General features: G+C 45.3%; 3 protein-coding genes across 10 annotated transcripts; all 3 read right to left on the bottom strand.

The window, feature by feature from the left end:
* Window positions 1–3,578: 3,578 nt before the first annotated feature.
* LOC111847496 (uncharacterized) lies at window positions 3,579–17,652 on the bottom strand. 3 transcript variants are annotated; one of them, XM_072697564.1, is made up of 6 exons: window positions 17,396–17,652; window positions 14,892–16,154; window positions 8,603–8,923; window positions 7,744–8,016; window positions 4,348–4,459; window positions 3,579–4,241 (listed from the first exon to the last, which is right to left on the bottom strand). In XM_072697564.1, exons 3-6 carry the CDS (start codon window positions 8,865–8,867, stop codon window positions 4,178–4,180), a joined length of 714 nt encoding a protein of 237 aa, XP_072553665.1. In that variant the 5' UTR covers window positions 8,868–8,923; window positions 14,892–16,154; window positions 17,396–17,652; the 3' UTR covers window positions 3,579–4,177. The 3 variants fall into 3 exon arrangements, with proteins under 3 accessions (XP_072553665.1, XP_072553663.1, XP_072553664.1); XM_072697562.1 differs by lacking the exon at window positions 14,892–16,154; XM_072697563.1 differs by lacking the exons at window positions 14,892–16,154; window positions 17,396–17,652 and adding an exon at window positions 9,334–9,663.
* A 207-nt stretch (window positions 17,653–17,859) lies between these two features.
* On the bottom strand, window positions 17,860–25,802 carry LOC111859290 (SLAM family member 5-like). Of its 4 annotated transcripts, none has more exons than XM_072697556.1 (5): window positions 25,696–25,802; window positions 22,904–23,224; window positions 22,047–22,319; window positions 18,602–18,728; window positions 17,860–18,495 (listed from the first exon to the last, which is right to left on the bottom strand). In XM_072697556.1, exons 1-5 carry the CDS (start codon window positions 25,727–25,729, stop codon window positions 18,432–18,434), a joined length of 819 nt encoding a protein of 272 aa, XP_072553657.1. In that variant the 5' UTR covers window positions 25,730–25,802; the 3' UTR covers window positions 17,860–18,431. The 4 variants fall into 4 exon arrangements, with proteins under 4 accessions (XP_072553657.1, XP_072553658.1, XP_072553659.1 ...); XM_072697557.1 differs by having other exon boundaries at window positions 18,602–18,713; XM_072697558.1 differs by having other exon boundaries at window positions 22,062–22,319.
* A 6,602-nt stretch (window positions 25,803–32,404) lies between these two features.
* LOC111838551 (SLAM family member 6-like) lies at window positions 32,405–41,171 on the bottom strand. 3 transcript variants are annotated; one of them, XM_072697560.1, is made up of 5 exons: window positions 41,086–41,171; window positions 35,596–35,916; window positions 34,758–35,015; window positions 33,774–33,900; window positions 32,405–33,667 (listed from the first exon to the last, which is right to left on the bottom strand). In XM_072697560.1, the coding sequence occupies exons 1-5, from the start codon at window positions 41,117–41,119 to the stop codon at window positions 33,604–33,606; spliced, it is 804 nt and encodes a 267-aa protein (XP_072553661.1). In that variant the 5' UTR covers window positions 41,120–41,171; the 3' UTR covers window positions 32,405–33,603. The 3 variants fall into 3 exon arrangements, with proteins under 3 accessions (XP_072553661.1, XP_023657406.2, XP_072553662.1); XM_023801638.2 differs by having other exon boundaries at window positions 33,774–33,885; XM_072697561.1 differs by lacking the exons at window positions 32,405–33,667; window positions 33,774–33,900 and adding an exon at window positions 34,201–34,516.
* Between the last annotated feature and the right edge of the window lie 19,245 nt (window positions 41,172–60,416).

The raw sequence follows: 60,416 nt of genomic DNA, 5'->3' as shown, positions 1-60,416 counted from the left end.
TGGATACAGTTAGCAAACAAACCAGTAGGGGGAGCTGTTTCTAAGTTTATAGGCAGAGAATATATAAGATAAGCAGAATGCAGAAAAGTCCTTAAGCACTAGCAGTAATATTAAAATATTAGAATAATAATAGAAAACAAAATACAATATATAGAATGCGATCAAAAACTGTACAATTGTCACGTCCCTGTGTAGCGTCAGGGCAAATGACAAAAGGGTCCTGCTACACTAATAAACAGCAGCAACAAAAACGCTCAATCACCCAGGTCTGTTTTAACTTCCAGTTATTTATTCACCCGAAGAATACGTTTACAAAGTGAAAGTAACCCAGACACCAAGCTAGCGATACAGGTCATAACAATGACCGGACGACCGCGGGCAGTATCATACAGGGAAAAATGCTGCTGTGCTCCAGAAGATTGCTTTAAAAACGCCGCGCCGGCTAGACGGCCAACCGGGACAACAGGCAGAGTCATCGATCCTCCAATCCGGTCCCGACGCGTCTGCCTGTTAGAAGAGAAAAAATAGAACACACAGGAAGAGAGCCCACAGCGTCCCCAATATCGTCCCAAAGCATGCGGGGCATAACAACAATATGCCGTAAAATAAAGTATAAATGTAATGTAGACTATATTGATTGATAAATAAATAAATATGTATATGTAATGTATATATACATTTTAATAGCAGCAAGAAAAGGAGTATTGTAACGTAAAAACTGTCTCGATATATGTGTGGGAGTATATGAGCATGGGATTCGGTATGTGCTTATTGTTTGTTGTAAAGTCTGATGGCAGATGGAAGAAAAGACCTGCAGTATCTTTCTGTCACACACCTTGGGTGCAGCAGTCTGTCACTGACAGAGCTGCTCAGTACTGACAGTGGTCCTGTAGTGGGTGGGAGATGTCCTCCAACAGGGAATGTAGCTTAGCCGACGTTCTCCTGTCGATTTGGACAATAATTAATTTTTTAATGTAATGTTGTCGGGGGTGGTGAGGCCTTGTCCTCCCCGCCCCAGGTTGGGGGTTGGGTGGTTGGGGTCCTCTGGTGTTCCTTTTGGCTGAGGTCACGTGGTCAGTGTCTCTTGGTGGCCGCTGGCCCGGCCTGTTGGGGGCGGTGTGGGGGATGGGGGGTTCTAACCCCCCCCGGGGTGGGTGGTGCGGTCGGGGGGTGGGACCTCTGGATTCTGCCTGTGCTGATGTACTGGGGTGGGTGGGTTTGGGGGCGTGGGCTCTGTCGGCTGGGGCCGCTGCTCCGGCTCCCGGGCGGGTGGTCGCCCGCATGCGGGGGGGGGGCCTGGTCTGCCCGGGCCCGTTGTCTGGTGGGGGCGGGTCGGTGTCTGCCGTTGCCGATTCCGGCGCGGGGCCCTCGGGGGCTGTGGGGTGGTTGGGGGGGGGGGGGGCGGTAGGGGGAGCCTCTGCCTCGCCTGGGGGGGGCCTGGGGTGGCCGGTGTCACCCCGCCTGGCCGGACTGGCTCCCCGTTTGCTGGGGGGCCTGGGGTTGTCCTGTCCTTGGCTGCTAGCGGGGGTCTCATCCGGTGTGGTGGGGCGGGACTCTCCCGGTCTGCGCCTGGGGGGGTTCCCTGCTGCCAGGCTGCCTTTGTCGCCCCTGAACACCCCGGACGTTGGTCGGGGATGGGGACTAATCGGGGCCAGTAGGGGATCTGGCCTCGGTGCGGGGGGGGGGGGGGGGGGCACTCCTGGGACGCCCTTATTGCTCCCCTGGGCCAGACACCACATATCACACAACACTAGGGCCTTGAGGGGCGTGGGGGAGGTGTGCTGAGACACTTTAGTCATATACACAGTCCATATTACATTAGGGCCTTGGGGTTGCGGGGAGGGGGATGGGGGACTCTGCCATCTGCCAGTGGTGGGGCCCTCATACCCGAACTGCACCCACTAATTTTAATGCATTATAGACATAAACACACAACTCTCTAACACATATACATGCACACTTCACACCAACATGGGACGGGGAGGCGATGGGGGCTGAGGGCCCCCCCCCCAACTCTCTGTCTCTGGCCCTGTGCGGGTGGGGTGGCCCACCGGGTGGAAGATCCATCATGGGGGGATGCAGGCGGCCATGGCCGGTGTGGGCGGCCTCCTCTCGTGGGCCGCGGGCCGGGCTGAGGGGTCTGGGGCCCCTCCAGTGTGTGGGGGGCCGTCCGCTCCGGGGGGGGTGGTGGTCCTGGTCAATGGGGCCCTTCGACCCTGGGCCCGCTTTCCTGCTGGCCTCCCTGTACAGGGGTTGGGCACCCCCTTAGTCCCTTGCGGGCTCCCTCTCGGGTTGGGCGGGTGGTTGTCTTGGGGACGCGTGGCCGTGGGCCCTTGTGCCGTGGGCGTGGCGGGGTGGCCTCGGTTGCCTGGTTTCCCCCGCCTTCGCCTTGGGCCCGGGGGACAGAATCCGACACAGAACAGGAAACGAGGACAGACAGACCAGGAAGGGAGACACAGGGGGAACACCGACAGGCGGAACAAAAGGGCCAGGAGTGAACGGAGGAACCAGAGGGGGACGAGGAGCAAAGACAGGAGGGACAAAGGCAAAGGGAGGAGGGACCAGGGGAGCCTAAGGGATCCACAGCGGGCAAAAGGCGGCAGCCAGAGGAGTCGTAGGCGACCGAGCGGCCGAAGCCCGGGGGCCCCCGGCGACCGTGAGGCAGGAGCCGGAGGGGACAATGACGGGGCAGAGGAGGAAGCTGAAGGGATCACCGGAGGGGCAGAGGAGGAAGCAAGAGGGGGCACCAGCGAAGGCGAGGAGGGAGCAGAAGGGGACCCCAGGGAAGGCAAGGAGGGAGGGGAAGCCGCAGCAGGTGACGGCGAAGCCGGAGAAGGCGGAAGCGCCGTCCACTGCCGAGCCGGAACGGGGCGACCCGCAAGCGAGCGACGAGTCGCAGTGGGGGAATGCGTAGGTGGCCGCCGAGGCGTCGGAGGCGGGGCTGCAGGTAGCTGACGAGGCGACAACGAGGAACGCGCAGGCGACAGCCGAGCAGGAGCCCGGGGAACACAGGCGAGCCGGGGGGCAGGGCGGGCAGGACCCAATCCCTGCGCCTATGTCAGAAAGCTGCCATTGTCCTGATGCTCTCCAGCCCCTCTATCGACATGCTAAAGCTGCCTCCATTTGTCACATATTGAGAATCCTGTCAATAAGTGGTGATTTCCCTATGATACAGCCTTTACTCCCCTCATCAGATTACTCACTATCTCTGACTGTCCGTTATTGATTTAAAAGTATGTAAATATAACCAGGAAAATGACTCTGGGAATGACACCCAGCACTCAGGTGAATTAAGGGCTGATATAGATGGAGGGAAACTGGAGGCCTTCTCTCCTGCCAGGGTGATCTGACAAGTGGGTCAAACCCTCAGCAGGACTGGTGTTTGTGGCTGTGATCAGAAGGTTGCCAGTTCAGATCCTTTGGTCAGGAGAACAGTCACATCAGCCTTGGGCCCTTGACACTGAGAAATGCTCCATGGGATAAATAGCTTACTTTGTACTCTGATCCCATTCGCCACTCTCACCTGTATGTGTGTGTGGGTCTTTAAAGAAGAGCAAGATGGAACAGAAGAAAATCCATTGTAGTTGTACAAATAAAGCTTTATTTCATAAAAGCCAGCAGTTCCAACTTAAAGCAGCCCTCACAGCCTCCTGCTGTACATTGCTGTAGACACCAAAGCACTGATCTCTGCATGCAGGATCGTTTTCTTGAATGTGGTCAGAGAGGGTCAGGGTAAGCAGAGTGACAAAATGTGGTGACACTTACATACATACACCTCAAATTCAGCTACTGTTCTAGTCAGATAAGTAAGAGTCCTCATTACAAACACGATCAAACAGAAAATATTATAAAACACTGTTGAATATAAATGTGGAGAAGCTGTGCCGATTTTAGCCATAAAGAGTTTGCAGGCTGGTAAAAATATATTATTTGAAGATATGTGTCTCATAACTTTCATGCTGATATTTAGTTTGTATCAGACCCTCCTCATACAAGTAGGTTAAGGAGAATCCAAAGGAAACTTATGTTTAGGATTCATTAACCCAACTAGTAAATGATACTGAGATGTGATATGAAGTAATATTTTCCATTTGCAGTCACCTTCCAATAGAAATATTGTTACCATGTTATGTAAACTGGGAATAAACAGACTGCTGTGTACAGGGATACAGGATGCCTATAGTCTGCCACCTAGTGGTGCAGTTCCCTCTGTCTCTGCCCCTTGGACATGCTCTCTTTGCCTGTAATGAAAGAGCCATGGACATTCAGGTGATGATGTAAATGGATGATAAATATTATGACTAATAAATGCTGCGATGAGGTGAATTGATTGGCTGCTTTACTTACCTGTAGAATCTCTCCCTGAGGTGGACAGTGATGACAGCGGACACCATGATGATCAGACCCACAGAGAACACCACCATCTTCAGCAGACACGGCGAGAAGCCAACAGGGGGCGCTAGAGGGGTCAGAACTATATAGTGAGGGAGATGGGAAGAAAACCTCTCTGGGTGTTTCATACATCCTCTGCATTCACAGCTTGCACATGCATGTATGAGACATAGACCTCTTATTTTTATGGTTCATCATCTTAGGTGTGTGTCGACTATTATTATTATTAAGGGTCCAAAGCACAAAGTGCATTGGACCATTTTTGTATTTCTTTGGATTATTATTATTTTCCTGCCCAAAAACTGAATGTGCAGCCTAATCCGTAAGACCAAGGCCAACCGTTTTTGGTAGGATGATGTCAATTCCTACCCACTACTCAGACCCTCCGACCCAAGCCAGTCAGTCAGACATACACTTTTCTGCCAATATCTCCTGTCATGTTAGTCCTACAATCGAAATTCTTTTTTTTTCTACAGATGCAGGCAGATGTTCCCTACAACTTTTAGAGTGAAGCTATTAGGCTCCGCCTACTTAGATTTTTTTGCTAATTTGCATAATTCACAAAACTGACTTCTGCCTTCAAGTCCTACACTATCTGACCAAATCAGACAAATTAGGTGTCAAACTGACCAGTCCTCTGACCTGATCAATAGATATTCAAGAAAGTCTGACATTTGTCAATTGTACGGCCACCAGCCACGCCCAAATCACACCTAAATTTGGCCAGTTTCAGTCTGACTGCTATAACTTCTCCCTGCCTTATCCTACCTTAACCAAACTTACAATCCTACCTCCCTGCTCCATTCTCTGGACACCATACAAAGCAGCCCGCATTTAGTCAATAGGGGGCGCTACAAATACCTACTTCCAATATCTCCTGAACTGCTTGGCCTATCCAAGTGAAATTTAGTACATGTGTACTATGGCCAAGCCTGAGGTCAGACCCATAGTATGGCCGTCATAAGTCATACAATGGTGGCCATAATTAGCCAATGAAAATCAAGCATGCATTTCACAGGACTAACAATCACAAATCTCAAATAAATCTAGATGATCTATGTATCTACAGACCCTGACCTCACCCTGGTAAGGGTACCCCAGTCTGCCAGATGTGGCACTAGAGTGACAACTTTTGCGTTTCTGCCTATTTCTCCAGAACTGTCAAGTCTACAGTTGACATTTATTACCAGGCCAATTCAGTATGACATGCCAAATCAAACAACATATAGAACTTGGTTATCCATCTTTGCGTTTTTGCATAATTTATATAGGTCTGAAAACAGGACTTTTTGTTAACCTCTTAGGATTTTCTCCCAACCTACATAAGTCTGGTATCATTTAAATCAGGAGACAGTCCTTATAAATAATTATTCAAAAAATCCTAAACTTTCCATGAGGTACGGCCACCAGCCATACCCAGACCATACAGGTGCCACACCCATTTCAACCAGTCAGCTGTATCTCAGGCCTGCCTCAGCCAATCATCACCAAACTTGAATATATTTTATAGAACAGTACTGGGGAAGGGCCCTCCAAATTTTATGCTGATTGGTCAAACGGGGCCACTACAGAAATATAACATGTCTGTATAAACCTGGACAATCAGTTCAACTTACATTTTTCTCATTTCTGTTCCAGTGACATATTACTGGTTAAAATCTTTTGTACTGCAAGTTCTGTGAGTCATGCCAAATCAAGATATATACAAGGCCAATGATAGTCATTTGCATTCTCTTGTTATGTTTAAAAACTTAATAAATAACATATTGCTATAACTCCTACAATGTCCAGCCAAAGTAGGTCATTCTGGTAGTAGATCAATCAGGACACGGCCCTTATGGATAATTCATAAAAATAACTTGACCCACCTGTATGCTATGGCCACCAGCTACACCTAACCTGCACCATTTCCATGCTCATTTCAATAAACCACCTTAATCTCAGCCATGCTTCAGCCAATCCTCACCAAATATGACCCACTAATGTAGCACTGGACCCCAGACAGACCCTTCAAATTTGGTGCGAATCGGTCAAATGGGGGCGCTACAGCCACTGTCCATATACGTCTAAGACCCACCTTAGCAAATTCAGCTGAAATGTCCTTCTTTCTCATAAAACCTTCAAGGAATTGTTACCTTTCCCTTCAGCTGACTCCATATTTTTAATTTCCTTTCATTTTTCATTAACATTCAGTAACAACATTATCAAACTTCATTTACAAATGAGAAGGTCTGAAAGTATTGAATAGTATTTATCAAATGGAGCGCTGACTCCACCTGCTGACCAAACCATTTCCATGCCCATTTCAATCAAACAGCTAAATCTCAGGTAAGCTTCATCCAATGACCCACTAATTTATCACTGGCCCACAGACAGACCCTGCACCTTTCGTGCTGATCGGTCAAACGGGGACGCTACGCCCATTGTCTAAATATGTCTAAGACCCACGTTGGCTAATGCAGCTGAAATAATCTTATTTCTCATCAAACATTCAAAGATAGATCACCTTTCCCTTCATCTGAGTCCATATTTTTAAATCGCTTTCATTTTCCTGCCATTTGACTTTTAGAAATGCATCAAACTTCAGTGATACTTCAGGCTGTGTACACTGCAGCAATTGCAATATTTTCCAACAGCTAGTCACCATATTTCCCCTCTGTTTCTCATCTTTCCCCTTTATCCTACCTTGATGAACATTTATACTGTAATGTCCAAATGTTAGGTCTCATCCTATCATACTGTAGTAGTATTTCCTATTTTCTGACTATTTAAATGCATTGACCATCAGTTACAGTCTGTACTTCATTTCCCATAATTATAGTGAACTTCTAATTTTATGCCATTCACTCCATTCCTCTCCATTGCTTCTGTCCATTAGCTTGTCACTGCTTGCAGTTACCTTTATTATTATTATTATTGATCTATGTGTCCATAAAACATTATTAAAGAGGTCCCCCCATGTCCAATTTATTTTTTATTATAAATCAATGACTACTCGAGTATTTGAAAATCTTGACTCATCCCTAATGCATAGAATATCTCATTTTAGTTTTAAACAAAAAAACAAACAAAAAAACCTTGCATAGGCATTAATACCACTGCATCACTGCACCACCCCCTGATGAGGTGAGTGTCTGTGTTAATTGTGAGTTTTATCAGCGTGGATGGATGGATGTGAAACACAGAAGTGTAGGACACATTTCCTGACCTTGTGTGGAAGCCATTGTCATTTAATACCAGCAGGTACCCTGCAGACAGTCATGGTCACTGACCTGCTCCATCCTCTATCTAATCCTTATCTTTTTATCATGCTCACTGACAATTGTTAACTTATGTGTGCGCTTGTGTTACCTGTGGTTTGATCACCAGTGGGGATGCACCTCACTGTATGATTGCGGGACATCTGACTGGCAGCATTAGCAGCAGTGCAGGTGATGGTGACATTGCCCTCTGTTGGTGAAAGAGAGAAGTGCAGCCTGGAGCTGCTCCCAGTCTGATCCCTCATCCTCCAGGTGTAAGAGGGTCTTAGGCCTCCTGATGAGTTGCACACCAAATGCACTGCGCAGATGTGGTTCTCTGGATCCCATGTGTATTCTGGCTGTATCCACACTGATGTTATGGGCTCTAATGAATAAGTACAGAAAAATGATGCTGTCAATATTTATACAGGTAATAACTTGATTGCAGGTCAGTGCAGTGGCTCAGTGGGCAGCACAGTGACCTCGGGCCTCCAGGATTGTAGGATGTTACATGTGATTCTACCAGACACTCTGCCTTCCTTCCTCAGTATAAACTGGCATCACTAAGCTACCCTCAGTATTTTACTGTAGGTGTGTCCTGTGTGATGGACTCGCCTCCCAACCAGTGTGTCCCTTCACTTAGGCTGCTCTGTGTCTCCTCACTGCATATGAGCAGTTATGGAAAATGGAAGGATGGATAAGATGGTGTTTCTCCTAAACTTCACATCATCCATCCTAACTGCTTATCCTGGTCAGGGTCACAGGGAGCTTGAGCCTATCTATGCAGCACTGGGTACAAGGCGAGGGGTACATGAGCTTTACAACAATACAGATATAATTACAAACACAACACTGAGCACCTCTCTAAGATGGGCAAATATATAATTGTTTGAATAGTCATATAATAATGTTTAGTATACCTAAATACATAGATTCATTCACTTATAGTACATGCATGTGAAATATCTTACCATTAACCTGCAGCTGGATTTTATATGAGGGAATCTGTGAACCATCTTCCTTCATTCCTACACGCTGATACTCCCCACTGTCCTCCAGACTCAGCTCCCTCACAGTTAGATTGAAGTCAGGGCTCAGCTGCAGTCGTCCTTTGAACTGAGCATGAAGATTTACTTTTGCTTGCCCACTGGACATTTCAGCTATGAACCTTCCATTAAACCTCCATTTCAGAACATCGAAGTCTTTTACTTTCAGACTCCCCAGGGCTGAAGGCATCTCCACTGTTCCTCCCACGCCGCCATTTACTGTCAGATCAACAGCAACACAAACACCTGCAATAAGAAGCAAAGCACTGAATTCTGATTCTGACACTGACCAGAAGCATCAGCAAACCTTGTACTTTAACTACTTGGGTTTATAAAAGTTGCTGTTCGTCTGATATCACTCTAGAGGTGCTTGTACCGCACTGGCCATGCAGCACATGAAGCTGACAGAAACTTACATTCCTCCAGCATTCTGCTGTTTGTTTATACATATGCAGAGTTAGTAGAGAAACATGCCACTAGTGGTTAATCATGCTATTAGTTAATGTATAAAATTCACATAAGAAGCATATAGATAGCGCCTTTCACAACAAGGTTGTCTAAAAATGCTTTACAGTGTTGTGTGTGTTATCCTATCAACAACTGGCAGTTGCCAATGGTTCCACAAGAATCACATTTAAAAGCAGTTTAAATCTTACCAGAAATGAGTAGGAGACTTGTTAAGATGAGCATTACTGCATGTCACTACACTGAACTATTTCCTGCACTTTTCTGCAAGTTGTGGTATCTGGTGATCAACATAAAAAAGCTACTTCCTTGTCTGACAGCCATGGCTTAAAAATTGACCTATAAATACCAGCAGGAAAGTATTTGTATTTCTCCATTGTTGTCTTTGGATTCTATATGTGCATTTCTTAATGGAAATGTTCACTTCAATAAACGATCATTTAGTAATATGTCCTATAAATGCCCAGTCTATAAGAATCTATAAACACGTCAGTAATGGTCACGTTGGAAAGCAGGAACAAAGTGACGATCCACACAAGGGCTTGTGATTTAAACAAACAAACTCGAACACAAACCAAAGGACCACGAGGGACCAAACAAAAGGGGGAATGAGGAACAACTAATGGGGATCAGGACAAACTGCAAACATTGGCAAGAACTCAGGCAGGGAATGACACACACAACATCAACGATCAGACTGGGGAGCACAGGACAAGCAGGCACTGATATACACAAAAATATCAATAAATGCCAGCTGAAAAGTGTGTGTATTTCTTCATTATTGTTTTTGAATTCTGTGTGTTTCATAATGGAAATGTTCTGTTCAATATGAGGGTCGAGCGAGAGGCAGGTGTGAGTAATAGAGAGAAGCGGGAGGAACCTGAATGGCCAGTAGCGACCACTGCTGGCCATATGGGAACATGACAGACAGATCCTGACAGTACCACCCCCCTGGTCATGTGCACACCAGGGACTGACAGGACACTGAACAGGACAAGGGATGCGGAACAGACACCAAACAGGGCTGAGAATATGGGAAAAAACACCAGTCATCAACGGGACCGAGGGAACAGGAAAGACGAGGACAGGGGCAGTGGCCAAGGGGGGAGGACAGACAGGATCAAAACACCAGAGCAGAGCAGAGCAGACAGAAAGAGGAACACTGAGAACAGGAATGAAAGAACAGGACTTGGTGGCACAGACAGGGAGACAAGGCAGAAAGGAGAAAGGAACAGTATTCGAGGACCAGAAAGATGATATGGTGATTGGATAGAAAGGGCACAGACTGGGGTAAAACAGAGGCAAAAAAGGACGTCAGAACAGGAAGTGAGGAGTAAATGGCGGGAGCGGAAATCTCCTGGATTGCCCCTGAAGCCTTGGGGAGCCAACCAATGGTTGCTACTAGTTCATCCCACTGATGTGGTCCAAAGGATCCTGGGCCCAGTGTGTAGGTAAGGTCGTGGAAGGGCCAGAGGAGGAAAGCCATGAGGATGCTGGCCCTGCTGTGTTCAGACGAGCTGGAAGATGGTGATTATCCCAGGGATCTCCCATATTGTCCCCGAGGTTGCAGATTCCCTGGAACTGGAAAACATGGGATTCCTGCCGGACCTCATTACCAGGCAAATGGGGGCACATGCCAAGATGGATGGATGGATTGATGGTTCTGGACCCAGAACAATGTCACAGGGTCCCACTCTAGATCCTCCAGTAGGGTATCCTCTAGATTCTCCCATGTTGAGTTGGTCGATGAGGGAGCTACTGGAGCTGGAACTGGACCTCAGTAGGCTCCACTGGGGTGCCTGGGATCACCAAGCAAATTGCAGGGGGAGACAGAAAGGAGCCTCAGTTGGCCTCTGGTCCTCATAGAGGAGCACACAGGGCGAGACCATGCAAGTCAGGGGACCACAGGGAATGCGGGTCTTGGATGGGGAACCGGAACACCAGGGCCAGGACTGATGATGAACCAGGGAGTGTGTTGGGAGTCAGCTGTCTATGATGCAGCGGACAAGACTTCAGAGCCCAGTGGAGTGGACAGGACTTCCACCTACGGAGAGCCGGCGGGCTGAGCTGACACTTCTCGCTGTGGGAAAGCAGTGGGGGGAGCAGTGGGCTCTAGCAGTGGGAAAGCAGCCTGGCGTGGTGTGGGAGAAGGCAGCACAGGAGCTCAGCTATAAGGCATTATAGATACCTTCATAATGCATTACAAAGCATAGACAATTCATTATAACTTGATGAAAGATTTAAGGATGCTGTGTAATGCATTATGAAGGTATCTGTAATATATTATAAATGAAAGCTTAGACCAGATATTATGAAGTATTATAATCAATATTATAATGCCTTATGACTGTTAATAGAGAGATGATGTACTTTATTAATTATTATACTGACCCTTATAATAGATGCTTTATAATGCATTACTAAGGTATCTATAATGTATTATAGATTACAGCTTCAAGTAAAGTGTTAACAACCATTTCCAATATGTGGCCATTTTCAATAGCATGAGGCATTAGGTTCATGATTTCCATTGTTATAGGACAACTAGAAGTATTACATTGTAATGCAAAAAATATTTTGCTTTGAAAAACAAATTAGGTGATTAATGTTAAAGAAAAGTAGAATACAAAGGTGACCCATCAAAGTAAGCTTAAGGCTGAAGGAAACTGCACAACATGACCAGCTGACAATTATTAATAGGACAGTAACAGGAAACATGGCCAAGCTCATAGCAGTGACTGACTTGAAAGTTTTATACAGGAAGTTACTGTGTTAGCATCAGTGTTCCTAGGTGAGCTTGTGGTTTCCCTGTAAGTGTTAGCAGAGCCACGTCTCAGCTTCATGCTTCAGCTCAGCCCCCCCTTACAAAAACTATATAATCACTAAGATCTAGCAACAGGAATGACATGTTTAAAGTGGATCCCTAAACAGTGTCTGACCCACACAACTGGCATCACTTCCTGAGACTTGCTGATGGGAACTGTCGAAAGATGCACTTTTTGCAACATACAATGTACATGTTCCAGTGTAATAGCATGCAGCACAAAATGACAGAATATAGTGGTAGCATAAAAAGGGCAAAACATTCAGACTATATGACAGTTCTAATGACATATAGCGCATCATAACTAAGTATTCACTATCTGTAATAGTGAGTTTGTAAGTCATTTTCCTGCAGGTTAGTAGGTCATTTTACAGTCATATTAAAGGGGAAGTTACGATTTTTAATCTCAGCCCACCAGTGTTAAACTAGCAGTGACATGGACAAAGAAGCTAACAATTTACACAACACTCATACTACTGTATGCTAACGGGATTCTAACTAAAACACATGCAGTCCACGGTAAAACATCGCATTGTTATAACCAGGACTCTCAAGTCTCACACATTGGCCATGAGACACACATTTCAACCAGTTCCCACACTGACACGCCACACCTTGTCTTTCTTAACGCCCTTCAAGATGTCTCACTATATAGAATTAATGGACGATGCGCAGGCACATGGAGTAGAGCTTTCTGTGGAGTTTATAACTGTCCGGAGTTATACAGAGTTAATAGCTACCTACCAGCCGATCAGAAAATAGCATTTGCTGTTTCCGGGTAAATTCCAAAATAAATAACACGTGATCCTACTGCAAGCATGTTATTGCATGGATGCGCGCACAGATGGACTGCAGAAATGATGGAAGTTAGCAAGATCTGATGAATGCAGTAGGCATGGATCTCAAGTCTCACGCATTAACTATGAAACATACTTTTTGCCCAAAGTGAATCTCACTCCAAACATTTGATGAACCTTGAGAGCCTCGATTATAACACTTACTATTTACAATGTAAATACACAGGTACACATATTAAACTACAGATTACACATACAATTAGCGTGGTGCAATATGCCATTAATCCTCACCAACTGGCCCAGCGGCATCACATTTTGTGATGAGGGGTCAGCAGTCCCTGTCACCCCCAAGTCAAAAAGTCCCTTAACAGCCACAGAGACTGGTGGTGTGATAGCTGCCCATGTGCCACAGTCCCCAGAGTCGCCTGTGTACCTTCCTTTCCTAGTGCATCCTCATCCATATCTGCTGTAGGGAGGTGAGATGGGCCCAGGGTGCGGTTTGGTGCCAGTCAGTCTGCATGTAGGACCGCAGCCTTCCATCGCTTGGGCAGCTGCAGGCAATGAACAGCATTGGAGAGCTGCTTGAGGAGCTCATCTGGTCCTGTATAAGCTGTCCAGCTTGGGTGGCCACTCCTTCATGTGGATGGGGCAGTACAGCCAACCTGAGTCCCCGACGCCAATATCCTGCCCCTGGTTACGCACATTGTAGGTGGGCTTCTGTAAAACTTTTAAGCTTCAGCCGATGCTATTCCAGTTTGTAGATGTTGTTGGATTTTAATGACATAAAGATGTACATGTAATATGTGAAATCTGTCATAATGATTTTGATGCCATTGTAAAAAGAATCAGCATAATTTCATTCATTCATGTTCCCCCATCCCCCCTATTGACATGCTAAAGCAGTGGTTCTCAACCTTTTTTTGCAGTGGGCCGCACTATGTCCAAGTTCAAGTCTCACAGGCCGCATATTATTTACATATGACGTCATCAACGCTCAATAACCAGATATTATGCATCTAAAATTATTACAATTAGATGTATTATTATCATTAGAGAGTATAATTCTACTTACCATTAATGGGACACCTGATGTTGTCAGGAGCCGACCAATGTGGTGAAATTCGGCTCAAAAGGAGTAACAGCACAATGAAGTTGTGACTGTAAGTTGTAGTCTGTAAGACGCGCACGGAAACGTGACTTGATGCGCGTCATTGCAGAAAATGTGCGTTCGCAAATGTATGTGGATCCAAATATGGAAAGCACTTTTGAACTTAATAATCTGAGGTTTTGTCCAGAGATGTTTTGCCACATTTCTGCAACTGAGGATGACTGCTGCTGTATGGTAAAAGCTACCTCCATTTACCATACATTCAGAATCACATCAGTCAGTTTTCCTGTGATACAGCCTGTATTGCCCCATCAGATCACTTCTCTTTGCTCTCTCTGACCAGGGGCGGATTAACGCACAGGCTAGATATGGCTTAAGCCTAGGGGCCCCACGTGTGCCAGCCTGTAAGGGGGCCCCCATTGGCGCGGAGGGGGGCGGGGTTGGGGGGCCCACAGACTACTGTAGCCTAGGGGCCTCTGTACACCTTAATCCGCCCCTGTCTCTGACTGACCATTATTGATCTATATGTATGTACTGTAAATATAAACTACAAAAGAACAGAATGAACAAATGGCACCCAGCAAATATAATGAAGAGCTGATACAGATGGAGAGAAGAACTGTAGGCCGGTCACATCAGAGAGCAAGGAAAGGAGCACAGAAACCATAGGCAGCTTTGTAGATTGAACCCCCGTATGGGGGCTTTATTAAGGGAGTCAAAACAGACACATGAAGGTCCTCGAACAGACCATAAGGGAGTACCAACCATGACAGGTGTTAATGACAGAACTGCAAAGCATACAAAGGAGAGGCACCTATATACACGGAACACTAATGACAGACTACAGGCAGGTGTACAAGATTAACACGCTAGGGCTGGAAACAATTAGGGAAACATCAGTCAGGTGACACAGGTGAGTGGAACGGAGAGAAAGCGAGGGGAGAACAGGACAAGCAGCAGCAACATCTGCTGGTCAAACCAAGCAGGCAGAACACATTGTGACAAAATCCTCTCACTTGCCTGGATGATGTGTGAGGGAATAGGGGTGGAGTGTGGCTCTGCCGGTTAGGCCTCTGTGCTTGTGACTGAAACGGTGTTGGTTTGAATCCCGTGGCAGGGATGAATAGTCACATCACCCTTGGGAACTTGAGCAAGGCCCCTGAAAAATGCTCTAGGGAATAAATGTCTGACCCTGTGCTCTGAGCCCAAACTTCACCCTCACCTGTATAAATGAGTATTGCCCTATGCAGGTGGGCTTAGTTTTACCTGGGGACGTTACTTAAATGAAGCAATTACTGATGATTTTTTTAATGCAGTCCAAACCTGCCACGTCTGTAATTGTTACGAGCCTGCACCATAACAATTCAGCAACAATTCTGTACTTCAGCGATAGCAGACCTTTCACTAATACTACTCCAGTCCCAACTGTCATCTCAGTAATAAGGTCACATCTATAAAGGCACACCTCATTTTTATAATTTGGAAAAAATATTAATATTTGGATATTATTGAATAAATACTGAGTTTTCCACATAAATGTCGGACAACCTACACTTACAACTTCTGTGACAAGGTTTTCAGTTGGTACAGAGCAGTACAACCAGGGTGAGAAATACGGGGGGGTCCGACACCCCCGATTAACCCATGAGACCCCCTGAAAGCCTCAAAAGCAAAATTTTAAGGAGGCCTCAAGATCGGTATTGCACTGCAATAACTTTCATGCTAATATTTGCTTTGTATCAGACCTTCCTCATACACATTATCTTTAGGATCCACTGACCCAACTAGTAAATGACACTGAGATGTGATATGAATTAATATTTTCAATTTACAGTGACCTTCCAATAGAAGTATTGTTACCATGCTGTGTAAGCTGAGGGTAAACAGGTTGCTGTGTACAGGGATACAGGGATACAGGATGCCTATAGTCTGCCACCTAGTGGTGCAGTTGGTCCGACACCCCCGATTAACCCATGAGACCCCCTGAAAGCCTCAAAAGCAAAATTTGAAGGAGGTCTCAAGATCGGTATTGCACTGCAATAGGGAGATGGGGACCCCCCCAAATATTGACGGGTATTTCGCACACTGAGTACAACATTACTGAGAACACCAATTTATAACCTCACAGTTATACAATACATAAATACAGTTATGGTTGGGAGGAAAAAAAGCCAGTTATGTTTTTGTGTTTGATGTATGTTAGACATGGGAACTGTAGGCCTTCTCTCTTGCCAGGGTGATCTGATAAGTTGGTGACTTCCTCAGCAGGTCTGGTCTTTGTGCCTGTGATCAGAAGGTCATCGGTTCAAATCCTTTGGCCAGGAGAATAGCCACATTGCCCTTGGACCTTTGTGCAAGACCAGTGGCGGTTCTAGGATTTTTCTGTAACAGGGGCCATTAAGGGGCCACATGTTACATTCAGGGGCCAAGTACAGGGTACATTCAAGCACACAAAATAATTTATTCAGTACGGTGCAAATACATTTCGGCAGTCATTCCTTTTTCAAACGCTCTAATAAAAAATTGAGCCAGTAAAGTTCTTAATGATTTTTTTCATTTATTTATACTGTGTCATTTAGGACACAATGCATAAATCACACACACACACACACACACACTAAAGTACATCACAGCGATTAATTAATCAAATACAATACAATTTACAGTGTGGATATATTTATACCTCCCAGCTTAAACATCTCATACAGTACACTCTAATAAGGTAAAGTGCAGCAGAGCACAGCAAATTCAGAACAAACAAAAGAGGTATTTTAACATGTACGTTTGTTACCATAATGTTTCCAAATACAATACAATTTACAGTGTGGATATATTTACCTAAACATTTGTTTCTTATTTCTCATCTTTTTCACATATTGTCAGAAAAACAGATTGCAATTTAAGCCCTTTTTTGATGAGATAAACAATGCTAGCATTAGCCTACCACTGGTAGCCTGCCAACATTAGCCTGTCTGGGTTAGCCTGCCAGCATTCTACAGTATAAATCACTACACCTGCTGTTAATATTTACATAGGTCAAGTAGAAAAATTGTCCATATGTTGTTTTAAAAGTTAATTTGATGAAAATTTGATTAGACCAAAATAAAAAAGCTTTATGCATTTTGTTTATGATTTGTGTCGTACGACTATTGTGCATCTGACATAATACTATTATGGTAAATGTGATGTCCTAATTATAGTAATTATAAAATATAAAAATCGCAAATTTTCCCACAAATTTCTGGAAATTACCATCACAAAATCAGTCATTTTGATTGCAAAAATCACACAAAAAAAAAAATCGTGAAATCCTGGAGGGACTGGTTTGATAAAGTTAACTACAGAATCTTTGGTAGCGCTATCTTAGCAAAAACATGTTAACATTGCTTACAAGTTTATTGGTTTACTTCGACAGTGCTTCCAGTGCTCCTTCCACAATTTAGTTAACAAACCTAAAATAAGTGAGAGCAGCAGCTAAATATCCTTTCATATTTTGACAAACAACACGAGGATTTGTGACTCACCAAGAATTGTCTTCAAGTTGTAAGTAATGTTAGATGGATTCTTTCTCCCGCCTACTGTCATAACGTCAGAGAATGTTCTGGTATCGCTCAAGCCAAAGCCGCAAAGATAATATAAAGCCAAGACCTCTGCTTCTTCTCCCAAGTTGCATCGACACATTACTGCCGCCAATTGTTTGGGGGTGGAATTGCATCTGTAATCGTTGTGAAGAATTCTCCGGTTGCTCTTCTCGTCGACGATTGATGGAAGGGGGGCCAATCAGGGGCCAATCAGATTTCAGAAGAGGCCAGGGCCCCTATGGCCCCGCCTCTAGAACCGCCCCTGTGCAAGGCCCATGTCCCTGAGAAATGCTCCATGGGATAAATAGCTTACTTTGCACTCTGACCCCATTTGTCACTTTCACCTGTATATGTGTGTAAGTCTTTAAAGAAGAGAAAGATGGGACAGGAAAAAAAATCCATTGTAGTTGTGGAAATAAAGCTCTATTCCTTAAAAACCTGCAGTTTAATCTTTAAACAGCCCTCTCAGCCTCCTGCTGCACATTGCTATAGACACCAAAGCGGTGACCTTGTTTTCTTGATCATCAGTGAATGTGGTCAGTGAGGGTCAGGGTAAGCAGAGTGAGAAAATGTGGCGACACTGACATACATACACCTCTAATTCAGCTACTGTTATAATCACTAAAGTAAGAGTCCTCATTACAAACATGATCAAACAGAAAATATTATAAAACACTGTTGAATATAAATGTGGAGAAACTGTGCCCATTTTAGCCATAAAGAGTTTGCAGGCTGGTAAAAATATATTATTTGAAGATATGTATCTCATAACTTTCATGCTAATATTTGCTTTGTATCAGACCCTCCTCATACATGTTATCTTTAGGATCCACTGACCCAACTAGTAAATGACACTGAGATGTGATATGAATTAATATTTTCAATTTACAGTGACCTTCCAATAGAAGTATTGTTACCATGGTGTGTAAACTGGGGGTAAACAGGCTGCTGTGTACAGGGATACAGGGATACAGGATGCCTATAGTCTGCCACCTAGTGGTGCAGTTCCCTCTGTCTCTGCCCCTTGGACATGCTCTCTTTGCCTGTAATGAAAGAGCCATGGACATTCAGGTGATGATGTAAATGGATGATAAATATTATGACTAATAAATGCTGCGATGAGGTGAATTGATTGGCTGCTTTACTTACCTGTAGAATCTCTCCCTGAGGTGGACAGTGATGACAGCGGACACCATGATGATCAGACCCACAGAGAACACCACCATCTTCAGCAGACACGGCGAGAAGCCAACAGGGGGCGCTAGAGGGGTCAGAACTACAGTATATAGTGAGGGAGATGGGAAGAAAACCTCTCTGAGTATTTCCTACATCCTCTGCATTCACAGCTTGCACATGCATGTATGAGACATAGACCTCTTATTTTTATGGTTCATCATCTTAGGTGTGTGTAGACTATTATTATTATTAAGGGTCCAAAGCACAAAGTGCATTGGACCATTTTTGTATTTCTTAGGATTATTATTATTTTCCTGCCCAAAAACTGAATGTGCAGCCTAATCCGTAAGACCAAGGCCAACCGTTTTTGGTAGGATGATGTCAATTCCTACCCACTACTCAGACCCTCTGACCCAAGCCAGTCAGTCAGTCATACACTTTTCTGCCAATATCTCCTGTCATGTTAGTCCTACAATCGAAATTCTTTTTTTTTCTACAGATGCAGGCAGATGTTCCCTACAACTTTTAGAGTGAAACTATTAGGCTCCGCCTACTTAGATTTTTTTGCTAATTTGCATAATTCACAAAACTGACTTCTGCCTTAAAGTCCTACACTATCTGACCAAATCAGACAAATTAGGTGTCAAACTGACCAGTCCTCTGACCTGATCAATAGATATTCAAGAAAGTCTGACATTTGTCAATTGTACGGCCACCAGCCACGCCCAAATCACACCTAAATTTGGCCAGTTTCAGTCTGACTGCTATAACGTCTCCCTGCCTTATCCTACCTTAACCAAACTTACAATCCTACCTCCCTGCTCCATTCTCTGGACACCATACAAAGCAGCCCGCATTTAGTCAATAGGGGGCGCTACAAATACCTACTTCCAATATCTCCTGAACTGCTTGGCCTATCCAAGTGAAATTTAGTACATGTGTACTATGGCCAAGCCTGAGGTCAGACCCATAGTATGGCCATCATAAGTCATACAATGGTGGCCATAATTAGCCAATGAAAATCAAGCATGCATTTCACAGGACTAACAATCACAAATCTCAACTAAATCTAGATGATCTATGTATCTAGAGACCCTGACCTCACCCTGGTAAGGGTACCCCAGTCTGCCAGATGGGGGCACTAGAGTGACAACTTTTGCGTTTCTGCCTATTTCTCCAGAACTGTCAAGCCTACAGTTGACATTTATTACCAGGCCAATTCAGTATGACATGCCAAATCAAACAACATATAGAACTTGGTTATCCATCTTTGCGTTTTTGCATAATTTATATAGGTCTGAAAACAGGACTTTTTGTTAACCTCTTAGGATTTTCTCCCAACCTACTGTACATAAGTCTGGTATCATTTAAATCAGGAGACAGTCCTTATAAATAATTATTAAAAAAATCCTAAACTTTCCATGAGGTACGGCTACCAGCCATACCCAGACCATACAGGTGCCACACCCATTTCAACCAGTCAGCTGTATCTCAGGCCTGCCTCAGCCAATCATCACCAAACTTGAATATATTTTATAGAACAGTACTGGGGAAGGGCCCTCCAAATGTCAGTCTATGCTGATTGGTCAAACGGGGCCACTACAGAAATATAACATGTCTGTATAAACCTGGAAAATCAGTTCAACTTACATTTTTCTCATTTCTGTTCCAGTGACATATTACTGGTTAAAATCTTTTGTACTGCACGTTCTGTGAGTCATGCCAAATCAAGATATATACAAGGCCAATGATAGTCATTTGCATTCTCTTGTTATGTTTAAGAACTTAATAAATAACATATTGCTATAACTCCTACAATGTCCAGCCCAAGTAGGTCATTCTGGTAGTAGATCAATCAGGACACTGCCCTTATGGATGATTCATAAAAATAACTTGACCCACCTGTATGCTATGGCCACCAGCTATACCTAACCTGCACCATTTCCATGCTCATTTCAATAAACCACCTTAATCTCAGCCATGCTTCAGCCAATCCTCACCAAATATGACCCACTAATGTAGCACTGGACCCCAGACAGACCCTTCAAATTTGGTGCGAATCGGTCAAATGGGGGCGCTACAGCTACTGCCCATATACGTCTAAGACCCACCTTAGCAAATTAAGCTGAAATGTCCTTCTTTCTCATAAAACCTTCAAGGAATTGTTACCTTTCCCTTCAGCTGACTCCATATTTTTAATTTCCTTTCATTTTTCACCCATTTGCCTCATACAACATTATCAAACTTCATTTACAAATGAGAAGGCCTGAAAGTATTGAATAGTATTTATCAAATGGAGCGCTGACTCCACCTGCTGACCAAACCATTTCCATGCCCATTTCAATCAAACAGCTAAATCTCAGGTAAGCTTCATCCAATGACCCACTGATTTATCACTGGCCCACAGACAGACCCTCCACCTTTCGTGCTGATCGGTCAAACGGGGATGCTACGGCCAATGCCCAAATATGTCTAAGACCCACGTTGGCTAATGCAGCTGAAATAATCTTATTTCTCATCAAACATTCAAAGATAGATCACCTTTCCCTTCATCTGAGTCCATATTTTTAAATCGCTTTCATTTTCCTGCCATTTGACTTTTAGAAATGCATCAAATTCAGTGATACTTCAGGCTGTGTACACTGCAGCAATTGCAATATTTTCCAACAGCTAGTCACCATATTTCCCCTCTGTTTCTCATCTACCCTTTTCCCTTTATCTTACCTTGATGAACATTTATACTGTAATGTCCTAATGTCAGGTCTCATCCTATCATAGTCCTATTTCCTATTTTCTGACTATTTAAATGCATTGGCCATCAGTTACAGTCTGTACTTCATTTCCCATAATTATAGTGAACTTCTAATTTTATGCCATTCACTCCATTCCTCCCCATTGCTTCTGTCCATTAGCTTTGGACCCGCTTGTCACTGCTTGCAGTTACCTTTATTATTATTATTATTATTGATCTATGTGTCCATAAAACATTATTAAAGAGGTCCCCCCATGTCCAATTTATTTTTTATTATAAATCAATGACTATTCGAGTATTTGAAAATCTTGACTCATCCCTAATGCATAGAATATCTCATTTTAGTTTTAAACAAAAAAACTAACAAAAAAACCTTGCATAGGCATTAATACCACTGCATCACTGTGCCACCCCCTGATGAGGTGAGTGTCTGTGTTAATTGTGAGTTTTATCAGCGTGGATGGATGGATGTGAAACACAGAAGTGTAGGACACATCTGACCTTGTGTGGAAGCCATTGTCATTTAATACCAGCAGGTATCCTGCTGACAGTCATGGTCACTGACCTGCTCCATCTTCTATCTAATCCTTATCTTTTTATCATGCTCACTGACAATTGCTTACACATAACTTAACTTAACTTAACTTATGTGTGCCCTTGTGTTACCTGTGGTTTGATCACCTGTGGGGATGCACCTCACTGTATGATTGCGGGACATCTGACTGGCAGCATTAGCAGCAGTGCAGGTGATGGTGACATTGCCCTCTGTTGGTGAAAGAAAGAAATGCAGCCTGGAGCTGCTCTCTGTCTGATCCCTCATCCTCCAGGTGTAAGAGGGTCTTAGGCCTCCTGATGAGTTGCACACCAAACGCACTGCGCAGGTGTGGTTCTCTGGATCCCAGGTGTATTCTGGCTGTATCCACACTGATGTTATGGGCTCTAATGAATAAGTACAGAAAAATGATGCTGTCAATATTTATACAGGTAATAACTTGATTGCAGGTCAGTGCAGGGGCTCAGTGGGCAGCACAGTGACCTCGGGCCTCCAGGATTGTAGGATGTTACATGTGATTCTACCAGACACTCCAACTTCATTCCTCAGTATAACCTGGCATCACTAAGCTACCCTCAGTATTTTACTGTAGGTGTGTCCTGTGTGATGGACTCGCCTCCCAACCAGTGTGTCCCTTCACTTAGGCTGCCCTGTGTCTCCTCACTGCAGATGAGCAGTTATGGAAAATGGAAGGATGGATAAGATGGTGTTTCTCCTAAACTTCACATCATCCATCCTACTTTCTTATCCTGGTTAGTGTCACAGGGAGCTTGAGCCTATCTATGCAACACAGGGTACAAGGCTGGGTATATGAGCTTTACAACAATACAGATAAAATTACAAACACAACACTGAGCACCTCTCTAAGATGGGCAAATATATAATTGTTTGAATAGTCATGTAATAATGTTTAGTATACCTAAATACACAGATTCATTCACTTATAGTACATGCATGTGAAATATCTTACCATTAACCTGCAGCTGGATTTTATATGCGGGAATCTGTGAACCATCTTCCTTCATTCCTACACGCTGATACTCCCCACTGTCCTCCAGTCTCAGCTCCCTCACAGTTAGATAGAAGTCAGGGCTCAGCTGCAGTCGTCCTTTGAACTGAGCATGAAGATTTACTTTTGCTTGCCCACTGGACATTTCAGCTATGAACCTTCCATTAAACCTCCATTTCAGAAAGTCGAAGTCTTTTACTTTCAGACTCCCCAGGACTGAAGGCAGCTCCACTGTCCCTCCCACGCTGCCATTTACTGTCAGATCAACAGCAACACAAACACCTGCAATAAGAAGCAAAGCACTGAATTCTGATTCTGACACTGACCAGAAGCATAAGCAAACCTTGTACTTTAACTATTTCGGTTTATAAAAGTTGCTGTTCATCTGATATCACTCTAGAGGTGCTTGTACCACACTGACCATGCAGCACATGAAGCTGACAGAAACTTACATTCCTCCAGCATTCTGCTGTTTGTTTATACATATGCAGAGTTAGTAGAGAAACGTACCACTAGTGGTTAATCACACTATTATTTAATGTATAAAATTCACATAAGAAGCAGAATGAATTTTATATAACTGCTTATTGTCATGCCCACACCACGAGCCAGCTAACAGCTAACAGCTAAGGGGCCGCACCTGTGCCCGACCCGCTAATAGAGGGCTCTCTCCCTCTGCACAGCGCGAGCCAGCTAACAGCTAACAGCTAAGGGGCCGCACCTGTGTCCGACCCGCTAATAGAGGGCTCTCTCCCTCTGCACAGCGCGAGCCAGCTAACAGCTAACAGCTAAGGGGCCGCACCTGTGTCCGACCCGCTAATAGAGGGCTCTCTCCCTCTGCACAGCGCGAGCCAGCTAACAGCTAACAGCTAAGGGGCCGCACCTGTGTCCGCCCCGCTAATAGAGGGCTCTCTCCCTCTGCACAGCGCGAGCCAGCTAACAGCTAAGGGGCCGCACCTGTGTCCGCCCCGCTAATAGAGGGCTCTCTCCCTCTGCACAGCGCGAGCCAGCTAACAGCTAACAGCTAAGGGGCCGCACCTGTGTCCGCCCCGCTAATAGAGGGCTCTCTCCCTCTGCACAGCGCGAGCCAGCTAACAGCTAACAGCTAAGGGGCCGCACCTGTGTCCGACCCGCTAATAGAGGGCTCTCTCCCTCTGCACAGCGCGAGCCAGCTAACAGCTAACAGCTAAGGGGCCGCACCTGTGTCCGCCCCGCTAATAGAGGGCTCTCTCCCTCTGCACAGGGAGTCGTAGCCCCTCAGCTGTTGTCTGGCTCGTGATGTGGGTGTGACACTTATTCTACAGCAGGCCTCTCTTCCTTCTTTTTTTTCATTGCGCCCCAATCATGAAACAAACTGGTGTAAGAAAGTTGATAAGATGATAAAAAGCAACATATACTGTATATCTGTTCTTAAAAGCACAATTGCATTTAGATACAGCAATATTTAGCTGTACCTAAATGCCATTGTGCTTCAGGATGTTACACTTCTCTAGGCTGACCCAACAGACCCTATAAAGTCCAAAAACAGGCATATAGGTGAATCGGTCTCTCTAAATTACCCTTAGTGTTTGAGTGTGAGGACCTGACATCCTGTCCCTGTGATCACAGGGATCAGCACCAGGGTCAACATGATAAGTGGTGCAGCACTGGAAGAATGTCAGTATGCCATCAGTTTAACCAGCATGCAAAGTACTATATACATATCCTTAGTTTAAACATGTAAGATCTAGTTATTTTATTGAATACTGTTCTGTAATTTTTCAACAAATAGCTACAGAAACAGGCTGTAACCGCTTGTCATCCTGTTAACAAGCAACTGTATTCATACTGGCTGTAGCTCTGATGATCAGCTTTCAGTTACGTTACCATAGTAACCCCCACTAAAGAAATTCCCAAATAAACTCAGCAGTATGGTGTTACATGGTTTGGGTTATGGAGATAATTAATTAGCTTGGTTGTTTGCTGACTGTTTTTTTATATATTACGTATAGGTAATCATTTTATGCTAAGCTAAAGTCTGGACATGCAGTTTCTCCCATTCTCTGACTCGTTAAGGAGTTCTTTTTTCTTTTATTTTGAGAACATTATAATGGTCAATGGGGGACACATTCATTATTTCCCAGTCCTCTGCAGAGAATTATGTGACATTTGTGGATTTACCAGTATGTTACTCTTTGTCACAGTCCTATCATATCATGTGTTATTTGATATGTGTCTTCATGGCCAGACATAATGTGGCTTTAAAACCACCCAATCAGTTTTACTTTTGACCTTGATGTAGACTGAGTATTTGCTTTTGATATGCTATTTTAAGTCTTTTACCAAATAATGTTCAAAAACATAAACATTTTACTACTGCAAGTTCATAACATCACCTGCTACCACTTCAGTCACTCTGTTATACATGTAGATATTATACATATCAGTATATAAATAACAAACAGAAGACATATGAAATTCTTTGTGAAATTGCTCAATTTGCAAACAAACTCAAAATACAACCAAGAAACTGAATTCTATCAAAAAAAGCCATAACATTCCAACTTCTTTCCGGAACATAACAGGCATCACAAGATAAGAAATCAGCAAACAATGAAATTTTTCTCTTATCAATTCAATTTATTTTTATATAGCGCCTTTCACAACAAGGTTGTCCCAAAGTGCTTTACAGGGTTGTGTGTGTTATCCCATCAACAAGTGGCAGTTGCCAATGATTCCACAATAATCACAATTAAAAGCAGTTTAAATCTTACCAGAAATGAGTAGGAGACGTGTTAAGATGAGCATTACTGCATGTCACTACACTGAACCGTTTCCTGCACTTTTCTGCAAGTTGTGGTATCTAGTGATCAGCACAAAAAAGCTACTTCCTTGTCTGACAGCCATGGCTTAAAAAATTGACCTATAAATACCAGCAGGAAAGTATTTGTATTTCTCCATCGCTGTCTTTGGATTCTATATGTGCATTTCTTAATGGAAATGTTCACTTCAATAAACGATCATTTAGTAATATGTCCTATAAATGCCCAGTCTATAAGAATCTATAAACACATCAGTAATGGTCACGTTGGGAAGCAGGAACAAAGTGACGATCCACACAAGGGCTTGTGATTTAAATGAGGAGGCACTGATATACACAAAAATATCAATAAATGCCAGCTGAAAAGTGTGTGTATTTCTTCATTATTGTTTTTGAATTCTGTGTGTTTCTTAATGGAAATGTTCTGTTCAATATGAGGGTCGAATGAGAGGCAGGTGTGAGTAATAGAGAGAAGCGGGAGGAACCTGAATGGCCAGTAGCGACCACTGCTGGCCATATGGGAACATGACAGACAGATCCTGACAGTACCACCCCCCTGGTCATGTGCACACCAGGAACAGACAGGACACTGAACAGGACAGACATCAAACAGGGCTGAGAATATGGGAAAAAACACCAGTCATCAACGGGACCGAGGGAACAGGAAAGACGAGGACAGGGGCAGTGGCCAAGGGGGGAGGACAGACAGAATCAAAACACCAGAGCAGAGCAGACAGAAAGAGGAACACTAAGAGCAGGAATGGAAGAACAGGACTTGGTGGCACAGACAGGGAGACAAGGCAGAAAGGAGAAAGGAACAGTATTCGAGGACCAGAAAGATGATATGGAGTTTGGATAGAAAGGGCACAGACTGGGGTAAAACAGAGGCAAAAAAGGACGTCAGAACAGGAAGTGAGGAGTAAATGGCGGAAGCGGAAATCTCCTGGATTGCCCCCGAAGCCTTGGGGAGCCAGCCAATGGTTGCTACTGGTTCATCCCACCGATGTGGTCCAAAGGATCCTGGGCCCAGTGTGTAGGCAAGGTCATGGAAGGGCCAGAGGAGGAAAGCCATGAGGATGCTGGCCCTGCTGTGTTCAGACGAGCTGGAAGATGGTGACTATCCCAGGGATCTCCCATATTGTCCCCGGGGTGGCAGATTCCCTGGAACTGGAAAACATGGGATTCCTGCCGGACCTCATTACCAGGCAAATGGGGGCACATGCCAAGATGGATGGATGGATTGATGGTTCTGGACCCAGAACAATGCTCACAGGGTCCCACTCTAGATCCTCCAGTAGGGTATCCTCCAGATTCTCCCGTGTTGAGCTGGTCGATGAGGGAGCTACTGGAGCTGGAACTGGACCTTAGTAGGTTCCACTGGGGTGCCAGGGATCACCAAGCAAATTGCAGGGGGAGACAGAAAGGAGCCTCAGTTGGCCTCTGGTCCTCACAGAGGAGCACACAGGGCGAGACCATGCAAGCCAGGGGGCCACGGAGAATGCGGGTCTTGGACGGGGAACCGGAACACCAGGGCCAGGACTGATGATGAACCAGGGAGTGTGTTGGGAGTCAGCTGTCTATGATGCAGCGGACAAGACTTCAGGGCCCAGTGGAGTGGACAGGACTTCCACCTACGGAGAGCCGGCGGGCTGAGCTGACACTTCTCGCTGTGGGAAAGCGGTGGGGGGAGCAGTGGGCTCTAGCCGTGGGAAAGCAGCTAGCAACAATGATTTCCATTGTTATAGGACAACTGGAAGTATTACATTATAATGCAAAAAATATTTTGCTTTCAAAAACACATTAGGTGATTAATGTTAAAGAAAAGTATAATACAAAGGTGACCCATCAGAGTAAGATTAAGGCTGAAGGAAACTGCACAACATGACCAGCTGACAATTATTAATAGGACAGTAACAGGAAACATGGCCAAGCCCATAGCAGTGCCTGACTTGAAAGTTTTATACAGGAAGTTACTGTGTTAGCATCAGTGTTCCTAGGTGAGCTTGTGGTTTCCCTGTAAGTGTTAGCAGAGCCACGTCTCAGCTTCATGCTTCACCTCAGCCCCCCTTATAGAAACTATATAATCACTAAGATCTAGCAACAGGAATGGCGTGTCTGCAGTGGACCCCTAAACAGACTCTGTGTCTGACCCACACAACTGGCATCACTTCCTGTGACTTGCTGATGGGAACTGTCGAAAGATGCACTTTTTGCAACATACAATGTACATGTTCCAGTGTAATAGCATGCAGCACAAAATGACAGTATATAGTGGTAGCATAAAAAGGGCAAAACATTCAGACTATATGACAGTTCTAATCACATATAGCGCTTCATAACTAAGTATTCACTATCTGTAGTAGTGAGTTTGTAAGTCATTTTCCTGCAGGTTAGTAGGTCATTTTGCAGTCATATTAAAGGGGAAGTTCCGATTTTTAATGTCAGCCCACCAGTGTTAAACTAGCAGTGACATGGACAAAGAAGCTAACAATTTACACAACACTCATACTATGCTAACGGGATTCTAATGAAAACATATGCAGTCCACAGTAAAACATCGCATTGGTTTAACCAGGGCTCTCAAGTCTCACACATTGGCCATGAGACACACATTTCAACCAGTTCCCACGCTGACACGCCACACCTTGTCTTTCTTAATGCCCTTCAAGATGTCTCACTATATAGAATTAAAGGATGATGCGCAGGCACACGGAGTAGAGCTTTCTGTGGAGTTTATAACTGTCCCGAGTTATACAGAGTTAATAGCTACCTACCAGCCAATCAGAAAATAGCATTTGTTGTTTCCGGGTAAATTCCAAAATAAATGACGTGAGATCCAACTGCAAGCATGTTATTACATGGATGCATGGACAGATGGACTGCAGAAATGATGGAAGTTAGCAAGATCTGATGAATGCAGTAGGCATGGATCTCAAGTCTCATGCTTTGACTATGAAACATACTTTTCGCCCAAAGTGAATCTCACTCCAAACATTTGATGAAGCTTGAGAGCCTCGGTTATAATACTTACTATTTACAATGTAAATACACAGGTACACATATTAAATTACAGATTACACATACAATTAGCGTGGTGCAATATGCCATTAATCCTCACCAACTTGCCCAGCGGCATCACATTTTGTGATGAGGGGTCAGCAGTCCCTGCCACCCCCAAGTCTAAAAGTCCCTTAACAGCCACAGAGACTGGTGGTGTGATAGCTGCCCATGTGTCACAGTCCCCATAGTTGCCTGTGTACCTTCCTTTCCTAGTGCATCCTCATCCATATCTGCTGTAGGGAGGTGAGATGGGCCCAGGGTGTGGTTTGGTGCCAGTCAGTCTGCGTGTAGGACCACAGCCTTCCATCACGTGGGCAGCTGCAGGCAATGAACAGCATTGGAGAGCTGCTTGAGGAGCTCATCTGGTCCTGTATAAGCTGTCCAGCTTGGGTGGCCACTCCTTCATGTGGATGGGGCAGTACAGCCAAACTGAGTCCCCGACGCCAATATCCTGCCCCTGGTTACACACATTGTAGGTGGGCATCTGTCAAGCAGTCGCTGTGCCTTGGTGCTGTTGACCCTCAGACGCTCCCAGTGGCACCACAGGTATTCCATACCTGGCCTCTTCACTACCTCTGGTTCTGTGGGTGGCCAGAACAGCAAGGGCGCTCTTCCACTGCACCAGGTGCCAATCTTTTGGTACTTCAAGAAAGTAAGATATTAGCAGCTAGGAAATAGAGGCTATCGATTGCCAGTGGCTGCAGGTGGAGTAGGCAAGTGACCCAGTGCTGGCCTGAGTCAGGGTTGGCGGTAGACACGGATGCCACCCAGAGACCATGGCTCTCTGATCACAATGGGGGGCCTTCGAGAAGCTCGATGCACTGCTGCATCAGTGGTGGCACTATCTGGATGGTGATCAACATCAGCTGCAGCTGATGGTGTCCCACAGTCTCAACCGCACAGTCCCACAGGTAGTGCATGGCGTGACTGGAGTTTTGGAGTGACAAAGACACTGGGGAAGCCGCTTCTATTTGCCCAGCTTCAGTCAGGACATGTGTACTGCTGTGATCTGGTCACCACCCAGAAGGGCCCAAGCCACCAGTCCTGAGCATTGCTGCAGACATCAGCATCAGACATCTGACAGCGTTGCTCTCAGAAAGCCTCATTTCTCCACCCTCATCTCCAGGATTCCTGATCCCTTGAGAATTGTGGATAGACATTATAGTCTGTCATGATCAGCGATCGGCGAGCAGGCAGTGGAGGCGAGAGCAGCCAGGTTAACAGAAGAACGGGGTTTATTCATGGAAGAACAGACAGGACGGGTACTCACAGGCATTAGACGACAATGACAGATCTAACTAGACGGAACTTAGACGCGGACTAAATACACAGGACAGGTTGGAATTAACTAGACATAGGTGGGAACAATCAGGAAGTAACATGAGGTAATGAGGGGGCGTGGCACACACGAGGATCGTTCGGAGCGGATCGTGACAATAGTCTAAGCAGCCGTTTCCTGCTCAGAAAGCTGCCATTGGTCTGATGTGTGAAGAAGGATTAAATTGTAATTTTGGTTTTTTGATTTGAAAATATAGGCTAGGCATAAAACCTTTAAGCTTCAGCTGACGCTATTCCAGTTTGTAAATGTTGTTGGATTTTAATGGCATGAAGATGTACATGTAATATGTGAAATCTGTCATAATGATTATGATGCCATTGTAAAAAGAATCAGCATAATTTCATTCATTTATGTTCCCCCATCCCCCCTATTGACATGCTAAAGCTACCTCCATTTACCATATATTTAGAATCACATCAGTCAGTCTGTGGTTTTCCTTTGATACAGCCTTTATTGCCCCATCAGATCACTTCTATTTGCTCTCTCTGACTGTCCATTACTGATCTACAGTATATGTATGTAAATATAGACTAAAAAAGAACAGAATGAACAAATGGCACCCAACACACAGACATATAATGAAGAGCTGATACAGATGGAGAGAGGAACTGTAGGCCGGTCACATCAGAGAGCAGGGAAAGGAGCACAGAAACCATAGGCAGCCTTTGCAGATTGAACCCCCGTATGGGGACTTTATTAACGGAGTCGAAACAGACACATGAAGGACCTCGAACAGACCATAAGGGAGTACCAACATGACAGGTGTTAATGACAGAACTGCGAAGCATACAAAGGAGAGGCACCTATATACACTGAACACTAATGACAGACTACAGGCAGGTGTACAAGATTAACATGCTAGGGCTGGAAACAATTAGGGAAACATCAGTCAGGTAACACAGGTGAGTGGAACGGAGAGAATGCGAGGGGAGAACAGGACAAGCAGCAGCAACATCTGCTGGTCAAACCAAGCAGGCAGAACACATTGTGACAAAATCCTCTCACTTGCCTGGATGATGTGTGAGGGAATAGGGGTGTTGTGTGGGAATAGGGGTGTTGTGTGGGAATCGGGGTGTTGTGAGGGAATAGGGGTGTTGTGTGGCTCTGCTGGTTAGGCCTCTGTGCTTGTGACTGAAACGGTGTTGGTTTGAATCCCATGGCAGGGATGAATAGTCACATCACCCTTCTGAACTTGAACAAGGCCCCTGAAAAATGCTCTATGGAATAAATGTCTGACCCTGTGCTCTGAGCCCAAACTTCACCCTCACCTGTATAAGTGAGCTTAGTGGGCTTAGTTTTACCTCAGGACGTTACTTAAACGAAGCAATTACTGATGATATAGATTTTTTTAATCCAGTCCAAACCTGCCTCGTCTGTAATTGTTACGAGCCTCCACCGTAACAATTCAGCAACAATTCTGTACTTCAGCGATAGCAGCCCTCTTTCACTAATAGTACTCCAGTCCCAACTATCATCTCAGTAATAAGGTCACATCTATAAAGGCACGCCTCATTTTTATAATTTGGAAAAAATATTAATATTTGGATATTATTGAATAAATACTGAGTTTTCCACATAAATGTCGGACAACCTACACTTACAACTTCTGTGACAAGGTTTTCAGTTGGTACAGAGCAGTACAACCAGTGTGTGAAATACGGGGGGGGGGGGGTCCGGCACCCCCGATTAACCCATGAGACCCCCTGAAAGCCTCAAAAGCACGATCGGTATTGCACTGCAATAGGGAGATGGGGACCCCCCCCCCCCCCCCCGAATATTGACGGGTATTTCGCACACTTAGTACAACATTACTGAGAACACTAATTTATAACCTCACAGTTATACAAAACATAAATACAGTTATGTTTGGGAGGCAAAAAGGCCAGTTCTGTTTTTGTGTTTGATGTATGTTAGACATGGGAACTGTAGGCCTTCTCTCTTGCCAGGGTGATCTGATAAGTTGGTGACTTCCTCAGCAGGTCTGGTCTTTGTGCCTGTGATCAGAAGGTCATCGGTTCAAATCCTTTGGCCAGGAGAATAGCCACATTGCCCTTGGACCTTTGTGCAAGGCCCATGTCCCTGAGAAATGCTCCATGGGATACAGTAAATAGCTTACTTTGCACTCTGACCCCATTTGTCACTTTCACCTGTATATGTGTGTAAGTCTTTAAAGAAGAGCACACAGGACAGGAAAAAAAATCCATTGTACTGTAGTTGTGGAAATAAAGCTCTATTCCTTAAAAACCTGCAGTTTAATCTTTAAACAGCCCTCTCAGCCTCCTGCTTCACATTGCTGTAGACACCAAAGCGCTGATCTTGTTTTCTTGGTCATCAGTGAATGTGGTCAGTGAGGGTCATGTTTGATCATTACAAACTTGATCAAACAGAAAACATTATAAACACTATTGAATATAAATGCAGAGAAACTTTAGCTGTAAAGTGTTTACATAATGCAAGCTAGTAAAAATATATTATTTGAAGATATGTAACTTTCATGCTAATATTTACAAGGCCACAGGCCTTGCAGGTTCCACCAATCTGAGCTCTGACAAGCTTAGATATGGTGAATGCCAGCTCAGCCTCTGAGATGCTCACAACCTGAGTTATGGAAAACCCCGGCTCAGACTCTAGCCATAAGCTCAAATATGGCATGTGTCAGCTGAGTTATATGAGTCTCCGGGCCCAAACAGTTGAAGTGTATTTCCCAGATAGCAATATGTCATTGTTTCAATGTTGAATTATAGTTAAATGCATTGAATTATGGTCAGTGTTAAATTATCAACATTGAAACTGAACTGATTTTTGGTCAGATTTTTAATATTGAAAAATTGATGGTGGCAAAACCTTGATTCAATGTTGATATAAAGTGAAACATTGAACATTAACATTGTTTCAACCTGTTTGTCTGATATGGAATCAATGTCATTTCAGCATGTGTGTGCTGTTTGGGTCCCCAACCTCTGAAACGAGTCCTACGTAGCAGATCGCCCAGTCGGCCAAAGTGAATCCGGTGTACTCCACCGTCCGGGATAAATCGGAGTTCAGCAATAGCAAGAAAAGCCCAGGAATAATCTGAATAACAGAAATGTCATGACTCAAACATTCGAAAAAATCTTTAATAGATTTAATTCGGTTGTTCCTAAACGGGTAAGTAACTTTACAGGAGCGCTCGGATGGACCCACATGCATTCAACGCCTTCGGCTGTCCAATTGGATTCTGCCACTGGGCCAGTGGGCGGATCCCTACATATTTACTTTGTATGAGACCCTCTTCACACAAGTAGGGTAAGGAGAATCCAAAGGAGACTTATCTTTAGGACCCACTGACCCAATAAACGATAATGTAAGAGATGTGATATGAATTAATATTTTCAATTTACAGTGACCTTCCAATAGAAGTATTGTTACCATGTTGTGTAAGCTAGGGGTAAACAGGCTGCTGTGTACAGAGATACAGGACACCTATAGTCTGCCACCCGGTGGTGCAGTTCCCTCTGTCTCTGCCCCTTGGACATGCTCTCTTTGCCTGTAATGAAAGAGCCATGGACATTCAGGTGATGATGTAAATGGATGATAAATATTATGACTAATAAATGCTGCGATGAGGTGAATTGATTGGCTGCTTTACTTACCTGTAGAATCTCTCCCTGAGGTGGACAGTGATGACAGCGGACACCATGATGATCAGACCCACAGAGAACACCACCATCTTCAGCAGACACGGCGAGAAGCCAACAGGGGGCACTAGAGGGGTCAGAACTATATAGTGAGGGAGATGGGAAGAAAACCTCTCTGGGTATTTCCTGCATTTTCTGTATCCACACCTGTACATGTACCGAATTAAAGTTGTTCATGTGCTACTTGGTGAAAATAGATATGTTTCCATGTCTGGTGTCTTTAGACAACTGATGCACATTTTAGAGTAAACTTTGAATTAAAACAGTTTGAGTTCATTATAGATCAATTTAATTTTATGAAAAAACACTTTTAATAAGCAGCATTGTCAGACAGCAATTTATAGAGAATAACACCTGAGGTCCCCAGAGTGTAAGCGTGAGACGACAGGCAAAGTAGCAAAGAAATATTTGGGAGGAACCAAACTCAGTGGGAGGCCCATCCTCCTCTCACCAGCCAGCAGAGGGCGGAATAAGTGTATAACATTTAGTGCTCAGTAAATTCAGGTAGATGGAGGGACAGCACAGGTATGCAGGTGGATTATGGGGCTGGCAGGCAGGTAGATGGGTAAGTGAGGTGGCTCAGGCAGACAGGAAGCAGGCAGAAAGACAGACAGACCAGTGGGCAGGCAGGGTACTCCTGTATCCAGACCTCTGAGTGGTTCATCCCGTCAGGGGGAGGGTAAAAGGAAAGTGAGCAACTGTAGAACAGAAACAAATAATTCAAGACAGCAGGATGAATTCTGGCAGGACCAGGAGGGAGAGGAAGGTGGGAGACCGACACGAGGAATCACTGGACAGCAGCACTTCAACAACACATGCTGAGTGGGAGTAAGAGTACTGACAGTACATTACATCCAACATCACTAATTCCCTCCCAGCTCTGTGTGTCAGACTATGTATGATTATGTGTGTGTTTGTGTTCCTTTTGGATCTTATCACCTGTGGGGATGCACCTCATTGTAACATTGCTGGTCTTCTCACTGGCAGAATTAGCTGCAGTGCAGCTGGCAATGACATCGCCCTCTTCTGGCAGAAGAAAGAAACGCAGCTCGGAGCTGCTCTCCCTCTGCTTGCCTTTCTTCCAGGTGTAAGAGGGTCTCGGGTCACCTGTTGAGCTGCACACCAGATATGCTGCACAGGTGAGGATCTCTGGGAGCCAGGTGAGTTCTGACTGGATCTGTACTGTTGTTATGGACTCTAACCATTAAGGACAGAAAATTGAGACAGTGACTTAAAAAAACAAAAAAAAAACAGAGAACTACAATTGCAAAATATTGTCCCTACATTACATTACATAATATCACACCGGAAACCAGCAGCTGGCCTAGTTTCACTTGAGATGAGACATTACTGCAGCCCAAATGGATCTCAGGTTCCTGTCAGACCCAACAGTCTTACAAAGCAAATTGGTGTCCCTAAATTGCCAGTAGTATATGGGATTGCCTGTGTCTTTGCCTCATGATGAAGTGGAATTCTAAGGTATCTCCAGGCTTGTCTCCTCTGCTTCCTGAGTTTACTGCAAACCCAAATTGAATAAGTGGTTTTGGAAAAGTGAGTGAATGAATGTTACTGAGTATATCCAGTTATACATGAAGTGTATAACTCTTATGTCAGTAATGTGTTATAGCTTATTGCCATTAAGGACCATGGAATTCATTTTAAAAGGAAATGTAAAGCTTATATAATATTTTTTATTATATATATATATTTGTCACACATCTGAATCTGGGCTTGTGAATATGGAACACTCCACTTAAATTAATTTTCATTTTCTTACCATTAACTTGCAGCTGGATTTTATATGTGGGAATCTGTGAACCATCTTCCTTCAGTCCTACACGCTGATACTCCCCACTGTCCTCCAGTCTCAGCTCCCTCACAGTTAGACTGAAGTCAGGGCTCAGCTGCAGTCGTCCTTTGAACTGAGCTTGATTATCTACTTCTATGTGACCACTGGATATTTCAGCTCTTATCTTTCCATTAAAAATCCACCACACAAATCTAAAATCTTCCACTTTCAAACTCCCCAGGACTGAAGGCAGCTCCACTGTCCCCCCCACGCTGCCATTTATTGTCAGATCAACAGCAACACAAACACCTGAAATGAAGAAAAGAAAGAAGAAAAGCAATGAATTCTGATTGTTTCTGGCCAGAAGCATAAGCAAGCCTTGTACTTTCACTGTTGGGTATAAAAAAAATGCTATTTGATATCAATCTAGAGGTACCTGAACTGTACTGGTCATGCAGCACATGAATATCACAGAAACTACAGTACCTGATTTAGTTGTACATTCATGCAATGACAATAAAAGGCATTATATTACATTCCTCTATTAGTTGTACATAAGCAGAGATTAAAGACGGTTAGTAGAGAGATTTTTTTACCCACTAGTAGTTATTCATAGTAGAAATTATTTCATTAGTAAATATATAAAATTCGCAATGCATAAAATTCACATAAGAAGAGGGATGAATTTCATGAAACTTATTCTACAGTAGGCACCCTATTTTTGCATCATGCCCCAATCATGAAACAAACTGGTGTAAAAGTTGATAAGCTGATAAAAAGCAGCGTATACTATATACCCGTGTAAAAAATCAGAATGGCATTTACATATAGCAAAAAATATTTAAAACTTACAATTTTCAGTGCAAATTGTGAATTTTTCTTTTTATGAATTTCTTTATGTCATACTTATCTGGGCTGAGCCAACTATAAAATAACCAATTTTTAATAAAAAATTATAGCAATATTTAGATTAGACTGTGTGTCAGTAGGACAGCCATATTGCTATTCAGTATTCCATCAGTTTAACCAGCATGCAAAGTACTATATACATATCCTTAGTTTAAACATATGTAAGATCTAGTTATTTTATTGAATACTGTTCTGTACATTTTCAACAAATAGCTACAGAAACAGGCTGTGGCCACTTGTCATCCTGTTAACAAGTAACTGTATTCATACTGGCTGTAGCTCTGATGATCAGCTTTCAGTTATGTTACCATAATAAACCCCCACTAAATAAATTCCCAAATAAACTCAGCAATATAGTGTTACATGGTTATTGAGATAATTCAAAGTCAGCTTTATTTGTCAATTCTGCCACATGTACAGAACATACAGAGAATTGAAATAACGTTTTCTCACAAACCCTAGTTAACAGTAACATTAATACAAAAAAAAACTTTAAGAATACAAGTAAGAAAAATATGAATAAATAAATAAATACAATATAAAAGGACATGTGGCAGAGAGTGCAGATCAGACATAAAGTGGAATAGAGCTTGTAAGAGGTGATAAGTAATAACGAGCAGCCTTGGACAGACAGTCATGTATGAGGTAGGCTGAGTAGCAGACTAATGCTACACAAAGTGACTGGTGCAGGTGAGTGAGTGTGTGTGTGTGTGTTAGTGTGTGTATAACAGATTCAGAAAGTTTCAGAAAGTCCGTGGGGCAGAAGGGGGGAGTGAGGGGAGTGGGGGCAGAGCCGGGAGAGAGTTGAGCTTCCTGACAGCCTGATGGATGAAGCTGTCCTTCAGTCTGCTGGTCTTTGGCCTGGAGACACCGCAGTCTCCTCCCTGATGGCAGCAGGCTGAAGACGCTTTGCATTGGGTGGGTGGGATCGGCTGCTATGCAGAGAGCTTTCTTGGTGAGACGGGTACTGTAGATGGTCTGGAGGGAGGGGAGAGGGACACCAATGATCCTCTCAGCTGCTCTCACTATGCGTTGGAGGGTTTTATGGCAGGATGCCTTGCAGGCTCCAAACCACACAGTGATGCAGCTCGTCAGGATGCTCTCAATGGTGCCTCTGTAGAAGGTGAACATGATGGGGGCTGATACTCTTGCTCTTCTTAGTTTGCGAAGGAAGTAGAGACGCTGTTGTGATTTTTTGGCCAGTGCAGTGGTGTTGTTTGTCCAGGAGAGATCCTCAGTGATGTGTACACCCAGGAACTGGGTACTGTGCACTCTCCCCACAGATGCACCATTGATGGTCAGAGGGGCGTGCTGAGTGTGTGCTCTCCTGAAGTCAATAACAATCTCCTTCGTCTTCTCCACATTCAGAGAGAGATTGTTGTCTCCGCACCACGTGGCCAGGCGGCTCACCTCGCTTCTGTAATCGGTCTCATCCCTATTGCTAATGAGACCCACCACAGTCGTGTCGTCCGCAAACTTAATGAAGATGTTTGAGCTGTGTGACGGTGTGCAGTCGTGGGTCAGCAGGGTAAAGAGGAGGGGGCTCAACACACATCCCTGAGGGGTCCCCGTGTTAAGAATGATGGTGCTGGATGTGTTACTGCCGACCCGTACTGCTTGTGGTCTTCCGGTAAGGAAATCCAACAACCAGTTACACAGTGAGGTGTTGAGCCCCAGCTGGACCAGTTTTTGAGTGAGCTGTTGGGGGATTATAGTGTTAAATGCTGAACTGAAGTCTATGAACAGCATTCGGACGTATGAATCTTTTTTATCCAGATGTGTGAGTGCTGAATGGAGTGCTGTGAAGATGGCGTCCTCGGTTGAGCGGTTGGGCCGATACGCAAACTGGAAGGGGTCCAAGGAGGGGGGCAGGACAGACTTAATGTGCTTCAAGACTAGTCGTTCAAAGCACTTCATGAGGATTGGAGTAAGTGCAACAGGACGGTAGTCGTTAAAACAGGAGGGAGATGACTTTTTTGGGACTGGAATAATGGTGGTGGCTTTCAAACAAGTGGGGACGACAGCCTGGTTCAGTGAGATGTTAAAGATGTCTGTAAAGACATCAGTGAGTTCCATTGCACAGTCTCTCAGTACACGACCAGGAATGTTGTCCGGACCTGGAGCTTTGCTTGCGTTGATCCTGCTGAGGGATCTCCTCACACTGTCTGGGGACAGAGTCATCACCTGGTCACCAGGAGAGGAAGGGGTCTTCTGTGCACTGGTGCTATTTTGCACTTCAAAGCGAGCGAAGAAGGTGTTCAGCTCATTCAGCAGGGAGATGGTGCTATCACAGGTCTGAGGTGGGGGCTTGTAATCTGTGATGGACTGTATGCCCCGCCACAGGCTCCGTGTGTCTCTGCTGTCTTTGAAGCGATGGGATATTCCTCTGGAGTACTGTCTCTTAGCCTCTCTGATGCCACGGGACAGGTTGGCCCTAGCTGTCTTCAGGTTTGCCTCGTCTCCAGCTCTGAAGGCAATGTTCCGAGCTTTCAGCAGCCTGTAGACCTCCCCTGTCATCCATGGCTTTTGGTTGGCATGGACAGTGATGGTTTTGGAGACTGTTACATCCTCAGTGCATTTGTTAATGTAGGCTGTAACAGTCTCTGCGTACTCCTGGAGGTCAGTGGAGTTGTTGTATGTGGCAGCCTGCTTAAACATATTCCAGTCTGTGGTGTTGAAGCAGTCCTGTAAAGCCTCTGAAGACCCTTCCGGCCACACTCGTATCTGCTTCCGAACCGGTAATTGATTAGCTTGTTTGTTTGTTTACAAATTTTACTACTGCAAGTTCATAACACCACCTGCTACCACTACAGTCACAGTTATATAGTACTGTGCAAAAGTCTTAGGCAGTCCAAAGAAATGTTTAAAGCTGTGTATCTGGGTAGCAAGTGTACTTTGGCTTAGAACAAAAAACACCATTTAACATTAGAACATGTGCAAATTAAGAGTAACAATAAAACTAGTAATAATTTCTTCTGTTTTCTAAAAAGTGACTGATATCTAGTTGGATGGCTAGATGAACACCGCTTCAGTTCCCAAACCTCTCCTCAGGGGCACCTCAGCCGTTCCATGATTTTGTTAAATTTCACCAACAGCTCAATTAAATAATTAAATAAATTGGTTTAAAAAGTCAGTAACAGATTGACTAGGTGTATGAGGTGAGCTAGTGGCCTAGTCAAAAAATACATGGCTGCACTGGACGGTCGCTGCAAATACTGGGGTGATTTTAGCAGAGGTTCTGAAATGGCTACGCTGACACACTTTGACAGGCATAATATCATAGTTTTACACCAACACAAGAATAATTTAAACATAATTTTCTTTGCCTGCCTAAGAGTTTTGCAAAGTACTGTACATGTAGATATTATACATATCTATTAGTGCTGTCAAATGATAAAAGTTTTTAATCAGATTAATCACAGGGTTCCTGTGGATTAATTTTGATTAATCATGATTAAATATCATTCATTTTTAATCTATATTAATCACATTTAATTTTGCATGAGCAAACAGACTCTAGAAAAAAGGGAATATATATGCACTTAACATGTTTATTGAACATCTTGAACACGAGTCGGATGCATTCCATCTGCCACAGAAGTGCAATACTGTACCATGGACCCATATCAAAAAGCAAGATTTTTTGCTTACGTGCGGTGCTTCACATATAAAACTCCGTAGCAACACATCCACAGAGAAGTTGGACGGTACAGCGTGTGCGACCGATTTAATGAGCAACAAATGAGAAGTAGTGCTTACACAGTATAAGACTACAACTTTCCCTTCTGTTGATAAAAGGCGCAGCCATCTTGGATTCTGAACTCGGGATCCTCTGTGCTGCTCCGAGATATTTCTCGGATGTCCGAGAAACGGGAGCGCATACTGTATAGTCACTTCCGGCTTCAAGTTCCGGGGGGAAATGGAACGCACTAAAACTACCCGAAATGGGTTGACAGAGAAATTTCAGTGATTTTGAATCATTCTTCGCTGCAGATGGGTTAATTGCGTTAACAATTTTAATCAGATTAATCATGATGATGGATTAATCCGCGTTAACCCGTTAATTTTGACAGCTCTAATATCTATATATAAATTACAAACAGAACATAGATGAAATTCTATGTGAAATTGCTTGATTTGCAAACCAACTCAAAACACAACCAAGAAACTGTATTCTATCAAAAAAAACCATAACATTCCAACTTCGCAATCTTTCCGGAACATAACAGGCATCAAAAGATAAGAAATTAGCAAACAATAAAATTTTTCTCTTATCAAATCAATTTATTTTTCTATAGCGCTTTTCACAACAAGGTTGTCCCAAACTGCTTTACAGTGTTGTGTGTGTTATCCTATCAACAAGTAGCAGTTTCCAATGGTTCCACAAGAATTTAAAAGATGTGAAAACATTACTACATGTCACTACACTGACTTTCCGGAATATAACAGGCATCTCAAGAAAAGAAATTAGCAAACAATTACATTTTTTCTCTTATCCTATCAACAAGTAGCAGTTGCCAATATACCTGGTTCCAAAAGTATCACATTTAAAAGCAGCTTAAATCTTACCAGAAATGAGTAGGAGACTTGTTAAGATGAGCATTACTGCATGTCACTACACTGAACTATTTCCTGAACTTTTCTGAAAGTTGTGGTATCTATTGATCAACAAAAAAAAGCCACTTCCTGGTCTGACAGCCAAGGCTTAAAAAAATTGACCAATAAATAGCCGCAGGAAAGTATTTGTATTTCTCCATTGTTGTCTTTGGATTCTATAATGTGCATTTCTTAATGGAAATTGTAGGAATTGAACAGCTCAAATGGGGATGGTTTCCCACCAATGTTCAGGGGAATTGATTATGAATTAATTAATGATTAATTCATACACAATTAAATAGGGAATATTAGGTTTGAGTTGTTGTTCCGATATCACAGTTTTTATATTAGTCCCACTTGGTAAAGAGCTGGATGATTTAAATCCAGAATGTGAATGGAATTCATTCGTTGGTATCACTACTCAGTCTAAAGATAGCTGCCCGTCCACCGGGTTAGCTTCTTTCTGTAACCTAGCGACTCAGCTCTTGGCCAAAGAGAGAGTCTCGCGATACTTGAGGACGCGAGTGGGACTTCAAAGCTCAGTAACGGGATTCAGACCAATAAAGGGACTTATTGTAAGCACAGAGAGGGAGATTTAAAATGTGAACAGCATGCGTTTATTCTAATACTACACTAAAACAGGACAAACATTACACATAACCTAATACATACAAACACAATAACGGAATTACGGAAAATGGATTTACAGTAGGAAACAGTGATAAGCTTTGATTAAATACTGTTCTGCAACGGCAAGCCTAGGATCTAAACAGGCAACCCAGATTTCGGCGTAGATCAGCCGGTACTAGTTGCTTATTAGAGAGTTGTCGGTGAGTTTACGTGATTGCAGCGGGGATCAGCTTTATCTTTTGTTGAAACTCGCGGCGGAGAGGCTTCGTAGTTTCGATGGTAGATTTAATCTTCTCCGCGCGTAGTTTCTCCCGCAGTCTTGGATTGGAGGCTTTACGTTTTCTTCTCCTTTTTCGATGACGTTTTTCGATGACTTTTTTCTCCTCCTCCTCCACCCCCAGATTCTCTGGGTGTGAGGTTTTTATGCCCCATGGGTCCCATGAATATTCATGACCCAGGGTCCAACTCATACCCAATGAGAATTGGTACCTGGATCCGAGGGGCCGGTTGCAGGCTCCCCGAATGTCCCCATAGATTTATGGTGGTCTTTGGCCAACTTTTGTGCTGATTTTAATTAAGTAATTTAGCTTTGGATAGGTTCAATTGTGTAATAATCCGTCCCCGGATTCATATTCGGACATAATTTAGGATGACATTGATACCAAACATGATATTCCACCTTTGATCCAAACCTTTGCTAATTTTCATTGATTAATTTATAATTCCTCTTATGAGGTGCATGCTTATTATTGCCATCAATGTACAGAATACATGGCTAGGTGGCATACCTCACAGCTGTGACAAGTTCAGGTATATTTTACTGAAGCTGTACCCCATTGCATACAGTGTGTCCTAATTAAGGATGGCTTGGGTAACTTTCTTTACTTCAGTAAAAGAACAGGGTTGATTATACATTGCCAAATTATAAAATGTAGCAAATCGGGCTATTAAAAAGGGGTTCAGTACACAAGTTTTCACATACATTGCATAGTCTCTTTCAGATAAAGGGAGGCAGGAAAAGAGCGCGAATCTCTGATTTACGACTGTAAGGCATAGATAAGCAACCGCATTTCTACCCCTCCCCCCCCCCTTTTGGTGAGGGGTGGGGGCCTTCCTTAGTTCTATTAACTAAATAACTATGTGCTCAAACATTTCTACCTACTTGGTTACACCACTTAAACTCATTTCCCCTATTCTCTGAGAGAGGTGTGAGCACGTGGTTGGATAACCCCAGTGTTTACCTATCTGTGCCTATTAATATATATATATATATATATATGTATATAATTGTCCAAGTGGCAAAGATACAATGGGACATTCATAAGAAAAATAAAAGACAATTGTGACTGACACATACACATCCACCAAGTTTACAGTAATGATGCCAACTAATAGTGAGGATAACACACAATCAAATACACAATAGATGGCATATGATTTTAGCTTTGTCCCACTCCAGAGAGATGCAGGATCTCCCCCCCCTTTCCACTATCTGGGTCCTCCGTTTGAGGGCCATAAACATTGGAATGCGGGCTTCGGCTTCCTGGAGAGGGGCCCTGGGTCAAAGAGGTACGGAGGGAGATCTTGGCATGGCCGACTCACTCCCTCAGCGGCCATAAAATACTGGCTGTGGGGCCTGCGTGATCCTACATATCCCCCCTTTCGGCTGATTATGGCACTGCCATCATTCAGGCGACAAAGAGCTAAAAGGGATCACCATCACAAGACACGACACAGAAACTTCCCATCCTTTTGACAGCCTGGGTAGTATGGTAGAAGGGAGTCGACCGTTGGCATCAGGCTTTGGAGGCAGGAGTGAGTGGGGACAACACCGGTTTATGGCGGTAGATGCTGTTTGGGTCTATAATGGGCAGGTTCACGAGGGATGCTACTTCCCGGAGAATGGGATCAACGTATAATGGTATAGCGCTTCCCAGGGAATAAGCTAAATGGGCTTGTATGGACTGTACAGCTCCCAGTGTGGCCCCGGCCAGGATATCTTGCACTAGGCTCAAGGGCACCAGGTACGGTGGTATTCTACCCATGGCCAAGCTATCCAAAGAGGAACTTCTCGCGAAGCATGTCCCCCATCAACAACGAAACGACTTGCGTGTGCGCATAGTCGTTCTGAAGAACGTGGAAAAGTTGGTTTACGGCCTTCACTGTCTGGTTGAGGATGACACTATGAGTGTTTACCACAACGATGGTGCCCTGCACGGTTTTACCGATAGCTTGGGACGCCTCCTTCTGGGCGCGAATCTGTTCTTGGAGTTTGGGAATTTCGTCCTGCAATTCGCTGACGTGACGCCGTACGGTGGCTAAATTTATGGCATTGACTGTGGTAAACCCAATATTAAAAAGGGTGCCTACAGCTGCGGCAGCCCCTAGCAGCGCCCCCAGGAACCTCTTTGGGCGGGGATTGGAACCGCTTAATTCGGCTTGGGTCACAGTCATCTTTTGTAACTGCTGCAACATATAGGTAGTGTCCGCAGCGGCATGGTGAAGGGCGTCCTGAGTCCACCGGATACCCGCCCAACTAGCCTGGGGCTTTTCATTGGGGTGATGGGTTCGGTAGACCTCGTAGGGGTCGAGACGGACGAATACCCTCTGCGTGTGGGTACGGCAGTTGGTAATCAATAGGCCCGGTTGTTCCCTCAAAACGATGCCTGATGCAGGCCCAGGAACAACCGTCTCAGACTGGGTCCTTGCTCTTCCCATCCAGAGTAACGTCAGGAGCAGGGTCAGCATCCTCCTAGTGGCAGGGGGTAGACAATGAAAGGTCGTGTTATGAGGGGCACTGAGCTAGGTCAGAGCCTCGGGTGGTTGAGTTTGTGGAGTAGGGTTAAGGAGTAGTGAAAGAGGGTAGGATAGTGAGTGGATTGTGCACACCGGTGCAGAGGGGACAGAGAGAGTTTGAAAACCCTAACACTCAGCCAGGGAACGACCGAAATCAAATAAATGGGACAAATAAAAATGCATAACCGTATCCTCTTCAGTAATTTCCCGGGCACGCGTGAGCCACCCCAGGTCCTTACCAAAAACAACAACCAAATGAAATAAACAGTTAAAAAGAAAACTTAATGTCACTCAGATACCAGTAGTCAGGCTCACCACCTTAGTCTACTCATCTGAGTTTCCTTGTCCCTTTGAGCTTGGGGACATATTTAAGGTTGAAGGTTGGCTGTGGTTTATTTGGAAAGGCTGGCTTGATCCTGACCACGGTCCACTTGGGAATGATCAGTGGGTGTTCCCAGCCTTCCTTGGGTTCGGTGTTGCCTGATTTGGTTTCGGTGAACCCACTTGAGGCATGTTTCTGGAGTGCCCCGGCTCATTTTAATACGGTAAGCTACAGGGGACAGTTTGTCCACGATTTCGTGCGGTCCTGACCAGCGTGGCAGGAGTTTCCTGGAGAGTCGTTGTGTGGAATTCCGACTGCTCGGCTGCACGAAGTTGTAGTACCAGACTTTGTCCCCCACTTGGAGTTCTTCCTGTGAGGTTTTCTGGTCATAGTAGGCTTTCCTGCCATCTGCTGCCTTCTGCAACTCCTGCTGGGCGAATGCGAAGGAAGCTCTTAGGTGCTTGTGCAGACTGTCCAGATACTGCTGCGTGGTGTAGGCTGTGACAAGGCTGTGGTCACCTGTTTGGTAGAGGAGGTGGAGAGGGAGTGTCATTTGTCGTCCTGTCATTAGTTCGAAGGGTGACACTCCCGTGGACTTGTGGGGTGTGGCCCTGATGGCCATGAGTACCAGCGGTAGCTTTACATCCCAGTCCTTCTGATTTGATGCCACGTATTTCTTGAGCATACCGACTACGGTTCTGTTGGTCCGTTCTACTTGGCCGGATGCCATAGGGTGGTGGCTGATATGGAACTGTGCTTTGATGCCCAGAAGTTTCCAGATGTCCTTCATCACTTCGGCAGTGAAATGGGTGCCTCGGTCTGAGTTGACCTTCAGCGGGAGGCCAAATCTGGAGAACACATGGTTCATGAGCAGGTATGCCGTTGTCTGGGCTGTGTCATTGGGTGCTGGTAGGCATTCTACCCACTTGGTGAACTGGCAGGTGACAGTCAGGAAATACTTGTTTCCCCGGGTCGATCTCGTCAGGGGTCCTACCCAGTCGATCTGCAGATCTGACCACGGGAAGTTGATTCCTCGGCGCTGTAGAGGGGCCTTGTGGTTTGGGTTTGCTGGCTGAAATTAGCAGCAAACCAGACACCCTTTCACGTATTCTGTCACGTCCTGCCGCATGTTAGGCCAGTAAGCTACCTGATTGAGGGCTTGATAGGTTGCTTTGGCATTGCGGTGTCCCGCGCAGGGTGCGTCATGGGCGTAGAGTAGCATCACCCCCCTTTGGTCCCGAGGGACCACGAGCCTTGGCGAAGTGTGATCCTCGGGGACGTAGAGAAGTACGCCCTTGACCAGACGCAGAAAGGCGAGGAGTTGGATGAGGACGCGGAGATCTGCGGAGGCGTCGAGATCCGTGGCCGAAATCGGGTTGGTGGCGGGGTCGCGGAGGTGATCGGAGATCTTGCTGAGCACAGCATCAGCAGATTGGAGGGAGACAACGTCTGAGTCAGTAAGCTGAGGGCCGAGGTCCAGGAAGGAAGATGCTGGAGCCAAGGCCAGCTCACGAGCTTGGCGGCGAGTGAAGGCATGCACAGCAGGGTTGGGTGGGGGGGCTTGAAACTCCCACGGGTCTCCGTTCAACGCTCCAGCTTTGGCGAGCGCATCTGTTTGGTCATTGTAGGTCTTGTCCAGGCCTGGGAGTCTGGAGTGACCACGGACCTTTTTCCAATAAATGTGCATGTCGTGCGACGTTATCAGTGCGTCACACGTCTGCAGCAGTTCCTGGTGTTTGACTGGCTTGTTACCTGATGTCTTGAAGCCATTCTTCTGCCAGTGAGGGAGATGGCATAGGAAGCTGAGTCGTGCATAGTTGGAGTCCGTGCAGATCAGCAAATCCTTTATGCCCTGTTTGGCAGCCAATTCCAAGGCAATCAAAATCGCTGCTAGTTCCGCATACTGTGACGTGCGGGGGCCCAGCTTGAACTGCTGTGGTGGGAGTGGATCGTCTCGGAGCCATGTGAGACCTGCCCCGGCTTTCAGGTTTCCTTGATGGTTGAAAGCACACCCGTCCACATAAACGGTGACCATGTCCTTACAGACGTTCTCATCAAAGTAGTGATGGTGAGCTGGCTCCATCACCATCTGTGGGTCAGGGACACTGATTGCTGATGGTTCATCCTGAGAGCAGTTTTGGCAGCTAGCTAGTCCTGTCCCAAGGGGTAGCTTTTGGGTTTGGGCATACCGGATGTCGATGTCACGGCCCTGGAGTGTCTTCAGCCAGGTGGCTATGCGTGAATTAGTGACCACCCCATCTCTGATGCGCTGGCTGTTGAGGAACGTGACAGGTTGATGGTTAGTTTCAATGATGGTCTTCTGTCCCCCAATGTAGTTGGAGAAATGCGTCATTGCCCAAACGGTGCAGAGTAGTGCCTTTTCACAATCGGAATACTTGCGTTCTGGTGCCAGAAGGGTTTTGCTGGCCTGTCTACACGCCTGTCTTGGTCATAGACTTGATACAACCCTGCGCTCAGACAGTCCTTCGAGAAGCCTGCTTCCAAGTGGAACTCCTTGTCCGGGTTTGGGTAAGCCAGGCAGGGTGCTGAGCACAAAAGCCGTTTCAGTTCTGTCATGGCCTCTTCTTGTTCTGTGGTCCACTGAAATGGGATATCCTTCTTCAGAAGGGTGGTCAGTGGTCTGGCAACGTCCGCGTAGTTTTCGATAAACTGTCTGGAGTAGTTGCACACCCCTAGGAAACTGCGCAATTCTGACAGGTTAGAGGGCGCCTTGATGTTCTGGATGGCCTGGGTGCGGCTGGACTGGGGCTCAACACCGTTTGGGCCCACCAACAGGCCAACATAATTGACCTTGGTTTTGCACCACTGGCCTTTGTGGAGGGCAATTTTAGCACCTGCTGTAGCCAATTGTCCTAAAACATGGTCAAGTTCAAGCAGATGAGCGTTCATTGTGGTGCTTCGGACCAGAATGTCATCCACATAGACAAGGTTTCCTCGAGCTCTTGCGTCAGGCAGTGCCTTGTTCAGGAAAATGTTGAACTCAGCCGGCGAGTTGGCATAACCAAAGGGGCACCTGGTGAAGGTGTATTGTCTGTTGGCAAAGGTGAATGCCAACTTATGTTGGTCTTCAGGGTGCACTGGGATGGTCCAGAATCCTGAGGCCACATCCATAGTGGAGAAGATTCTGGCACCACCGACTCTGGGGAGGTCTTGTTCCAGCTGTGTCATGGGCCAACGGGACAGAGGCACTTGCTGGTTCAGTTTCCTGTAGTCGATGGTGGGGCGCCATTTCCCATTCGGTTTGAGAACTGGCCAGATGGGGGCTGAGTATGTGCTGTTGCATGGTCGGATGACCCCCTTTTCCAACATGGCATCGACGATGTCCTGCACAGGCTCGTATGAAGCGATGGGTATCTTGTACTGCTTCACGAATGTTGGCGGGGCCCCTGGTCGAGTGGGGATGCGGACCATGTGAATGTCCGTGAGTCCACAGTCCAGAGAATCTTTGGCGAAGAAGTCCTTATACTTATAGATGACTTGACGAAGCTTTTGGCGATCTTCATCACAGTCAATAGCGTCGGCGTCTTTGAGGATTTGCCGTACTTCCGCCTCAAATCCAGTGTAGGGTTCACTGATTTCCACTGTGGACTTCGGCATCGACTGATTTGGGGGTTTGACCGCTTCTGAGTCTGTGGTTATGGCACAAATTGTGAGATGTTGCTCATCTGTGAGTTCAACTCTACATACCGCCTCCTTCGTCACCGGTACGGTGGAAGTAATGGCGATGGCGCCGGTTGGTGCTGTGAACAGCCGATCTCTGTCCAGCTGGGCTGTCAGCAAGTTAGTGGGGATCTGACCAATCACCGGAAGTGCTAGGTCAAAATCATGGAACTGTTGGCTGATGAGCCATCCTACCCTGGTTGCCCTGGGTACAGTGATGTCGGCTGCCGTGCAGTTATTGACGAGCACATACACTGTCCGACCTGTTACCTCCAGGAGCGGCATGGCCTCCAGGGTGAGTCCCAATTCCGTTGCTTGGGCGGACGGCTGGAAAAAGGCCATGGAGTGGTCTAGGGTTTGGCCTTTCTGCATGTTCAGGCGCATCGAGATGCCTTTCCTGTATGCGGGGAGTGTCACAGTTCGTTCGGTGACCATTGCGCATGCTTCCGGAATGGTCTGTCCTGAACAGAGGTTGTCAAGGTTCACCTCGGATTGGTGCATTTGTCCCCGTAGGGAGGTCCAAAGGACGTTGTTGATTGTGTCCACTTGGATGGCCATTCTGACCAGTAGATCCGCACCAATGTGGACCGAGTGTGGAAGACTTGGGATGACCGTGAAGTAATGCCTCAGAGATCGCTGGTTCCAGATGAGGTCCAGGGCACAGATGCCTGTGGCTGAGACAGTGGACTCCGGGTCCGTGCTCAGCGGGAACCTCGAGGCTTTACTGGCATGTGGCACGGGAACGTCTCTTTGCCTTAGTTCCTCGTACAGTTTCTGGCTAATAGCGGATTTTTCCACCCCCAAAGTCATCACCACGTCCATGACTTCCATGCCTTGGAGCCGAATGCCGTCCCTGACCTTGGGACGATAGGGTCCCGGCGTAGGATCCAGGCTGCACAGGAAGGAGTCATGTCGCTGGTATGGGTCTCCTGCGTTGAGATGCTGATCTGGAGGGGAGTCTTCTCCTTGGTGCGGAGTGAAGTCTGGGGAGATAGCCAGGGTTTGGCATTCTCCCATGACGGTGTTGGATGCCGGTAAGGGCAGTGGTTCTCGGACCTGAGCCCAGATTTTTAAGCGCTGCAGGTCCAGCAGTGGCTCAAACCGGTTCAGGAGGTCTTTTCCAATGAGAAGAGGGATGGATTCGAGTTGGGAAATGTATATGGGGTGCATCACGTTCATTGGGCCGATGGACAAGTTGAGTGGCATCATGTGTTCGATCCTGGTGCCTATTGGTGAATAAGCCTGCACGTCCAGGGAGCACTTCTTGGGCTGGAGGGTTTTGTTCTCCCAAGCCGCTAGGCGTTGCACCTGTAGGAAGAGGCTGGTAGACATGAGCGTGATGTCTGCTGCCGTGTCGATGAGGGCCTCCAAGGTGATCACATCCTCTAGGGTGAGGGATAGATACAGCTTCTTGGCAACCCCCCTTTCCACCAAGTCCCCCAGGAATCGTGGTGCAGGGGCCTGGACGGAGATTGGCGAGGTGTTGCCATCGTCGGGTTGGTGTTCCGAATCACGACACACCACAAGAACAACGCTGTCAGGCACAGGCGAGGGCTCATCTCCCTGGTCGGGTTCTGTGGTGGGGGCAGCAACATCAATTGTGACAACGAGGTGTGAGTCCGCAGGTTTTTCTATTGGAGCCAGGGCTTCTTCCCTGGTTATGATAGGAATGACCGGTGGGGTTCGAACGTTGCCTGGGGTTGAAGGCCAGGGCAATTCACGGGTATGGTCAGGTGCGGGTTCAGCTGACGGCTGGCCCTCTCGTCCTAGTCACTTGGGATCTTTCTCTCGAAAATTCCTGGGACTCTTGGGAGGATTCCGTTCGAAGAAGTCGCGCAGCATTTGAAGCAGGGCGGACTCCTCCTCTTTCTTGGATGGTTCCGGCTTTGCATCCCGTTCCAAATCCCTTGTTCCATCGGACTGGTTCCGTGGTAGGGTTCTTCGCGGTCTCGGGGGAGAGCCGGAGTTAGGACGCCGGTCTTCCGTCTTGTTCCACGAATCCCGTGCTTGTGGCTTGCCCTTGTTAAGGTGGCGTCGTTTCTCCCACTGACCTGGCTGGGACTTTGCCTGCTGAGGGCGTGAGCTGGGGTATCGCTCTCTGGGGCCCGTGACCTTCCAACCATGGTTACGGGTTGGAGCAGGGGGTTGAGAGTGGCCACCTTCTAAGGGTAGGCTGTGGTCTTGCGTCACCAGGTTCAGCACTGTGGTAGGCTTGGGTGGTTTCTCTGTTGTTGCTGCTCATTGCTTGTTATAGGCCTTGATTGCCAAGTCTCGCAACCGCTGGCTGGTCATGGTGTGGGGGCACGCCATGAGCCCGATGTGATGATTCACGGTGGGATGGAGATTTCGGAGGAAGAGAATCTTGAAGTTTACATCTTCTTCCATGCCTGGCTCATTTTTGGACCCGAAGTAGGCTCGCCGTAAGCGGTTGTAGTAGACTTGGGACGTTTCCTGTCTACTCTGTCTGACGTCGAGTGCCGTAGTAAGACCTTGTTCTGACTCTGGATCAGAGAATTCTCGAGTCAGTGCTTCATGTAGCAGCTTGGGGTCCATCTTGACTTGATCTGGCTGTCGATCCAAGAAGCTGCGGACCTCTAGGCTGGAGGTGATCCTGATGAGGTAGAGTCTATCTTCATGGGTCACATTGTCCAGCCTTTGGAGGTGGAAGTCAACATCTTGTAAGTAGGCATGTATGTCGTGGCCGCCCGTAGGGTCAGGGGTGAACTTGTTCACGTTCCGGGCTACCTTATCCAGCTCTTTGGTGGTGAGTCTGTGGTAGTGAGGGACTGGTCTTGGTAGGCTCGTGCCGTCTGGGGAGTCTCCCTTGAAATGGGCCCTCCAGGCGCTTGGTTCCTTGAAGTTGCTGGATAGGTGGGGTGGTCCTTCCACCCTGTGAGTAGTTACTGGAGCCGGATACAACTGCCTTGGGGGCGGTAGTGTGGCAGGAGGGGACCCTGGTGCTCTTGCTGGGTTGTACGGCGTTTCATATTCTGCCTTCGTTGCGCGCGCCCATTCGAGTTCTTGGCTCAACTGGTCAAGTTCCGTAGCATCAGCCTGGTGCTTCCTCTTAGCGTCACTGAGCTGTTCTCGGAGGTCCGTCACCTGGTGCCTGAGCTCGCGGACTTGCCTTTGGGCTTCTCCCCGATGGTCCTCCAGGGATTGGATTCGGTTGTTCCTTTCCTGGAGCTCTTTGTGGGCTCTATCCAACAGGGTTTCAACCTGGTTGAGTTTGGCCGTGAGGTCCTCTCGGGTGGCTTTGGCTTTCTGTTCTCGTTGATCAGCCTGAACTCGGAGCTCTTCCAAGGCCTGTTGAAGCTCTTCAGTGAGTTTATGTGTGTCATCTTCTATGGTCTCCTCCCCCTCTGGGGATGGGGTCCTCTTTTGCTGGAGTTCTTGCTCCAACTTCTCGATGCGATCTTGTGCTTGGATAGCATCTTGATGACTCTCGGCCAGTAGTCTTCGGGTGTCTCCATCCCGTTGCTCGAGGATTTGCACCTGTTCCTGGAGGCGGGAGGTTTCTTCTTCACCCATCATCAGCCTGGCTAGAAGCTTGTGTGCTAGGGAGCCGAGTACTTTGGTTAGCTCTTTGCTCCCGGGCTTCTGAGTAGGGGGCGTGGCCATGAGTTCAGCAATGTCCTCATCAATTTGGTCCATGCCTTTTCCCTGTATGAGCTCCGTGTGACCGGGCAGGAAATCGCCAGTCATGACGTCCAGCCAGGTGCCTAAGGCTTTCCATTGGTCCAGGGGGCTTTCTCTGTGGGCCATAGTGACTTGATTAACTGAAGGGTGACACTAGAGGTCTGTTGCTCTCAGACGGGTATGGGCTAGGCGGGTGGCCTGCTACCTGAAACTGAGGTGACAAATCAAAGAAAGAAAAAGAAAACAAATAGGACTAGGGCCCGTCAATGGGTAACAGGGCGGGTGTATTGAACCACGAAACTGGTTACCCAGACAAAATAAATAAAGAAAAGTTGTTCCCTGTGAGCGTCTGTGGTAGGAAGAAGAAACGACAGCTAAGTCTGGAAGGAGTCACACCACCGGCTGTGTGTGTGTGACTACTGATGGGCTGTCAGGAGAGAGAAGGGAAGTTGGGGGAACAAGGAGAATTTCCAGCGGCAATAGCAGTGGGACCGCGTTCAAAACCTGGCTTGCTGTTGCAGATCAGATCTAACCAGAAGAGGAAAAATTGGCAGGTTCTGTTCTGCTTGCCTTTATGCGGTGTGTCGCGGTGTTAAGCTATTTACTGGAGTGGAGGGGTTTGAATGCTGTCAGGTGTCTCTCCCGGACAAGGCACGTCCCACAGCTCAATCTTAGCCAAGCAGGCCCGAGCCCGGCTCCCACTCCCCCGATCCCCAGCAATGTCAACTTGGAAAGGGCGTGTTCTGTACGCACAACTGAGACAACCCAGGTGGGGCTCAGCTTATTGGGCGCACTGCCTGGCCCTGACTCGAACAAGAGACGGCGCAACGGCACTCGGGTGTCACCCAACCGATTGAGAGTCCAAGCTAGGGCTGTTCTCCTGAACTTTGCCCTAGACGAGGTCCTGCTCAAACTTGTAATGACCTCCCGAGATACCTGCCAACCTTGCCCTTAATGAGTCAGTGGGTGCAGCCCAGCTGGCGCGCTTTTGGGCATCCAATTGCTGAGAACTTCCCTTTCAGTTCTGACAAACTGTAAGATCGCAAGCAGTGACAGCAGCAACTCGGACAAGCTCCACCAATTAGAGCGGATGGTAAACACCCAGTACCGGAAAAGCTTGACTGATCACACTCAGAACCCCAACCGCTGCCTGATTTGGTTGGGCAAGTAACTGATTTATTATTATTGATTTTATGTAGTTAATTCAAACCCTTGCATAAGTCCTTGTGTTGGGGAAGGGAGTAATTAAAATCATAAAATGTCAAAAGCCCAAATTAAAATGAAACAGGGAAAGGAAAAGTCAAATTAAATCAAATGAGATTCTAATTAATTTATCATAAACACAAGTTGATTGTGTAACAATTAACTAATTAGATGCCACCAAGTTACATAAAAGTAGTCCTATGGTTGACCTCTGCTCAGAGTACAATGCCTTTGGATCCAATTCAGTGTTTTCGGAGCTGACCACTAGAGGCGCAATTTAAATGGCGTAGCACTCCTATGGTTGACGCCTAGAGGCGCAATCCAAAATGGCGTTACTTCTATGGTTGACGCCTAGAGGCGCAATCCAAAATGGCGTTACTCCCTCGGTGGGAGGCGTTTGTGACCCTTTCAGTGGTGTCGGGGCAGGCCTGCGGCCTTATCCGACCCAGATGTGATTACGGTGGCGTTCGTGGACGGCACTCGTAATCGAGGCGATCGCTAGACAATGCTGGTTTGCCAATGCTAGAAAATCGACCTTTAATGCAAGCACACTATGGTCTGCGCGGTGCGCGGCTTAAGACCTCTGAACCTTACTACGACAGCAAGGCGGCGCTTGCCTTTTGGCGACGGATCCAAGCAACGAATGTGCTGTCGCGTCACGTCGCGAATGGTGCTTATACCACGGCGGGTTTTCTGCACCAGACTCCCGTTAAATAACACACACACCCTCCGGCTATTTGCCCGTGGTGGCGTTAAGCTTGCTCTTTCCTAAAGCAGGCACAAACGTATGAGTAAGAGGATAGTTAGCTACGCTATCGGTCTTAACTCAGGGAGTCTAAGCACAATGGAATTCAGGTTAGATCCTCGTAACAAAAATTCCTATTGGCTAATTTAGAGATCTCTGGCAGGATGTTAGAGACGGAGAACCTCGTCCGAATCTATCCTGGAAACAACGCACTATACCTGAGAATCTCGTCAGATATAGGATAAGCGTTTACTGCAGTTAAGAAAACGAAACCTAAAATAAAATGCTTAAATAAAACGCAAAATTTAAACAATCTATTACTAGTGAGGCACAGTAGGGAACCCGCGTAGTTCCGTTCTGATGCCTTTGACTGCGGTTCGCTCAATCGTCAACCAATGCAATCCGTTAACAGTAATGCCTATTCGACTGTCTGCTTGTAAAAGTTTAAATTTTGTGCTCACAATAAGTTTAAATCGGTGCCCGCATTCTCCACCAATTATGTAATGTAGGAATTGAACAGCTCAAATGGGGATGGTTTCCCACCAATGTTCAGGGGAATTGATTATGAATTAATTAATGATTAATTCATACACAATTAAATAGGGAATATTAGGTTTGAGTTGTTGTTCCGATATCACAGTTTTTATATTAGTCCCACTTGGTAAAGAGCTGGATGATTTAAATCCAGAATGTGAATGGAATTCATTCGTTGGTATCACTACTCAGTCTAAAGATAGCTGCCCGTCCACCGGGTTAGCTTCTTTCTGTAACCTAGCGACTCAGCTCTTGGCCAAAGAGAGAGTCTCGCGATACTTGAGGACGCGAGTGGGACTTCAAAGCTCAGTAACGGGATTCAGACCAATAAAGGGACTTATTGTAAGCACAGAGAGGGAGATTTAAAATGTGAACAGCATGCGTTTATTCTAATACTACACTAAAACAGGACAAACATTACACATAACCTAATACATACAAACACAATAACGGAATTACGGAAAATGGATTTACAGTAGGAAACAGTGATAAGCTTTGATTAAATACTGTTCTGCAACGGCAAGCCTAGGATCTAAACAGGCAACCCAGATTTCGGCGTAGATCAGCCGGTACTAGTTGCTTATTAGAGAGTTGTCGGTGAGTTTACGTGATTGCAGCGGGGATCAGCTTTATCTTTTGTTGAAACTCGCGGCGGAGAGGCTTCGTAGTTTCGATGGTAGATTTAATCTTCTCCGCGCGTAGTTTCTCCCGCAGTCTTGGATTGGAGGCTTTACGTTTTCTTCTCCTTTTTCGATGACGTTTTTCGATGACTTTTTTCTCCTCCTCCTCCACCCCCAGATTCTCTGGGTGTGAGGTTTTTATGCCCCATGGGTCCCATGAATATTCATGACCCAGGGTCCAACTCATACCCAATGAGAATTGGTACCTGGATCCGAGGGGCCGGTTGCAGGCTCCCCGAATGTCCCCATAGATTTATGGTGGTCTTTGGCCAACTTTTGTGCTGATTTTAATTAAGTAATTTAGCTTTGGATAGGTTCAATTGTGTAATAATCCGTCCCCGGATTCATATTCGGACATAATTTAGGATGACATTGATACCAAACATGATATTCCACCTTTGATCCAAACCTTTGCTAATTTTCATTGATTAATTTATAATTCCTCTTATGAGGTGCATGCTTATTATTGCCATCAATGTACAGAATACATGGCTAGGTGGCATACCTCACAGCTGTGACAAGTTCAGGTATATTTTACTGAAGCTGTACCCCATTGCATACAGTGTGTCCTAATTAAGGATGGCTTGGGTAACTTTCTTTACTTCAGTAAAAGAACAGGGTTGATTATACATTGCCAAATTATAAAATGTAGCAAATCGGGCTATTAAAAAGGGGTTCAGTACACAAGTTTTCACATACATTGCATAGTCTCTTTCAGACAAAGGGAGGCAGGAAAAGAGCGCGAATCTCTGATTTACGACTGTAAGGCATAGATAAGCAACCGCATTTCTACCCCTTCCCCCCCCCTTTTGGTGAGGGGTGGGGGCCTTCCTTAGTTCTATTAACTAAATAACTATGTGCTCAAACATTTCTACCTACTTGGTTACACCACTTAAACTCATTTCCCCTATTCTCTGAGAGAGGTGTGAGCACGTGGTTGGATAACCCCAGTGTTTACCTATCTGTGCCTATTAATATATATATATATATATATATATATGTATATAATTGTCCAAGTGGCAAAGATACAATGGGACATTCATAAGAAAAATAAAAGACAATTGTGACTGACACATACACATCCACCAAGTTTACAGTAATGATGCCAACTAATAGTGAGGATAACACACAATCAAATACACAATAGATGGCATATGATTTTAGCTTTGTCCCACTCCAGAGAGATGCAGGATCTCCCCCCCCTTTCCACTATCTGGGTCCTCCGTTTGAGGGCCATAAACATTGGAATGCGGGCTTCGGCTTCCTGGAGAGGGGCCCTGGGTCAAAGAGGTACGGAGGGAGATCTTGGCATGGCCGACTCACTCCCTCAGCGGCCATAAAATACTGGCTGTGGGGCCTGCGTGATCCTACAAAATGTTCACTTCAATAAACGATCATTTAGTAACATGTCCAATAAATGCCCAGTCTATAAGAATCTATAAACACGTCAGTAATGGTCACGTTGGGAAGCAGGAACAAAGTGACGATCCACACAAGGGCTTGTGATTTAAACATAGAGGGCTTTATTTTAAACAAACAAACTCGAACACAAACCAAAGACACCACGAGGGACCAAACAAAAGGGGGAATGAGGAACAACTAAAAGGGATCAGGACAAACTGCAAACATTGGCAAGAACTCAGGCAGGGAATGACACACACAATGTCAACGATCAGACTGGGGAGCACAGGACAAGCAGGCACTGATATACACAAAAATATTGATATATAAATGCCAGGTGAAGAGTGTGTGTATGTCTCCATTATTAAGGGTCCAAAGCACGAAGTGCTTATGGACCATTATTATCTTTGGATTCTGTGTGTTTCTTAAAGGAAATGTTCAGTGCAGTATGAGGGACGAACGAGAGGCAGGTGTGAGTAATAAAGAGAAGCGGGAGGAACCTGAATGGCCAGTAGCGACCACTGCTGGCTATATGGGAACATGACAGACAGATCCTGACAGTACCACCCAGGGGCAGTCCTAGCCTGTTTGGTGCCCTGGGCGAACACCCCCTCTGGTGCCCGATACACACACACACAGACATATAAAACATATTAAGGATTGTACATTAACATATTTTATTGTAAAAACTGTTGTCGGAACCAAACTGAATTTAACCAGATAAACATATAATATTATGTAAAAACAACAGCTTGCAGCAGAAGCAAAAAAGGCTGTTGTTTTTCTCAGAATATATTAGCCAGCTTCTAGGCATCTTTTCACCGCTAACTAGTGTTTTCTTAAAATGCTGGTGGTGGCAACTTCTTCCATCACCCTCATATCTAGGGAAAACAAAGTCAGGTGCTACCTTACTTGGTCCTTGGTCCAGCTGTATTTGAATGCTGTCAGTGATATCTGAAGGCCAGCTTGCAGGGTCCGTAGGCAGGGGCTCATCCTCAGGCGGCTCAGCTCCAGGCATCAGCATACATTGCATTAGTATACACAAGTTATTTGGAATACACAGCATTCATAGTGGTGGAACAGTCTTTCAAAAATATTATGCAACACACACACACACTCAGGCTACACACAGTCACACCTGAAGGGGCTGCAATTGGGTCTTCATCCTCGGGATCAGACATTTGTGGAGACACATATGTGGCTGAGGAGGTGGACGGCTCCTCATCTTGGGCAGTGGCAGAGGGTGCTCCAAAATATTTCAGAAGTGCCCCTGAATACAAACCTAATATAAAACTCTGATACATGCATGCATCATTTCCATAATTAAAACAAACATATAATTTTGCCCAATTTATCAAATATTCAGAATTATATGTATAACAAGCATTTTATTGTATAGGCTATCACAACAAAAGTGTTTGGAAGTAATGCATTACTCTGTAATTACAGTAAGATAACTTTCCTAAATAATGTAGCCTAATAGTGTAAGGGATTTTTTTTGCTAAGTCAGCTAGACTACAACAGAACACTATCGTCTGGTTTTAGTGTACTGTAGCATAGTATGCAACAAACAGCCATTATAATTCGTCATACATTGAGAATAGGAGACAAATCAACAATACACCTCTTCCAATTAATGGCTAACCTAATCTTAATCTTGTTTCAGGATACATGTCATGCATAATACCTGCCATTATCCAATCACACATCTGCTTACCTTTATCTTTTGCTCGTTTCTCCTCCTCTTCTTTTCTCTTTTTTCTAAACTGAGCACCGGCATGATGGCTTTGACCTTTTCTTGTCCATCTTCCATCGGTGTTCATTTTGCACTCCAGTATCAACACCCATCCCCCAGCCCGAGAATCACCACAACATAAACCAATAGACCTACACCTTAGTGCGCAGATTTGGTTTGTATAGGGGTTTTTTTCTGCGATTTCACACAACCCAGGAAAAATTAATTGTGACATAATGGGCTTGGATTGACAATATTATGAATGAAATGTGCTTTATTTGGAAGCCGCCCCCCTCCCCTTTCGACAGGTTATGTGTGAGACTTCAGCACAGCAGCAGCTAGCACGCGCACCGAGAGCCCTCGCACTCACTTGTTTAACGAATCTACTTGAGTTCTTTGAGGAAGCTACAAGTGAAATTGATCACAAAAAGGCCTACAATGTGATCTACTTAGATTTCCAGAAGGCCTTTGATGTTGTCCCCCACAAATGGCTCCTGCTAAAGCTCAAAGCTGCAGGGATTTTAGGAACTGTGGCAGCTTGGATCAAAAACTGTTTAACTGACAGGAAGCAGCGAGTAGTTATTAGAGGCACAATGTCACAGTGGGCCTCCGTTCATAGTGGGGTACCGCAGGGTTCAATTTTAGGACCACTATTGTTCCTAATTTACATTAATGATATTGACACCAATACATACAGTAAACTGGTTAAATTTGCAGACGACAGGTGGGGCGGTGTAGCAGATACCGATCTAGCAGCAGAGAGGCTACAACGGGATGTGGATTTAATTAGCGACTGGGCTGATACATGGCAGATGAAATTTAACACTGATAAATGTAAGGTAATCCATGCAGGGAGCAGAAATATAAAGTACAGATATTTTATGGGTTCCACTGAAATAAAGGTAGCTGATTACAAGAAAGATCTCGGTGAGTATGTTGATGCTTCCATGTCCCACTCTCGCCAGTGTGGGGAGGCAATAAAAAAGGCCAATAGAATGTTGGGTTATATCTCTAGGTGTGTGGAGTTTAAGTCAAGGGAGGTGATGTTACATTTATATAATTCCCCACCTAGAATATTGTGTGGAGGTTTGGTCACCATACCTTAAGAAGGACATTGCTGACTTAGAAAAGGTGCAACGGAGGGCTACGAGAATGATTCCTGGTCTTAGAGAAATGTCTTATGAGGAAAGGTTAGCTGAGCTGAATCTGTTTAGCCTTGAGCAAAGGAGACTAAGGGGGGACATGATCCAGGTATATAAGATTCTAACGGGTCTGGATGCTGTTCAGCCAAATGGCTATTTCAATATTAGTTTAAATACTAGAACTCGTGGCCATAAGTGGAAATTAGCCGGGAGAACATTTTCAAACAAATTTGAGGAAGCACTTCTTTACACAGCGTGTAGTCAGAGTATGGAATAGTCTTCCTCCTAGTGTAGCGGAAGCTAAAACCCTGGGTTCCTTTAAATCAGAGGTAGATAAGATTTTAACAACTCTGAGCTATTAGTTAAGTACTCCCCAAACGAGCTTGATGGGCCGAATGGCCTCCCCTCGTTTGTAAATTTCTTATGTTCTTATGTTCCCGTATATATGGGTGTGATAGAATTTAGAAAACATATTGGTGCAAATTATGAGTCTATATCATAATGTCTGGTGCTTTTGAGTTTGTTTGTTTGTTTTTTTTTGTTTTATTTTGTATGTATGTATGTATATTTTCTATGGCAATTGGTTGACTGGTCAGGTATCTTCCAACAGCAGGTGTTGGTGATCAAATAGCTAGCGATATGAAAATGATGGTAATTCAACTAACATCATGATCTGTATGACCTAAGCAAAACAAAATAAAAAATACTGTCTGGTTATTTTAAATTACTATGTTGTGAATGAAAATGCATATTCTTTATACATATCAGTGTTCATGTACTGTAGACTACTGTTTTC

This window comes from Paramormyrops kingsleyae, chromosome 12, assembly GCF_048594095.1.
Source record: "Paramormyrops kingsleyae isolate MSU_618 chromosome 12, PKINGS_0.4, whole genome shotgun sequence".
NCBI lineage: Eukaryota > Metazoa > Chordata > Actinopteri > Osteoglossiformes > Mormyridae > Paramormyrops > Paramormyrops kingsleyae.
The sequence above is the reverse complement of the archived record's forward strand: the minus strand, read 5'-3'. Positions and strand labels throughout refer to the sequence as shown.

Excerpts from the sequence above, each read along its gene's own strand:
- LOC111847496 (XM_072697562.1), bottom strand. The coding sequence starts at position 17,552 with ATGTGTCGATGCAACTTGGGAGAAGAAGCAGAGGTCTTGGCTTTATAT. Across the intron at positions 8,924-17,395 it reads CAACTTGAAGACAATTCTTG|GTGTTTGTGTTGCTGTTGAT; the intron begins GTGAGTCACAAA and ends TTCTTATTGCAG. Across the intron at positions 4,460-7,743 it reads CACTGGTGATCAAACCACAG|CGCCCCCTGTTGGCTTCTCG; the intron begins GTAACACAAGCG and ends TGACCCCTCTAG.
- LOC111859290 (XM_072697556.1), bottom strand. The coding sequence starts at position 25,729 with ATGCTCATCTTAACACGTCTCCTACTCATTTCTG. Across the intron at positions 23,225-25,695 it reads ACGTCTCCTACTCATTTCTG|GTGTTTGTGTTGCTGTTGAT; the intron begins GTAAGATTTAAA and ends TTCTTATTGCAG. Across the intron at positions 18,496-18,601 it reads CTCAGGGAGAGATTCTACAG|GCAAAGAGAGCATGTCCAAG; the intron begins GTAAGTAAAGCA and ends CTTTCATTACAG.
- LOC111838551 (XM_072697560.1), bottom strand. The coding sequence starts at position 41,119 with ATGCTCATCTTAACAAGTCTCCTACTCATTTCTG. Across the intron at positions 35,016-35,595 it reads AATCCAGCTGCAAGTTAATG|AGTCCATAACAACAGTACAG; the intron begins GTAAGAAAATGA and ends CTTAATGGTTAG. Across the intron at positions 33,668-33,773 it reads CTCAGGGAGAGATTCTACAG|GCAAAGAGAGCATGTCCAAG; the intron begins GTAAGTAAAGCA and ends CTTTCATTACAG.